This window comes from Polypterus senegalus, chromosome 11, assembly GCF_016835505.1.
Source record: "Polypterus senegalus isolate Bchr_013 chromosome 11, ASM1683550v1, whole genome shotgun sequence".
Taxonomy (NCBI): Eukaryota; Metazoa; Chordata; class Cladistia; order Polypteriformes; family Polypteridae; genus Polypterus; species Polypterus senegalus.
The window spans coordinates 45,760,709-45,832,797 of record NC_053164.1 but is presented as its reverse complement, the minus strand read 5'-3'; positions in this window follow the sequence as shown (position 1 = coordinate 45,832,797).

Below are 72,089 nucleotides of genomic sequence, written 5' to 3'. Positions count from 1 at the left end.
AGCCACAGGTTCAGGGTCTGTTTGCTCAGGAGCTCCGCCCAGTGGGCTGTTCCTGCCATAAAGAGGCCTCGTCTTAGGCAGATGGGGTTCTTATAGCTGGGGAACCAGAAGGGGCGTGGCTAAGTGCCCTCACTGGGTGTTTTCTCTGTGTTGTAGGGTGAGAAGTAGAAGACAATGTTAGCGACAGCGCCCCCTCTCGTCCCGGCAGGTTATTATATTAAAGGTGAATGGGTGGAATTATAGTAGATAAACAGTAAACAGCGAGTTGTGAAGGTTATTTTTCTTTTGCTCTTTATTTCACCTTATACAATTTCTTGTACTAGGAATTTGTCAGTTTTCACATACCCCTTGGGGTCAGAGCACAGGGTCAGCCATTGTACAGTGCCCCCTAGAGCAATTCCAGGTTAAGGGCCTTGCTGAATGGCCCAGTAGAGTAGAATCTCTTCTGACAGTAACAGGGATTTAAACTGGCAACCTTCTGGATACCAGCGCAGATCCATAGCCTGAGAGCCACTATTCCACGCTAACGCAGGATAAAGAAAACTGCAATCAACCTTTCAAGGAAACTTAAAGAAAAACCAGACAAAGCAGCATTGTAAATTCTGAAATTTTTCAATTTTATTTCTTTTCCTTCCTTGATCATAAAGTCTTTCCTTTTGATGGTAATCATATCACGATCTGACAGTCTCTGGCAATAACATAATGAACAAAGTGGCAGTTTTTTTTTCTTTATCCTGCTTTATGTTGGAAAGTCGACTTGTGGCTGCAGTCAATCTATTTAGTTTATTTACTTTCATAATGTTATTTAGTCAAACAAAATGTTTTAAATAAATATATTCCAAAAATGAAGCCCAGCTATCAAAACGTGCCTTTCCTTGATCTCTTTAGCTGTCCGTAGCCAGAGAATGTAATGTTTGTTAAGCCCATGTGACTGTTCAGGACACGTTAGCGCTCACATTGTTGGACTGTCCAAAGTCTGTGTTTCCAGCTTATATGTAAGTTAAAATAATTTGTCAATACACAGAAAGTACTGTAGACTTTATGCATTCATTTTACAGGAGAATTGACCACAGTAATTCTTTCCTCACAGGGTGTTCATATTTTTTTATTTTCATAATGAAGTTAATTTAATTAGTGCTGCATTTGTAAAACTGAAGAGTGCATCCAGACTTTGTAAGTTCCATTTTAAATCTGTTCCTTGCTTCCCATTTATGTTTATGAACTATTTTTAAAATGTCCATTTTATTAGTTATCGCTGTCAGTGGCTTCAGTGGCCTTTCAGAACTTATTAATGCATAAACCCCATAGTGTACAGTAGGTTGTAATCAGAAATTGCAGGGCTTCCTGACAGTCCAAAGATAAGTAAATACTTCAGGAGGAGCCTTTAACTACTGGGTCTTATTTTCGGAGCGCTCTGCCAGATAGCGATTGCTCATCCATATCAACATTTAAATCAGAGCTGTTTTTTTTATTATTCCTCTAAACTTCTGTCAATCATTTTCATTTTCTCATTTTCTTCTTGGTATTCTGGTGTACTGCTGCTCCTTGAACCTGGCCTCACGGGTCTCAGATGGGATTCTCAAATGAGAACACACGTCTGGGGACAACTCACTAAAAAGTGTGTATGTGGTGCTGCTGAAAAGGCTCCGCCCACCGGGTTTCTTCCTAAAATCCCACCCCCACTTTCCTCCAGTCCAAGCATTTTAAATGTTTGGGGTTGCAACTGTTCTGTTTCCACTCCTTAGAAAAATATGTAAAATAACTATGGAAAGATGGAGAGCCTAAAAAACTGAAAAAAGTTGACACTGAGAGAAAGTAGAGAGCTAAGATTGCTGTTAACAATTGGGGGGCTCAGTAGAACATAGTAACTGAGGCCTAATGATTAAGTTGTACATTGGAATGAGCACTGTGACAGAAGAGACACGCACACTGCAGGTCCTTGCTCCCATGTGTTTAAGAAGTGCGTCCGACTGCTATGACATCTCTCTGCCACTTTGACTACTGCATCACTATGTGGCACTACAACAGCAAACAGAGGTTAGGTAAGCATCATGGCCTATGGATATATGACGTGTTAAGATGCTGCAGCTGTTTTGTTATGGCATGTTTGCATTTCCAATTAGACACTCATGTTAACTTCCTTTAGCTATTCGTTTAGTCGTGCAGTCCGAAGGCAGATGTTGTGCAGCCTCGTCCGTGATTCTGCTGAAGTAGTGTGCGTGTCATTATACACATTTACTGATTTTTGTGTTTTGAGCATCTCCGGTGCTGTTCATCATCAGTTCTCTTCTTTTGAAGGAATATGCATGACGCACCGTTTGCTTTGAATGCATATTTTGCAAATCATATTTTCACGAACATAACTGTCAATACTTTCAACCTTATATCGGACAGTAGCATTGTAACTGTGAACAGCAACAACGTATCGATCACTTTTACCACTAGTCCATTGATGTCTTCAAATGTAAAATCTGATGTTAGAGATAAAGCTTTTCACCTTGCATCATGTTTTAGTTATTTTGAACACATGCAGTGGGTTCTCCACACTTTTTGGACTTGACAGTTTATCATAACCAGAAGCATATTGTCTGTCAGACCAGGCTAACAAGAGCAGCATTGCTCTTTGCAGTTTAAAATCACCGTCCTTACTCTGAGTGCTGCCTTCATGATGCATTGGATTGATTTGGAAATGTGACACGCAGTGAACCATCTAATTGTTCCCACACAGTTTTAAGCACAATTCACCCGTGGTTCTCTCCACACGTATGTATTACCGTGTTTCCCCGAAAATAAGGCCTGGCATGATTTTCAGGCTGCTCTGTAATATAAGACCTTCCCCAACAATAAGCGCTAGTCAAATCAGCTGAAAAGTAAGGCGCCTAAGGCCAGGTTAATACTTAACGCAATGCGACGCATGTGTCTGAAACATCCATTAAATTCCAAGGGCACCATGCCACAATATCTCTGAAAAGGATGTTTCATGATTACATCCATCAGTTCGGGGATGTGCCCATTCTAGCAGCATCGGCGCAAGACAGAGACAAAATCCCTGGATGGGTCATCAGCTCATCGCAAGGTGAACACAAGCACACACACATACACTGGCGTCATTGTAGCTTCACAAAATCCCCAAACCTTCATGTCTTTGGATGGAAAACTGAGCACACTGTGGAAACCCACCAGGAAAACATGCAAACTCCAGGCAGGGATCACAAGGGATGTGACTCCCTGCGAGACAGCTGCGCTACCGCTCTGCCACCGTGCCACCCAATCTGTGTAACTATTAACAGTATTCATTATTTAAACAAAGTTAATGATTCATCTGTAAATGTAACATACATATTTTAATACATTTCATTATGAAAGTGATGTCAAGTATAAATCTAAGAATTCTAAATGTGCAGAGAGTTGAATATCATAAATGCAATGAGTTCTGTGTGGCGATGCTGCTTGCCGCTGATGTCAGGCCAGGAGCAAGTCCCAGAACCACGTAGCGATTTAACAACTGGGTCGGTTTTAAGATGACGTTTACGACTGTCTGCTTTAATGATAAAGTAAACTATGAGATTAAAGTGGACATTTCGAGGTTAAAGCCGAAATTTCCACTTTAATCACAAAATAAACATTTTCATTATGTCCTTATTTTTTTTTTCTCTGTGGCTCAAATACGCCGCCATACATTCTGATGGTGTTGTGAAGGTGCAAAAAAAAAAAAAAAGACGGCAAAGAAGATGGAATGTGAGACGTTGGGGAATATGCAACGCTTGAATATCAAAGCACCACAAATGCATTTGTATGTCGGCATTTTGCTTCACCACATCGAACCATTCATCATGCAGATCGATCCTGGAGGATCCTAAAAGCGTAGCAAGAAATTCAGGCTGGAATTCAGGGTTTGAACGTGGAGAGTTATGACGATATGCCAGAAGAAGATGACATAACTGTATTTGGATAAATGTATATTGTTGTACATGAATAAATATAAGATATCCCCCGAAAATAATCCCTAGTGCATCTTTTAGATCAAATATTAATATATTTTCGGGGAAACACGGTATACAGTGGTGTGAAAAACTATTTGCCCCCTTCCTGATTTCTTATTCTTTTGCATGTTTGTCACACAAAATGTTTCTGATCATCAAACACATTTAACCAGTAGTCAAATATAACACAAGTAAACACAAAATGCAGTTTTTAAATGATGGTTTTTATTATTTAGGGAGAAATAAAATCCAAACCTACATGGCCCTGTGTGAAAAAGTAATTGCTCCCTGAATCTAATAACTGGTTTGGCCACCCTTAGCAGCAATAACTGCAATCAAGCGTTTGCGATAACTTGCAATGAGTCTTTTACAGCGCTCTGGAGGAATTTTGGCCCACTCATCTTTGCAGAATTGTTGTAATTCAGCTTTATTTGAGGGTTTCTAGCATGAACCGCCTTTTTAAGGTCATGCCATAGCATCTCAATTGGATTCAGGTCAGGACTTTGACTAGGCCACTCCAAAGTCTTCATTTTGTTTTTCTTCAGCCATTCAGAGGTGGATTTGCTGGTGTGTTTTGGCTCATTGTCCTGTTGCAGCACCCAAGATCGCTTCAGCTTGAGTTGACAAACAGATGGCCGGACATTCTCCTTCAGGATTTTTTGGTAGACAGTAGAATTCATGGTTCCATCTATCACAGCAAGCCTTCCAGGTCCTGAAGCAGCAAAACAACCCCAGACCATCACACTACCACCACCATATTTTACTGTTGGTATGATGTTCTTTTTCTGAAATGCTGTGTTCCTTTTACATCAGATGTAACGGGACATTTGCCTTCCAAAAAGTTCAACTTTTGTCTCATCACTCCACAAGGTATTTTCCCAAAAGTCTTGGCAATCATTGAGATGTTTCTTAGCAAAATTGAGACGAGCCCTAATGTTCTTTTGCGTAACAGTGGTTTGCGTCTTGGAAATCTGCCATGCAGGCCGTTTTGCCCAGTCTCTTTCTTATGGTGGAGTCGTGAACACTGACCTTAATTGAGGCAAGTGAGGCCTGCAGTTCTTTAGACGTTGTCCTGGGGTCTTTTGTGACCTCTCGGATGAGTCGTCTCTGCGCTCTTGGGGTAATTTTGGTCGGCCGGCCACTCCTGGGAAGGTTCACCACTGTTCCATGTTTTTGCCATTTGTGGATAATGGCTCTCACTGTGGTTCGCTGGAGTCCCAAAGCTTTAGAAATGGCTTTATAACCTTTACCAGACTGATAGATCTCAATTACTTCTGTTCTCATTTGTTATTGAATTTCTTTGGATCTTGGCATGATGTCTAACTTTTGAGGTGCTTTTGGTCTACTTCTCAGTGTCAGGCAGCTCCTATTTAAGTGATTTCTTGATTGAAACAGGTGTGGCAGTAATCAGGCCTGGGGGTGGCTACAGAAATTGAACTCAGGTGTGATACACCACAGTTAGGTTATTTTTTAACAAGGGGGCAATTACTTTTCACACAGGGTCATGTAGGTTTGGATTTTTTCTCCTAAATAATAAAACCATCATTTAAAACTGCATTTTGGGTTTACTTGTGTTATATTTGACTAATGGTTAAATGTGTTTGATGATCAGAAACATTTTGTGTGACAAACATGCAAAAGAATAAGAAATCAGGAAGGGGGCAAATAGTTTTTCACACCACTGTATGTCTGTCTCTGTGAGACTACCCTGAACCAGGCTCCTCTGTCTGGCCAACAAATGGAATTTAAGTGTATTTGAGAATATTTGGTGTGAGTCGTGACAGACATGCCATCGTACCATCATATTGTTTAACGAAAGCTACTGTTTATGCACAACGCTGTATTCTGCCCCTCGTTTGGACACAACATAAAGTGTATACAAATGTCCTAGTGCTGTGTGAAGTGTGCGCATTCCCTCCATGTTTGTGTGCTCTTCCACCCACAGTCCCACGGATGTGTGTGTGGAATTAATGGGCACTGTCTCCATGATCTTGCCTTCTACACCACAATTCAAAAGCTCTTACTCTGTGGTCAGTGAAGGGGGTTTAACTCTTTCTTTTTGTCAAAAGAAGGAGTTGACGATGGTAATTGACTGGAAACTGTGACAAAACCAACCGTTATGTTTTAGTTGGACTCTCGTTACTAGAAGGAAAGTTAGATTCATTGCTGTGACCGTGATTTCCTGTGCTCGCATGACTAGCAAGGCACAAACAATGGCAAAAATGACACTGGCACCTGGCGAGAGATCCAAGTGGATGTGTAAAGCATAACACACCAGGGATAACGTTTTGCCTGTTCTCTCTGAACTGGACTGTGACTTGTCAGACTCAGATTTTGATACAAGTGATTGAAAACGAATGTGAGGTTCGAGTTTCAGCTGATTGGTCCCCAGCTGATCGTTGTACTAACAATGTCCGGCGGGGAGGACTGCCACTTAACAATGATCACAGGTAGAAACCAGCCTGCAGTGCACTGTGACCGTGTCCCAGCCATGCAAAGACAGCCTGGCTGCAAGCCTGCCGCACATTCTTGACAAACTGGCAGCCACAGCAGGCAGCAACAAACGTTTTATGTTGATTTCTGTATGAAACCATTGCTTTTCAGAAACAAGGTTTTTTTTTTTGGGAAATAATATCCAGCTCTCAAAGAGTTAAAAAAAGGATTCAATGAAGGAGTTCCCATACTTCCCAGTGATTTCTTTAGCACTGATCACTTCACTAATTAAACTTTAAAACAGTAATCATTCACTACTACACTACTACATTTTTTTTTTATAAAATCTGCTTTGTCTTTCTGTTTTAGAAAAAATGTGTTTATTTTAAATAAACCCACTACATTTGAGCCGATTTTCATATCACCAATCGTTCCTAATTCTCTGTTCTTGTTCATTGTCCAGCACCAGTACAGCAGCCTGCTCCACATTTGTAGGTACACTCGCACTAACCTTTTAGACATTTTCATGCGCAAACATAGACACTTAAGAAATGTTTGTGCTGGCACTTAGAGGCTGGATGTCATCATGAGGGTCTCAGCCTGGGCTTTCTATTTAGCTGGTTAAGGGCAATGGACAGGGCTATTTCCTGTTTCCTGGCACAGAGGGGCTATTTCATCCTCAGAGTTTACTTTGATGGCGGCTTCTAATCATTGTGAAAGCATTCTGCGCACACCAGCTTGTTTCCTGTTTGTTTGCAGTGGTGCCACCCATCATGAAAACAATGCCTGAAGAGTTTAAAATTTCGTTTTTAGTTTTGCTCCATAACATGGACAGCATCTTGGAAACTCATTTAGTGCACAGCTGGTGGGAGTGAACATAATTTTCCCATATATTTAGTTATAAATATATAAGAAACTTAAAATGGTCCAGGATACAAAACAGGACCTGAAATACAAAACAATTAGTAGAATGGATATTGTTTTACAAAAATAAAGCACAACACTTAGTTTGCAGTGGACTGACTCTAGGAGTCTGATTGCAGCAAGAAGGACATTTTGGAGTTTTAGAGAAGCGGGTCCAGTTCTCGGCCTTTCTGTTTGGAATGTGCACATCCTGTCGATATTCTCAAATCCAAACATATTCTGATCATGTTAGGCTAGCAGCCGGCTCTAAACCACCACCGAATGAGTGACTGGTGGTGTGCATGCGTGTGCCCCCAGCGGACTGGTGCCCTGTCCAGAGTTAGCTAGCGTGTGTGACCTGCGCACCCACAATGCACAAGGCATTTTGTTGCGATTTATTAAGCAGTAAGTGAGACTGGATAGAAGTTAGTCCAGCACAGACCCTGTCTGTGGGCCATTTTTCATGTGTCTGCATCTTTTTTGTTTAGTGCTTTGGTTTCCTCACACATACCAAAGATGTGCAGGTGAGGCTAACTGGGAACTGAAACTGACTTTGTGTGAAGAATTGGTTCTTGCTTTGCACCTGATGCTTCCAGGAGATGTTCTGACAGAGCCGGTGGTTTAACAAACCAAGTATATTTGCTGCCCGCTCCTCCAATATATAACTTTAATTGACTTAAGACCGTAGACTTCATCCACATACATTACATATTGCAATACCCCTTCATAATGATATAATTCCATGATACTGTGAATACTTGTATCGACCAAAAAATGGATTATTTAAGTAAATAAAGTATTGTTTTTGGAAAATATGTGAAAAAATGAAAAAGGTTATCTGGATGCACCATGCATGGATGGTGATGCCCCAGGGATCAGTGCTGGGTCCTCTCCTCTTCTCTCTCTCTGCTCACTAGACCCTCTCATCCAGTCCCATTGTTTTTTCTACCAGTGCTGTGCTGATCATACCCAGATGTACCTGTCATTCCCTCCAGAGGACCATGTGCTATAAACTAGAATCTTTACATGTCTCACCGATATCACAACCTGGATTAGCGAACACCACCTCCAGCTCAACATGTCAAAGACTGACCTTCTTTTTATCCCAGCTCATCCATCTATTCATCACTCCATCTCTGCTCATCTCAGCTCATTAATACAAACACCCACCAAATCTGTACACAACCTTGAGGTGCTGATCAATGACCAGCTGTTCTTCACTGACCATATTGCAATGGCATCTTGGTCTTGCAGATTCATTCTGTAGAACATCCGCAATATCAGAACATATCTCACAGAGTATGCAGCACAACTCCTGGCCCAGCCTTTGGTCTTGTCATGTCAGGATAATTGCAACTCTCTGCTGCCAGGAGTACCAGCACGTGTCACCAAGTCACCTGCAGATGATTCAAAATGCAAGGGGCACATCCAGTGTTCAACCAGCCAAGGCCTGCACATGTCACTCCTCTTTTCAGATCACTACATTGGCTGCCTGTAGGGGCACATGTTAATTTCAAGTCCTTGATTCATGCCTAAGAGTGGCTCCGCACATACATATATACTGTACATGGAGACACTTGTGAGGTCCTGTGCTCCTTCTCGTCCATTCAGGTCTGCTGATGAACAGCATCTCTGAGCTCTTCACTTGTGATGATCAGTTTTGTACCCTCATCCTGTAACACTTGTGCCCAGACAGCGTCCCAGACTACTTAATAATGTTGACCACTTGTGCAAGTCACTTTGGGTTAAAGTATCTGCTAAGCAACTACATGTAAATGTAAAATAATAAAACATACAAAAGTGATGTTAAAAACAATACAAATGTATAAACACTTCCCCACTTTCATTTGACAACCTAAAAACCATTTGCATCTTTTTACAATTGTGAAACTAAATGTAGAGTGAACCTTGGCTGTTTTGCTCATTATGCAACCTTCTCTGAACACTTCGGCAGTTTGAAACCGTCCTTCAAGGTGAAAGGCCCTGCCTTTCTAACTAAACACACAATGTACGTTTGACTGGCACCTTAATAACATTCTCGAAATAAACACAATTTAATAAATGACATTATCAGTACATATATAATGTAATATCTGAAAAATCGGAAAACTAAATGCCAGTACCACACACAGTGGTATTATGAGGCTTTGACACATGCATGGACTATTTTGAGTCTCAGAAGCTTGTGTTGTGGATCTGTCCATCAATCATATAGTGCCTTTCATATCTATCTATCTATCTATCTATCTATCTATCTATCTATCTATCATATAGTGCCTTTTATATCTATCTATCTATCTATCTATCTATCTATCTATCTATCTATCTATCTATTATATAGTGCCTTTCATATCTATCTATCTATCTATCTATCTATCTATCTATCTATCTATCTATCTATCTATCTATCTATCTATCACATAGTGCCTTTCATATCTATCTATCGATCTATCTATCTATCTATCTATCTATCGTTATATTAAAATGCCACCCTTGTAAAAGTGCTGCCCGATGTGATCGCCTCATCACCTCACGCCACACGCCAGCCTTAGGTTTTGACCCACCATAGACCTGTGCATGGAAATTGAATAAGTAGATTGTGGTAATGCATTAATCCCAACACAATACAGTTACAAACTGATGAAACATTTTTATTTTTGGCACACATAACAAGAGACTGGAGAGAGTGGTGCATTACAGAGTGAAGTCTGGTCTGTGTGAATGAGTAGCAGTAAGCACTAAAGTTCTGCGGGTGGCCGTGGTGTAATTACCATTTCAAGGACAAAGTAGCTATGCTCGGCCACAGTAGGTTTAATAAAGACCATGGCAAGCTGTTGGGACTTTAGCACTTTCATGCAAAGATTCAAAGCTCTGCTAATTCATGCATATGAAAGCCACTAGAAGTATGGAATCAACAAGTAAAAATATCCATTATCTACACCGTCTGTGTCCAGTCCTGGGTCGCAGGGGTTGTACCCCATTCCAGTACACGCTAGAAGCCAATCCGGGATGGGATTCACACACACTCAAAGTGGGCCAATTCTGAGTAGCCAGTTAACCAAACACTAATGTCTTTGGGATGACACTCTAAAGAATAAAACACGCAGACTTTAGAATGCATTGACTACTAACAAGCAAGGCCCTGATCTGTAATTCAAACCCGGGACTCTGGAGCATAAAGGCACCCATACATGAATCTAGTCTTAATTAAATCAGGTGTTAAAGTCCGGACTCTGTAAAACTTTATCTTCGGCCCACCTGCTTGCCATAGCAAAGCCAATTGGTTTGCATTACCTCAAGCCTGGTGTAATGCTGGTTGTATAATTTAAAACCTTGAACTCCTGATGCTCTCTGCCAGGACTTATAAGTTGTCGCGTAATTTTTTTATTGCAAGAACTGATAAAATGTTGTGCCACCTGCTTCTGCACAACATATTTATAGAAAAATGTGGCTTTGTGTTCTAATTCAGACATAAGGGCTGCTTTTATAATCACAAAGGCTGGAACTCTGCTGTTCTTGAACAACAACAACAACATTTATTTATATAGCACATTTTCATACAAATGTAGCTCAGAGTGCTTTACATGATGAAGAAAAGAGAAATAAAAGACAAAGTAAGAATTAGAATAAGACAACACTGATTAACATAGAATAAGAGTAAGGTCCGATGGCCAGGGAGGACAGAAAGAACAAAAAAAACTCCAGACGGCTGGAGAGAAAAAATAAAATCTGCAGGGGTTCCAGGCCACGGGACCACCCAGTCCCCTCGGGGCATTCTACCTAACATAAATGAAACAGTCCTCTTTGTATTTAGGGTTCTCTTGGAAGGACTTGATGATGGTGGTCATGTAGACTTCTGGCTTTTAATCCATCAATGTAGGACATCACGGTGCTTTGATTAGGTGGTGATGACGCAGGTCACCACCTCAGAAAACTGGGAAAAGAAACAGAAGAGAGAGTAGGGGGTAAGTACGGATTTTAAAGCCACCATGAATAGTTATTATAATGAATTGGATATACAGAGTATCAGGATTAAATGAAGGTGAAGTTATCAGAAAGCCATGTTAAAGTGAACGCTTACCTTGTTACTCTACAGTGTTATAGTTACTGAACTCCTCTTTTAACCTTACAAGAGATTTTTATATGTCCATGAGGAGTTTTTCATTTACATCATCAAAAGACACAACTCTTCTCCAAACAGAGGTAGACACGTTGGTATACCACATTGTATAGCATGCTAAAGAGAAATGGCCACAATTTAAATTGTTGAAATGAAATGCTCACATTGAAAGTTCAGTACAGTAAGACTGCACTGCTGTCTCAGAGCCGCTGGGTCCCGTGTTCACTTTCTGGCCCTCTCGTTGTCATTGCGAGGTTTGTATTCTCTTCCCATGTCACTGTGAATTTAATGCGGATGATACAATTTCTGTCTGAAGATGTGCAAGTTTCAATAATTGACAGTTCACGTGTGTGAGTGGGCCCTGGGAAGAAGTTCTGGGTCACCTCCTGTCTTGCCTCTCCTGATACATAACTGATATTCTGAAAATTGGATGGATAATTTTACCAGATATCTTTGTATAATGGATGGATGCACAGCCACATTTATGCCTAGGCTATGAATGGTCCCATGAGCTACAGGGGCTCCAAAAACATGCGCTCCTTGTGTGTCAACAAATATTCTTGCCACTGGGCTGGGTGATCGAGCACACACACTGAAACCCAATTTCAGGGTGCACATGTAGTCCGATGTTAGTTATGATGAGCTGATGGCTTTCTCGGCACTTCCGGGTGTAAATTAAAAGCCTGAAGCTGAAATGTGCTGGACGACAAAAATCTTTATTTGAAACTCCTTAAGGAGAGAAGACCACAAGTGGAAACACATTTCAGCTTATGTCCCAGGTGCTTGCATTTTGTGTTACTTGTCGCCACTTGTGAGAAATCCTTTCTCAACAGAAAACCATCATAAACACTTTGACACTGCATGCTAGTTGTTCTGTGTTTTCCTCAGAAATGGTGGGATGCAAGTAGTTGGTGCCCCACAATGGTTCAACCCCTAGGGAGACCCATTTTTTTTTAATGGCTTGAATAGTTAATTATATAAAATTCAATTCCAACACAAGGGGACTTTTTAAATGAAGAGAACTAGATAAGTTAAGAGCTGCTTCAGCCACTTTGTGTTCCATCAACATTTGATTTTTTTTTCCTTTCCAGAAGATAAAAATTTCCTGTTTATCCAATAGTCAATTTCTGACAATTTCTAAGTGGTCCCCCAGTTTGCTAATTATGACTTTTTGTAAACAGACCCTTATAGAGCAGGCTGTTTATTTCAGATGAAAGCTTCTTGATTTTATCCTCTACAAGCAAGGCTGCTTTTCTATTTAGAAATGGCGTCCATCAGCATTAGGCCTGTAGATCCAGCTCACGTTATGACATTCTCTTACTTATATTTATGTATATATTGAGGATACCGAGTGACTGGAGCAATGTAAACAAATACCTGGGGTGCCAACCAGACCAACATGTTCAATGCAAGGCAATCTAAATAAACAAAAAGTACTTTGAAAAAGAAACAGTCACACGATGGCTCAATCTAAAACATATTAAGGCTGTTTTAAGTGAAGCAGCTCTGAAGAGCAGGTCTGGCTTGGGAACTTCATCCTGTTGTAGGCTTAGGTCCAAAACTGATGCTTTTCTTTCAGGGACATTCAGCTTCATGTGTCTCTGACCTCCTGACCAGAAAGTGGAGGGCTTTCTCTGACGATGAGGTCAGTTGCCCTCAATGGGTATCTTCTCGGAACTGTGGGGGGAAGAGACAATACCTTTAGTGTCTGAGCTGAGCCCACAAGGTGATCCTCAGATGCCCATGTGTCACTATATATTGTGAGCACTGCCGAAAGGGGACGCAGGCTCTCTTCAGACACTCCCTCTTAAACAGTATTTCAATGGAATACAAACACACTCTTACACCTCCTCTTTGCGGGATCAGCTGCAGGCTTGCTGGCTTGCCATGCGATGTGTTCCTTGCGCAGGGCTTCGTACATTTAAAAGACAGAGCTATAGCCATCCTGAGGTCTCACTCTCCTGTCCTCTCTTCCCCCAGACTCTTTCCGCACTTGTCGCTGCTTCCGAGCGACTGTACCCCCTTAAAGAAGAAGAGTGTTCTTTTGACTAGGAGTCAGGGCCAAGGCATCATGTTTGACAGATGTTCCCAGTCTGGCTGGACCTCTTCTGAAAAAGTCTTGTGAGACTGCAACAAACCTTCTGCTCCTTGGAAAGCATTCTGTGCTCTCCTGTGCAACTTTGTGACCCAAGCTTGACAATATCTATAAAACAAAGGATCTCACATGGTCTCTTAACATTTCTTACCTGGTGAGAAAAGCTCAACAATGACTGTACATTCTCAGGAAGCTGAGACTGGTTCATCTACCTCCACAGCTTTAAATCAACTTCGATTGTAGTACAATAGAAAGTGTCCTGATTATGGTATGCCAGCTGCACAATTACAGAATGGAAGGAGCTTATACCGTGTGATGAAGACTGAGCAACAAATCATTGGGGCAGACCTCCTAAACATGGACACTATCTATGCTAGCTGGCATTGGAGGAAGGCTAGCAGCATCATCAGAGACACAACACATTCAGGCCACCATCTGTTTGCCCTGCTACCGTCTGAAGAGAGGTTTAGGACAATCAGAACACAAACCAACAGACTGAGAAATAGCTCTTTCACTAGAGCTGTGATTTCCATCAGACCTCTCCAAACCCAATCCTCCTCCAGTTTATAAGAATTGCAATATAAACATAAAATATACAATAGAGACACACACATATAGACACATTTTACATTAACATCTAGTACACATCCAAGGATTCTTAGGAAATGCATATTTACACTCTATTTACTGTATATAATATAATATATATAATATATAATGTAATATATATATATATACTAGCTGCGTAAGCCCATGCTGTAAAAAGCCAGAGGTCCTAGAAACTATTGAAATCGTCAGAAGAATAATTGAAACACAGAGATGTCAGATAATTGAAAGGATCTACTCTGGGCATGTCTCTCCTAGGAGGATTTGTTTTGCCAACGTGCTCACATCATTTATGTATTAGCCACTAAGTGAGTGACTCATTTTTCGGATGTTTCGTTTGGCTTCACATGTGTATCCTCGGAGGTGGAGCTGTTACTCCGACTCCACCTCTCACTTCCAGGCCGGAGAGACACACACACACTTCCACACGTAGACGTTTATATATAAGACTAGTGGGTTCCCCCCTGCTTGCTTCGCTCGCCAGCCACTTCATGTCTCTGTCGCTGGCATTGTGAAGAAGGGGTCTGAATGCACCCCAAGCAGACGCAGTCACTCCTCCGAAACCCCCTCTTAAACGGTGATACAATGGGAAACAAATACAGTTTTTTTACCTCCTCTTTGCTCGATTAGCTGCTGGCTTGCTGCTGCTGCAGTGCCGCATGATCAGAATCTCGTGCAGCGCCTTGAACATTTAAAAGCCTGTACAGCATTTCTACTCTTTGGCTTTTATTTCCGGCCCCGGGCATGGTTAAATCTCTTGGTACAAAGTCTCGTCTCGTGGGACATAAGTTCTTGATATTTTTTAGTTTATAATTTAAACACAATAAGAATCTTAAAATGATAAATTCTGAAAAAAATGATACCAAACATATATATGTAGGTTTTAAAATAAGCCCGGTTTAAAATGTGACAAAAAAAGTAACATTAACAATGTTACCGTTTTTAGCAGATTTTACCACTTTTAGGCTTAGGCTTTTATGTATGTAGAGATTATATTGTGGTACCCAGCTGGGACACCCGAGCAGACCGGAGAAGGGGTTGTGCCTCCTCCAGACCTCAAGGGGGCGACCACCCTGGGGGCCGCGGGTAAAGGGCTGGGAAGCTCGACCCTGTAGGGTCCCGGGGTTACTGCCAGGGGGACCCCAATACCTGGAAGACCCTGTACCTCAGCACTTCCACCACACCAGGAAGTGCTGGGGGGAAGAGGAACAGGGACACCCGGAGTGACAGCCGGCACTTCCGCCACACTGGGGCGTGTTGGTGGGAGATTGCCGGGAACACACCTGGAGCACATCCGGGTACTTATTTAAAGGGGCCGCCTCCCTTCAGAGGGGACAAGAGTCGGGTTGAAGAGTGGACAAGGTCTCTGGAGGAGGCAGGAGGCGCCCTGAAGAAGATAAGAGAGAGAAGGCATTGTGTTGGCCTGGACTGAGGGGTATTGGGGCTTGTGAGCATTGACTTTTGTAAAGAACAATGGAAAATAAACGTGTGCTGGGTAACATGAGCGTGTCTGCCTGTCTGTGTCCGGGGCAATGTTCGCAATATATATTTTTTTAAAGCTGCTCGTAATTAATGCCATTTTGTTTATAGTAATTGAATACATGCTGCTTTTTTTGCTAATTTCATTATTTTTCTTCAATGCCTCTCTACATTTCTTATAATCTGTATAAACTGTCTTATTGTAGTGTTTTATTTTTATCCTTTTTTTCTTTGCTGCACATGAAAAGCTGTCGTCAGAATTTTTTGTTGTACAAAGTATAATGAAAATAAACAATAAACAAATATATATATATAAATATATATCAAACATTTAGATATTTCAATTTCATATCCCACAGTCCAAAGACATGCAAGTTTAGGTGGATTGGTGATTCTAAATTGGCCCTAGTGTGTGCTTGGTGTGTGCTTGGTGTGTGCTTGGTGTGTTTGTGTGTGTCCTGCGGTAGGTTGGCACCCTGCCCGGGATTGGTTCCTGTCTTGTGGCCTGTGTTGGCTGGGATTGGCTCCAGCAGACCCCCGTGACCCTGTGTTAGGATTCAGCAGGTTGGAAAATAGATGGATGGATGGATGTCTTATGTGATATATGTATACAGTACAGCATGCTGGGATTTGCTCCATCCAGTGTCTGACATACCGTTTGGTAATGAAGCGCTCCTGTTAGTGCTCCTGTGCTGACTGAGCTCTGAATTCATACTCTGGTACAGTATATTTTACAATACATTATCTGTATAGATAAGTTAGCATATGCATGCTTTAAATAAATGAATAACAACATACTGTATGTAGATACGCAATCTACAAACAAAAGCCAAGCCATCTTGTACCTGTGGCCAGCGTCAGACAGAACAGCTACTTTCCATGAGACATACTCATTTAGATGCTTCATGTACAAAACTAAAATGGCTATATGCCACCCAGTCACTGATGTGCGCTGCGATGCGTAGTTAGCTAAGATAGCAGAAGGCAGTAACAAGTCATTTGGGGGTAAAGCAGCTTTTCCCTGAAACACAAACACCGTGGGAATCCCGTTATCAGCAATCTCTGTCACTTTCTGCTATCCAGCATCATGGAGACCAAGGGAAGCACTGACATCTTAATCTTGTCAAATCATGTGTCCCCCAGGCTGCTACCACCCAGGCCTATCACCCTGCCCAGCCTGTGACTGTTACAATAGTTTGTTGTGAACCCAGTAATGAGCACTAAGTGATTTATCACCCCATGTTTGTAGGGGTTTCCAGATCCCAGTGTGTTCTCCACCTTGGTCAGATCGCTCACCCATGAGTAAATGTGATAATGCCATTTTTCTCAGATGGCACCTTCTTGTTATTCAGATGTAGCTGCCTTGTTATTCAGATAGCATATTTAGAGAAGAATGAAGGCCCAGCCCATTGATTAAAGTTACATTTCTGGTATCTTCCAGTCATTTGCTCTGTCGGCGTGGTGTGTAGCTAAAGCACTGTTCGTTAACCCACAACTGGTCGACTGTATTTGCTCCTCTGCCTCACCGTGTGATCTTGAGCAAGTCAGTTAACCTGCTTTATGTATACTTGGAATCTGTTCTGATCCTTTAATTTATCATAGTTAAAGCTGTCAGCCAAATACACTCCAAGAAGTATTCAGGCCCCTCCATGTTTTTCACATTTTACTATGTTGCCGCCTTGTGCTAAGGTCATTTGAATTCATTTTTTCTCACATCAAGCAGCACTCCATTCCCCAGAACGACGAAAACAGGATTTTAGGAATTTTCATAAATGTATTAAAAACACAGGCTCCATTGTATATTACTAATAAAGCTTCTCTAAAATTCATGGTAATAGTTTTCTGACAGGACAGATAACAGGCAAGTAACTGATCAAGTCAGAACCTGGACGGGCAGGGTGCAGGAAGCATGGCCAAATGTTCAACTTCACTCCAATGCCGTTTAAAGATGTCCAACAAATGGGTGTTTGTTACATTTTAAGACATTTATATATCTGTAGCAGGATGAAGCAAAATTAGAAAGACCATCACCACCATGAGCTGAGTGAGAATTTAAATTAAATAAGCTTTATTTAGTGGCCATCAGTGCTGGGAACCCTTATGTCACATTTTGAATGCTGATAATGAGATTTTCCTACTAATCTTTCAGTCAAATTTGTATTTTAAATAAAAAGGGCATTGTCTGGAACTGGTCACTGAGTTCTCTGCTCCTGAGCCCTCTGCTAGTTAACCTTTGCAGAAATATTGGAAACATCTGAGCTCCTTAATGCACTTTTGTGAATGTAAACTCAAGCACCTTCACTTTAGGCGTTGAGACAACTGTGCTGTAGTCAGAGCAACCTGACTGTAAACCTCAGATACAATGGAAAAAATATGCGGAGCAAAAGAAAATGCAACCGTAATTGCTTAACGGCCACTGTTTTAAACAATCACCCTGTCAGTCATCCGGCGTTCCTTCTAAATTCAGGTATTGTAGCCGTGTACAGGTATTTGTGAGGTATTGGCATTTTGCCACCAACAGAGGGCAGCCAGGAGACCACCTGCCATGCACACAGCTGCTTATGCTCTTTAGAACATTAGAAAAACGTTCAAATTCAGACGAGAGCAGGCCGTTCAGCCCAGCTATGCTTGCCTGTCCTATCCATTTAAATCTGTCTGTGAGTTTATATTCCTTGCTTTGTACCCCAATCAGTACAAGTCAATATACTAACAACCCAATAGTACTTCACTCACTCGGAATATGGAACCAATGTAGGAAGCATTTTAAGACAGAGAGCCTTTTATCTGGGACACCTCTGCACGATAACCACCTTTTCCAACCTTCTCAAATGTACTCAATTTTTAATGCCTGGAAAATATCCGGGATTAAATCACTTAGAGATCAGAACATAGACAATGTCTTCACGTTCTACAAACAATTACACTCCAAATTTAACTTTCCAACAACACATTTCTTTTACTGTACTACCTTCAAATTAGAAAGTTCATTAAACAGAACCTGACCAGTTTCCCTCACTCCCACCTACCTCTTGAGGACTCAGAGAGCATCTCAGTAATATATAAAACCATTTTACAGTCCCTCCCTTTGAAAGATCCCAGAGTGCAATGGGAAAAGAATCTTGCAGTCGACATCTCAGAAAAGGAGCGGAAGGCAGCAATGCACAGAATTCACTCGAGCTCCATATGCGCAAAGCATAGAATCATTGAACTCACAATTATATATCGAGCACATCTGTCTCTCTTATTTAAAACTGTCCAAAATGTTTCCAGGGCAGGATCCAACCTGCGAACGCTGCAATCAAGTCCCAGCCTCACTGGGTCACATGTTCTGGGCCATCTTTGTGGACCAAAATCTTTAAATGCCTTTCAGACAGCCTCGGTGTCACAAACACACCTAACCCATTAACAGCTGTGTCTGGTGGGCTCACAGAGGGGCTTAAAGTGGAGAAGGACAAACAAACTGTCATTGCCGTTACTTCACTATTGGCACGTAGACTTGTCTTGCTCAACTGGAAGAATCCTAACTCACCTTTTCTAAGTCAGTGGTAACTGATGTTTTATATTATTTGAAATTGGAAAAAATCAAATTCTCACTTAGAGGATCTGTGCAAATCCTTTTCAAAACCTGGCAGGATCTGATCAATAACACTTTCGAATACGCTTTTAAATTGAGGAAGCAGGTTCTCGGCCCTCTTTTTTATTCTGATTCACTTATTTATTTACATATTTTTACTGTCGTTAAAGTTTTACTCTGCTGGCGTAGTTCTCTTTCTCGTGGATGAGGGTTGATTTGTTTCAAACACAGTTTTGTTAAACTTGACTTGCTTGCATGGAATGTTGTTTGATTTTAATAAAATCAATAAAATGCAAAAAGAAGAAGAGTCTGTGGGCTGGCAAATGGATGGATGGATAAGAAAGAGGTGGTGACAAGTATCACTTTTCTGATTTTAAATTCCTGCATGTTTTGGTTTTTCCGGTTCAAAGAAAGAAACTTAACCTAAAAAGAGTTGCCCTTAACCAAATCTCAACTGGTAGCTTCACACACTCCACCTCCATTTCAGTTCAATACATGAGAAAGTATATTTTTTATATTTCAAGTTTCCTTTCCCTTAATTTATTAATAATCAAGAACAATCAGTCATGATTGTTTCCCCAATATCTTATTCAGGATCCCATGCTATGAATTAGTATTTTTGTAGATTTGGCAAATGTGATGTGTATAAGAGGAGAGACTTTGAGAAGCAGGCTGCTTGGGCAGGGAGAGCCACGGATGGATCCCCTTTATCGATATTTTCTTTAAATGGTTGGAAAGCTTGAGGTGCAGTGAGATGTCAGTCATGTCAGAGAGACTGTGAGCAAGCGGCACATAATGTGTTACCTCTGTAAGACATATTCTAAAACTGCTAAGTTTTATGATTCTTCTTGTATAGACTGGCCAAAGATAAACATGAGGTTGTGTGCTGACACTTTGATAAAATGCTAAGATAGGTAAAGAAACAGTAGAACATTACAAACATAAATGGTGTAATGGACAGCAAACATGGGTTGGCATCCTGACCGGAATGGTTCAAGGTTCCTTACCAGCTGGTAGGCCACACCAGTGAACAAGAAGAGACAGGAGGTTGGAAAGTGGTGCCAACATTGTAGTGGATATGCTAGCATCCTCAAAGGGCCTTGCTTGGGCAGGAATCCAACGTCATGGAGAGACAGAGGGAGGCAACTTGGTTGGTGTCTTTACTCCCCCAACACACCAGATGGCAGCATCCCCGGGTGACGCTATCCATACGTTATGCTTGCTGGGAGTTGTGGTCCTGCGGAGTAGCCCTGTTGGGTTCCAGGGTGCTTCTAGAGGGTACTGCAAGGATTAGTGGTCCCTGCCTTTTCAGGCTTCATTCTGGCCAAGAAGTTCTTCGGTCAGGCAATGCTGTGACCCCGGAAGTCTTCAGGTAAATGGAGACGACTCACCTGCCTTGATGGAGTCGGGAGGCATTGGGCAACACACCAGAAGGGCAGAAGGAATAGGAGAGCATTGTGACTGTGGTTGTGCACTTATCATGCTGTGTTCACTTGGGAAGGTTGGTGACACATTGAAATCCTTTATTTGAACCCAGAACTGTGTTGGGTGATACTGTGTCTGAGGTGTGGGGCTCAGTGGTGCCTCCTGCTGGTTACAATGGAAAACTAGCAGAAGTATCCAGTGTTGGACAGGGAGAAATAAACGGATAAAAATGATCTGTTGGAAATTCAACAAGGCTGAACATAACCCACAATGAACGAAACAAACGCATGTGTAGACAAAAGCTGTGATCTACCGAGGCAATGAAATTGTTATCCAGGATACCTGAGAAGAAAATGCTGTACCTGTAGTCTTAGAAGAGGTACAAACATTTGTGGATGCTGATAATGGTGTCCTCCCATCAGCCCCAGTGCTGCCTGAAGGGAAATGTATGCTACTGGTCAAAACTTTAAGAACACCTCCGTTTTTCCAGTTCTTCATCAAATTTAATCAGTTGAAATACAATGAAAGACCTAAAATGGTGTAAAAGTAAGGAGCAAGCTGCCAGAGTTTTAAATTTAAAGTTTAGGTAGCTAAAACTTAAATAAAATATCAGAATATTCAAAATGGACCTTCTTAAGGAAAAAACTAATAGGTTACAACCTACAGATGTTCTGCAGCAATTAAAGTAAATTATCCCATGCCAGTTGAAGCAAACCATTTGCACCCTCTGTTTTAAAGCAGAGTTGGAACAGACTGTGTTACTATACCCTCCGAAGTACCACTTGGACAATACTCCAATGATAACGGTAAGATAACAGCAATTAACAAATTAAATGAGACAGGGCATTATTACCCTTGCAAGCATAGGCCTTTCATTTAGAGAAACTGCAAAAAAAAATCCAAGTGTCAGTGAGTACTGTGGTGTCTTGCGCCCAATCCAAAGGCAATTGTAAACTGAAAGCGATCTGGCAGGCCCAAAGTCACAACCTAATCAGAAGACAAGTTTCTGAGGGTCACCAGCTTGTGTGACAAGCGCCTCACAGCACAAATCTCAGTTTCTACTGTGAAGAGGAGACTTTGTGCTGCAAGTTTAACAGGATGAGTAGCTGTATGAAAGCCATTCCTTAAAGCAGCGTTTTCTCAACCTCAGTCCTGGGGGCACATTGTGGCTGCAGGTTTTTGTTCCAACCAGATTCCTAATCAGTGGCAAACACCTGATAACACTGATCTCATCTAATTAGCTGGTATTATTTTTTTTATTCTACATTCAGAAAAGCACAGCAGCATGATTTTTACATTTATAAGACATTTAGAAATAGTTCTGCTTTTGCTATAGATTTAGATGCTTAATTCTTTTGTTGATTTCATTATATTTTGCCCTTTGTGCAGTTTTTCCCCTTCATTGTATCGTATATCTTATTAATGACAATTAAAAAATGAGCTGAGCAGACACGCTGGCAAACACTGAATAATCAAAGGTTGCAACTACTTTAGCATCAGACCCACCAATTAGTAAATAATGGATTAATCAAAAAATTAACACCTGCAAAAGTAGAATGAATATCAAAATGTTATTAAAAAGAAAAAAATACATTATCCCATAGACCTGCTTGGTACAATATATATATTTTTACTAAACTTAGTTTTCTAATTTCTATATTGTTCCCAAAACACAGAACTTGGGAAATAACATATAACTTAATTAGCCCAGGAGTCCAATTAAAAACAGAAGCTGGTTAGAACAAAAACCTGCAGCCACAGTGTGCCCCCAGGACCGAGGTTGGGTAACGCTACCTTAAAGGACAAAACAGGGCCTTAGAATACTGGCTTTGGTTTACTGCAAACTGGAAGTCTTATGAACTGATAAATCAAAATTTGGTATCTTCGGTTCATCACATAGGGTGTTTGTGTGCCATCAAGTTGGTGAAAGGATTGGTCCCTCAGTGTGTGACACCAACTGTCCAACATGGAGGAGGAAGTGTGATGGTCTGGGTTCTTTTACTGGAGCAAAGTTGGTGACTTGCACTGAGTGAATGGCATTCTTAATCAAAGGGGTTACCACAGTTTGGCTGCTTTGATGAATCAAAAATTTGAATAAAACTTTGTACACTTAATGTTTTGTTTGACTTATCTTTATATTTGCCATTGTTTATTTGTGCTATGCCTCGATTTCATTAATATTAAGACCTTAAACTACATTCATTTCCTAAACAACTGAGGTGTTCCAATACTTTTAAGCAGTAGTGTCGTCCCTGCTGGTTTTTGGGTCGTCCCCCCCTACACACACTCTCCGAAACTCCCCAACCCCTTCTCACAGTTTCAACCTCTCTCCTATATTTTACATTGGACCAACTTCACCGCACATGTAAAATTTCATGAAAATCAGTTCTGCCATTTTCTATGTGATTGGTGAACAAACAAACAAGTAGATTATTTTATTTATAGGATTTCTGTAAGATGTATTATTTATATAGAAATTCTAAATATCTTCTCTAAAGCAGCAATGCATGAGTCAGTGTTGACGTGCTAGTGAGTGTGCCCTTCAGTGAACTAGGGTCCTGCCCACCGTAGGTCCAGGGTCCAACACCCAATGCTGCTGGGGTTGGCGCCAGATCCCTGTGACTGTGTAATGGAAATGGATGGACTGGGAGAATAATCACAAAAGACAGGTATTGTCTGAAAGAAGTAAAATCAACAACTGTAAGCACAAAAGATTAATTTAATAAAAGAAAAGTCCTCCTTACCACCAGAACGCTCCTTGTAGAATAAAATGAATGAAATGTGAAATACCAGAAGTGGACGTGCCTCAGTCAGTTAACGATTTGTGTTTCAGATGTCAAAGCCCCTGCTGACTGCCGTAGAGGATCGCTGATGTGTTGCATGTTGGTAGGACACACACGTCAGAATGTCACTGTATGCAACAATGCTGCTACTACTACCAGACGATGAATACTGTATTAAATATGGCCATTCAATCGCATTGAAGCATTGAATTAGAATTTTGAGATCTTTGAAGACAATGTGAGGTCACTTTTACAGGGTAAAGGCAAATCCTTAGAGAAACTTGCAGTGCTGCTAAACCCGTCTCTGGACATTAGAAGAATGACAGTCACTGTAACTGAACAAGTTGTTGACTACCAGTGTGGCGTAGTCTTTAAGATTTAGGGCTTCAAACACTGAGGTTTTGGCTTCAAAGCCTGTTGCTGACACTGTGTGACCTTAAGCAAGTCACTTCAGCTGTCTGTGCTCCAAATGGAAAAACAAATGGTGTAAGTCACCTTGGATAAAGGCATCAGCCAAATAAGTAAATGAAAATGCGTCCTAATAATGTTTGTCATTATTGCAAAATGATATGTTTTGTGTATTGGTATATGTCCCTTTAGGGGAAAATGAATATAAAATCTATGTGAAGAAAGTTGCAAAGATATTAGAAGAATGAGAGTACCCATATTCTGTCAAGACTTCAGTTTTGGACTCCAAGTCCAACGTTTGTCGGTATGACATGAGTGGGCTTTCTGGCTCCACAACGATTCCAAACAATTTCTTTCCATCTCTATATATATAAAATCCAACGTCTGTCTGTCTGATTTAGATCGGGTTCTTTTCTATAATTCATATATAGTTCATTCTATAATTTCATTCTATCGTTTGCGGTACCAATTTATTTGCATGAATCCGAGGGACAGGCAGTGGGGTGATGGTAGGGAACGGGGCCCTCCTCACTCACACGCCAGCCTCGAGTGTACCTTACCACCACTTGGCTAGGGAACGAGAGAACTACTTAACGGATTTAGATTGGTCCGTTCCTATAATTTGATTGAACATTCTGGACGCTAAGAAGCATAGTTTGCATGCAGGAGCGATATATTCGCACTAATCTGAGACAGAGGCTGTTGACCGAGGGGGGTGGGGAGAGTGACGTCAGGAGTCGGGAGCCAGGCGGGGCCTTCCTCACTGTCCTGTTTCACTGTTCGTGCCGTCTTAGGAAAGCAGTGGTTCTTTGATTCTTTTCAATCTGGTTTTCGGAGGCGACCTTCTACAGAAACAGCTCTTCTAAAAGTTTTCAATGATCTTTTAATTGCTGCTGATGCAGGCCAGTGCTCTCTACTTTTACTGTTAGATCTTACTGCAGCTTTTGATACAGTGGATCATTGGATCTTAATTAATTGATTAGAGCTGTTAGGAGTCTCTGGCTCTGCTTTGGACTGGTTCTCCTCTTATTTGTCAAATAGGAGTTTCTCGGTTTGTGTGGATGGCTTTTCATCCGACTCTGCTCCTTTGACTCGGTTCCATCTATATGCAGATGATGTACAGTTTTATTTTTCATTTAAGCCTAACCAAATTAATACTTTGGTCACTTTGGTTGATTGTCTGTCTCAGGTTAACGACTAGCTCAATAGTAATTACCTGCAGTTGAATTCAGGAAAGACTGAGGTATTAATTGTTGCTCCTCCTGTTCATTGAGATTAGCTTAAAAATATCTTCTGTCTCTTCTGTTATTAAGTCGAGGTTACGTTGACCTTGGGTTTATTTTTGACCAGTCCCTGACGCTTGATTCATATGTAAGATCAGTCAGCCGCTCATATTTCTTTCATTTAAGAAATCTTTCTAAACTAAGAAATGCTGTTTCAAAGTCAGAATTGGAGATGCTTGTTCATTCTTTTTTTTTCCTCATGACTTGATTACTGTAATGCTCTTTAAACTGGTTTGAGCAAGTCTTCTCTCTCATGTCTTCAGTTAGTCCAAAATGCAGCTGTCAGACTCCTAACTCATGCTAGCCGGAGTGATCATATCACTCCCATTTTTGCACACACTGCATTGGCTCCCAGTGTTTTATAGAATTAATTTTTAAGTTTTGGTACTTACTTTCAGAGATTTGCATGGACAAGCTCCTGAGTACCTAACCAGCCTGCTCCAATGCTATACAGCTTGTCGGACTCTCAGATCTGGGCAACTGGGCCTTCTTGTTGTCCCACACACTTGGCTAAAAACCCGTGGGCATCGTGTCTTTCAGTCTGTGGCACCAAGACTATGGAATAGCCTGCCTTGTGGTCTGCGTGGAGTCGAGTCTGTTGATTCTTTTAAAAAACAACTAAAAAACATTTCTTTTTAAACAAGCTTTTAATCAGTGCTGAATAGTTCCAGTTTGTTTATTGTTTTTATTGGTTTTGTTTATGTTTTGTTTTAACTGTTGCATTTGTACTGTACAGTATTTGCTGTTCAGCGCTCTGTGACCTAGGGCGCTATATAAATAAACTCCTACTACTACTAACCACTACTACTACTACTACTACTACTACTACTACTACTACACTACTACTACTACTACTAACCACTACTACTACTACTAACTACTACTACTACTACTACTACCCACTAGTACTACTACTAACCACTACTACTACTACTAACTACTACTACTACTACTACTACTAACTACTACTACTACTACTACATTGGTGGAGCCGCAGGGCACAATTAGTCCTGAATAAAATCAGATTATTTTTCCTTGTGCACAGATGGTGTGTGTGGCGTGGATAGGAAAGGCGGATAATCACAGTGTGAAGTGCAGTTGCAAACGTCATAGAGACACAGACTACCTGTGACTGATGGCTGCTAAATTAGGAAAGGACAGACCTGATCTGTGTGCACCAAAATTTAAAGGAATACTCCACCTTTGAATGTTACTTACCCCACATACTTTGTAGTGATGGCTGAGAAAATGTTTTAATGTTATGTATTTATGCAGAACAGAGATAACAACATTTCTGATACGACAGCACTGATGGTGACCCATGCTGGACAAAACCAAACAATTTTTTTTTTTAAATCTCATATTTCTTGTGTTTGTATAATCCATCTGTAAAATTATCCAGTCATATGCTCACAATGTACCAAATGCATGTATTTTTACCAAAATATTGTTATAAGTAAAACAATTCAAGAAATACTGCTGTGAATGAAAATAGAATGTGCCGGATGTGCTCAAGCATTTGGTTTGAAGACCCTCCACCCTACCTCATTCATTATTCATTATTCCAGTCCATTAACATCACGCTTCACGTGATATCACCAAAAAGTGTGAACTGAGAGATGTGTAAAACCAAAGATTAAACGTTAAAGAAAAGCAGGTAAAAACTTCATCAGGAAGAGGATGTGCCTCAGACTTGTGCATGTCTGAGATTCTTTCACAAGCAGAAGGTCAAATCACACATGCAGCTTCACGCACGGATGGTAAATAATCCTGAAGTACTCCAGCTGTGGATATGAACAGAAATGTTAAGATGGGAGGCAGCTCTGCTATTCCATGCCTGTCTGAGTTTGAGCGCATTCAATTTTCATTCATAAGAACATTTTCCGGAGTTGGTTTATTTAAGAAAATTTTAATAAAAATACAAAGTTTGTGACGTTGTGAATGTGCAACTGGATGATATGATATGTGGATTAAGCAACACAAGTAATGTGAGATTTCTTTCAAGGATATTCTGATATTGTTTCTTGTTGTCCAGTGTTAGAAACCAAAGATGACATGACCTGCATGAAAAAAGGAGAATATAAGTAACATATAAAAAATATCATTTCTGAGTGGAGTTCTCCATTAAGGAACTACATAGGAAAGGGCAGAGCAGACACTTTTGCCTCATGAGTCTTCATTCTTTTAATTTGAGTAGTGACATCCTTCACATCTCTTTATGGGCCTGCTTTCTCCAGTGTGATTTTCTACTCTGTGGTGTGCTGGGCTGGTGACATCACTTCAAGAGAGGACCACCGAATTGAAAGGAAAGGCAACAGTTAAAACCAACAGCAATGTGTCTGCATAATGCCTCACTGGGATTGGGGCAGCCAAGTCAGTAGTTTTCCTTCTTTTTAATTTTCCTGCTTTGTAGTCATTCTGTTTTGTGTATTTTTATTTATTTATCTACCTGTTTATGTATTTATTTTTTTAAAGACCTTCTGTAAAAAGCCAAATTTCTCCATGGGGACAAAGTTCTATCTATCTATCTATCTATCTATCTATCTATCTATCTATCTATCTATCTATCTATCTATCTATCTATCTATCTATCTACAGTGGGATGCAAAAGTTTGGGCAACCTTGTTAATAGTCATTATTTTCCTGTATAAATCGTTGGCTGTTACAATGAAAAATGCCAGTTAAATATATCATATAGGAGACACACAGTGATATTTGAGAAGTGAAATGAAGTTTATTGGATTTACAGAAAGTGTGCAATAATTGTTCAAACAAAATCAGGCAGGTGCATAAATTTGGGCACCACAAAAAAGAAATAAAATCAATATTTAGTAGATCCGCCTTTTGCAGAAATTACAGCCTCTAAACACTTCCTGTAGGTTCCAATGAGAGTCTGGATTGTGGTTGAAGGTATTTTGGACCATTCCTCTTTACAAAACATCTCTAGTTCATTCAGGTTTGATGGCTTCCGAGCATGGACAGCTCTCTTTAACTCACACCACAGATTTTCAATTATATTCAGGTCTGGGGACTGAGATGGCCATTCCAGAACATTGTATTTGTTCCTCTGCATGAATGCCTTACTGGATTTTGAGCAGTGTTTCGGGACGTTGTCTTGTTGAAAGATCCAGCCCGGCGCAGCTTCAGCTTTGTCACTGATTCCTGGACATTGGTCTCCAGAATCTGCTGATACTGAGTGGAATCCACGTGTCCCTCAACTTTGACAAGATTCCCAGTCCTGCACTGGCCACACAGCCCACAGCATGATGGAACCACCACCATATTTTACTGTAGGTAGCAGGTGTTTTTCTTGGAATGCTGTGTTCTTTTTCCTCCATGCATAACGCCCCTTGTTAAGCCCAAATAACTCAATTTTAGTTTCATCAGTCCACAGCACCTTAGTCCAAAATGAAGCTGGCTTGTCCAAATGTGCTTGAGCATACCTCAAGCGCCTCTGTTTGTGCTGTGGGTGGAAAAAGGCTTCCTCTGCATCACTCTCGCATACAGCATCTCCTTGTGTAAAGTGCGCCGAATGGTTGAACGATGCACAGTGACTCCATCTGCTGCAAGATGATGTTGTAGGTCTTTGGTGCTGGTCTGTGGGTTGACTCTGACTGTTCTCACCATTCGTCGCTTCTGTCTATCCGAAATCTTTCTTGGTCTGCCACTTCGAGCCTTAACTTGAACTGAGCCTGTGGTCTTCCATTTCCTCAATATGTTCCTAACTGTGGAAACAGACAGCTTAAATCTCTGGGACAGCTTTCTGTATCCTTCCCTTAAAACCATGATGGTGAACAATCTTTGTCTTCAGGTCATTTGAGAGTTGTTTTGTGACCCCCATGTTGCTACTCTTCAGAGAAAATTAAAGGAGGAGGGAAACTTACAATTGACCCCCTTAAATACTCTTTGTCATTATAGGATTCACCTGTGTATGTAGGTCAGGGGTCACTGAGCTTACCAAGCCAATTTGAGTTCCAATAATTAGTTCTAAAAGTTTTGGAATCAATAAAATGACAAATTTATGCACCTGCCTGATTTTGTTTGAACAATTATTGCACACTTTCTGTAAATCCAATAAACTTCATTTCACTTCTCAAATATCACTGTGTGTGTCTCCTATACGATATATTTAACTGACATTTTTTATCGTAACAACCAACGATTTACACAGGAAAATAATGACTATTAACAAGGTTGCCCAAACTTTTGCATCCCACTCTATCTATCTATCTATCTATCTATCTATCTATCTATCTATCTATCTATCTATCTATCTATCTATCTATCTAACACTGCCTTTCACATCTGTCTATCTATCTATCTATCTATCTATCTATCTATCTATTATATAGTGCCTTTCACATCTGTCTATCTATCTATCTATCTATCTATCTATCTATCTATCTATCTATCTATCTATCTAACAATCTATCTATCTGTCTCAGCTGGTGAAAGTCTTTGTGTTCCTGTTGGTTGAGGTTTTTGGCTCCCAAAAGCACTTGACCCACACACACCTTAATACTTTATGCTTTATACTCTGTACTTTATTGCAAAATTATGTTAAATTACTGAAAAGAAGAATTCAATAGTTCAGTGACATTCTGTCACACACGTGCGATTGGGAGGTAGCTGAAGGGCCTGAATAATAGTCGTTCCAGGCCAGATCACAGGGTGGTAAGATGCACTGACTTTCTCTCTCAATCCTCTGCAGACCATCCACAGGAAATCCTGCACAGTTCTGGTGCCATCAATGACATCACTTCCAGGTCCAGGGCCTTTAATGACATCATTTCTAGGTCCAGCGCCATTGACAATGTCACTTCTGGCCCAGATGACATCACTCCCGGTTCCAGTCCCGATGAAATCACTTCCTGTCTAGGCCTTTAAAGCCGCCATCTTTACAACCTTAAAATCAGTTCTGTTTTGGACTCAGACTTGTGAACAACTCACAAATGAATTACACCTTTGCAGCCAGGGCACAATATATGAGTGGCTGCCCCAAACCTTTTTCGATGTCTTTTGACTATTATTGTGACAATTCAATACTGAAAATGCAGACAATCAACAATAAAAGAATGAAGGTTTCAAAATGTACAAAATTCAAATAAAAGAAAAAAAGAGTAACTGAAATAAATAAATGGATCTGAAGCTAAATTAACCTGTGAGCCAATAATCCAAAGCAAAGTCAAAAACCAGGGAATTAATGACAGGACAGTCACAAAGACCCCGCTCTGAGGAGAAGAAGCACAAAAAAAGGCTGACAAACGGCATCGCAAGAGTGACAGATCCCGATCTAACAGTGCTGCATTTTTTCTCCAAGGACTTTATGAAAACATTTTTTGTGCTTAATTAAATTGTGATCTGCACCATGTGCTGTAGAAGAGAGTGTCTCAGCAGCTCAAATCACGCCAAGCATGATTCACCATAGCTCCAGGGGAACAAAAATGGAGCTTGAACTTTTGTAGCATTGCTAAACAGGGCTCAGAAAACGATGAAAATAGACTTTGAAATTTAGTAGTCATAGTTTTGTTATGTATACAGACTTCTGGGAAATTCTTACTATGTTTATACAAAAAAGAAAAATGTGTGTTTACGTCACAATTTAACGACATTGTAGCCGAGAGGTTAGTGTGACTTCTCACAGATTCAGTGCCCTGGATTTGAATGCCATAGCCACTCATTGTTTGTGTGCAGTTTGGAAGTTCTGCCATATCTACAAGGGCTTCTCACCCACATCACCAGATATGACCAATAGAAATTGTCCTAACCGGCTGTGTGTGTGTGTGTGAACCCTGTTATGGATATCTGTCCTGTCTGGGCTTCATTCCTACCTTGCATCCAGTCCTGCTGAGATGTGCTCTGGCCTTCTCCCTGAAATAAGTCAAACATGTTTAATAATGTTTGCATGCATGCAAGTATACATTTTAAAAATTAATATTTTTATTGATCCAGTGTTACAAATAGAAATCAAAATAAAATTAGTTATTAAAGTTTAATACCGATACAGACCCTTTAAAAGTGTGCATCTAATGCTAGATTGTAAATTGCACACATCTTGTTATGTACTCTTACTGAAAGCTCACATGCTAAAAGTGTTAAAAATGTAGTTGTCTTTCATCAAATATCTTGAACAAAGTCAAACCTGACATTTGCTTCTCGGCACTGTGGTTGAGCCCCTTGTACCTCAGGAACACCTTCACATTTTTTTGTGTTCGTGCCTGTTGCTCTTGCAGCGTGGTTTGGATGTTCCTCTTGTCAGATCTCTTCCAGCTCCTTCCAATTTCTGACAGCACTTGTGGACTGCCATTTTTTGTATCATGCTAGAGATTCTCAAATGACTCACTCGAGGACATTAAACTAGTAGCTGCTGAGCCATTCCAAAGACACTTTAGTCCTTTGCTAGGCATCACAGTCTTGCAGATAGGTGAATCTTTTCAGAAAATCTCATTTTATGATAGCCAGAAACAAGGTCCCTTGCAATGTTTTCCAGCACTGTGTTTCGTCCGTTTACATTTACATTATTCTTTACATTTATATAGCGCTTTTCTGACTGCTCAAAGTGCTTTTAATAGTGAGTGGGGAGCCACTTTAGCCGCTACTAATATGCCATTCATATTGGGTGCTTCTAAGTTTTGAGCAATGACTAAATAGCACTCAATAGGAAAATAAAAAACAGATGACAAATATTAACTGCAGAAATAGCCTTGATGTTCTTTTTCATGGAAAATGTTTTTTTACATGAAGTTTAGTTCTATGGCAATTGTGACAAGCCTTTGTGAAAGACAATTAAGCCGAACATTTCAAAAGGTTTTTATTTCTTTGGGCTCTATAATATGGATTTTCAAAAGCCGACCTCCTGTTGACAGCTCTCATTTGAAAAAAGCAGAAAAGTTTGATTCTTTAAGCTCTGTAACTATAATCTAAAAAAATTAACATTTTTGTTCCTTTTTCCATTACACACTTTCAGAAGCCCAATTGAGGAGCCTTAATAGGGTTGTTAGATAACTGCCAGGGCCGAAAGCGAACTGAAAGTGCTTTAAATTGGTTATAATCGACACAGCGCTGTGAGGTCTCAATATACAATATAATCCATCATTACAATGAGTGAGAACTTTAGATCTGAGGACATTCTTAAATTAGCCCAAAAGTAATGAAATATAAGTGCACTTAATATTTGTCAAAATATAACATATTGTGGTTAACAACCTGCTATTTCAAGAAATGGCGTACCTTGTGTTCACTGTATGCATCATTTAGTTTAAACTTTTTAACACCACTGCAACTGTAGGGCTAAGCTGTGCTAATAAAACTCCCTTTGATGGCTCTTCAGGTTTTAACATTTGGCCGTGACACAAGTTTCATTTCACACGCCTAGTGAGAGGAAGAACAGAAAAATAGAAGTGCGTGCCATGTGTTAAAATTCACAAGCTCGCCACTTAATCGGCTTCCTCAAGGTTAACCCAGCTGATAAGCCAATTTCAACAATCAAGCCTGTGGTCATTTGCAACATAAGCTTGACATATGTTTTAAATCGAGAAGGATTGATTATTAAGGACCCCTTATTAGAGGGTCTGGTAAACTCTGGCCTGCAGACTGCTCATAAAGGACGTGTGTTATTGCTAGACTAAGATGTCTTGTTCTGTTCAAAGTACGTCGTAGTAGTAGCAGCAGTACTGTTGTGCGTACCGAGTGCGGTGAAATTCTTACTTGCCAACCTGCAACATGTCAAGTCACCGGGATCCCCACAAGTATATTAAAGTGCAGGATCCTGCAGTGAGCTTGGGTGTGCCCTACTGTGGTCTCCCATCCTGTCTAGGGCAGGTTTTTACTTTGCAGCTGATTTTGTAGGGTAATCTCTCTGTGGCCCCGTTATCAAATAAAAAAAGCTCAGTAATTGGACAGTTGGATGTAAATTTCTTTATGAGTAGCTAACCCCTAGCCAATCAGGTCAGACCTACCCAGACACCAGTGCTTTTCTATCTGCTGTTGACATGACTGCTCTGTTGTGGTGCACTGGTGTCAGTGACAGTTCCCTGAGGCTTCCATTTTGTACTCTTTAGCAGTACTCGGAATAAATCCATAGCTAACCAATCCTTCTGAATTCCTCTTTCTCCTCAATTAATGGAAGGAAGGTCGCACTCTAGATCTCAAAGGACTGCCATTTTGGCTGCTCCTGTATGTAGATTACTATGATGACCCATACCCACCATGTATGGTTCAACCATGGGGCACTGAGTAGTTGTGCTAAGCATAAACCAGGGTGAGTAAGAGTGACTGTTGTGATGTGAGATTTTGCATATAAGTTGATAAATATTTTGCAATCTTTATTTGTAACTTAGCCAAAACAATGTAATTTTAGTGTTACATTAGTGAGTAGCATTCATGTTTACAAACCGCCCTCCCCCAGGACTAAGTCAGGAAAGTGAATTTTACGACGGGTTTGGGGAAAGTGCCTGAAACCAATTTGGCAAGTGTTTCTCTGAAGTCTCTCAACCCCCATAAGAAAACCAGGCTGCCTAACTGCCAAACTTTACCTTAACATATGGTTTTGGGGGATGGCAGGTGTGGAGGTGTTCTATTCCCCCATTGGTCTGAAGTATGGCTGTTTGAAACTGGCTTGTATCAGAAGCCATTAAGTACCATGATGTCCTATTGGCTCTAGGGGTTGGACAAAGAATCTATAAATGTGCTTGCTTAACCTCACTCTCTCTCTCTCTTCTTACCAAACTGATTCATGAAATGAAAAGAACAACACAATGAAGAGCACAGCTCGGCAGTCATATTGAAACAGGCATGTGGCCTGTTCTGAAGAAAGCTGACCACAAATGAAGCCTTAACTAGACATTTTTAAGTAACTAACAAGTCTGTGTGTCGCCTGAAACTACACATCATCATTTAATCAGGTTGCACGGCTGCCAATATTCAAATGTGCTTTGAATATTGTTATTATTTTTGAATATTATCAATAATACATTGTTTAAATTGTAACTTAACTCCTGCTTGTCTTTTACTATACCTAATTGCCTGAGGCTATAGATGTAGGAGGAAGGTGGGGAGCAGTTATATGGTACAATACCTTATAAACAGTGGTAAGTCTGGGAGATTTGAGACATTCTGACAAAGGCTATACAGTATATTAATAATATAAAAGGGGAAAGTAGAGCAATATAATACTCTCCCAAGACAAAACAGTGACTCAGACAAGACGGTACAAAAATAGACAGTTTTTTATTAAAAAATAAACGTGATATCAATAAGTATCAAAAGTTGAAGTGTTGTCACACACGTATGCTTGGGAGGCAGGCTAAGGACTTAATCGAGGGTGGAAAACAAGGAAGGAGACTGACTAAGTGCACTAACCTATCTTCTTCCTCTTCTGCAGATCACCTGAAAAGAAACCTGCCTAAAACTCCTCCAGGTTCCTGCACTCCCTCCTAGCCACGCCTCCTATTGACTTCACTTCCGCTTTGAGCACCCACAGACCCACCTCTTCCTCCCATGTGACTTTGAAAGTATCATATTCCGGGTGGATTCCCCAACTCTTTTTCTTCCTTTCTTTAGTCTTTTATGGTGTAACAATCACTCTAATAAGGCCATCCATTCACAGTTCATGTAAGTGTGGTAAAATAATGAAATAAAAAGAAAAAGTCCCATTCCCTTCTCCCTTGTCCTGGCTACTTGAAGGCGTCAAAAACAAAAATATAACCAAGATCCCGGTCCTTTTCCTGTCATCTTCTTTCATTCTGCTCCAGGAATGAAGAACTTTTTTCACAAGAAAGATAACTCAAATAAAACAAATGCCCAGCTCACCTCATTCACTTAGAGCAGACTCTAGCACTGGGTTCCTGAGCTGAGCAGGTGTTGTACCAGGGTATTATCCATCCTGTAAGGGCAAATTTCACTGAGGTTGGTGAACATAGATGACAGTGGCATGTTTGAATTGAAAATTGTGATAGGGCCACAAGGAACAGGGAGAGATGCTGGTCAGAAAGAGTGGATTCCTCTTAAGAAGTCATGCAGTAAGGGTGTGTGTATGTCTGTGTGTAAGTGAGACAGATAGGATCAAGCACCTAAAGAGGAGAACTTCTGAGACCCATTCCTGTGTTTAAAATTTATCGGCCTACTGGTATAGCTGCTGACGAGTCTCAGGAAGGATTCTGACTTGGATCAGTTCAGAGAGTTGCAGATGGTGTTACTTCTGACCTAAGTGAGCAATGTGAGGTGGAGCTGACAACATGAATGTACAGGCAGTAGACACGGTAATGAAAAGATCATTGCAAGGGGCTGTGGAGGATCATGGTTGTAGTGGTGTTGGAAGATGGCCTCCAGGAAACCTCACATGAGGTAGCAAGGGGGTACACTGAGTTTCACAATGTCCAGCACACCACATTCTCTGTACTCTAGGAGATCAATGAGAATAAGTGCACCACCTCCTATCCTTTCTCAAGTTTGTTTAGTTGTACTTCAGTGCACCTTCCATTAATTACAGACATTCTGCTACAGACCAAGACACCCCCTGATATCCAACTGCCCCTTCTTATATGCCCAAAAATCCCAATGGACGCCTCAGCCAACACCCTCCAATTACCAAGCACACCTTCACATAGTCCATTCTATGACCCACATTGCCACACGTGTGCGTACCCACACACTCCAGTTCCCTCTGATAAGTGACCTCTCTTTGTAACTCTTCTCTCTCTTGAGCCATTAAACTAACTCCAAAGATGGTAACACTAACTTTTATTCCTTTCCCTCTCAGATCAGTACCTCATGCTGAGATGCCTCCTCACATTCCAAATGGGAAGACTCACGTAGTGCTCCATAAGCTCCCACCTGCACTGCTGGAGATGTGCACTCCCATGCAGCTGTCCTGCCATTTCTCACTATCGGAGCTCTCTCATCAGCACCACCTCACAACACTCGAGGTAATCAGCCTTGTGTAACAATTTAACACAAATTTAACAAACACAATATCTATAAAGTGTTACGCACTTACGTGAACACAGGTAAACACCATCACCACATCTTACCACATCTCCACATGCCAGTAGCGCAGCTTATAAGGTTTGATATCCTGATTAGGGACTGATTCAGTATCCTTAAAGTGTGGCGTCAGAGCAAGGTGTATCTTGTGAACGATAGGGGGCGCTCTCGCTCCCTTGAACCCTTGTCCACGACTCCAGACACCAGGTAAAAGTCCTCAAGTTGACTTTATTTTGTCGCCACAGGGCACAAAGCACACTCTCCACCACAATACTCATTAAATTACAATAAACCACAATAATAATCAATCCTCCAGCTCCCAGACGCGTTGCCACCCTTCCACCCAGCTCAGCTCGTTGTCTGGGAGTTCCCATAGTCCTTTTATACTCCTGACCCGGAAGTGTTTCTGCCCAATAGTCCACAAGTCCTTATTCCTTCCGGGTCAGGGTAAATAGTCCCTTTCTTCAACCCGGAAGTCCGTCACTCTTCCTGTGACGAACCTCACAGGGCACGAAGGAGCCCTCGGTCCTCCCTGCAGCTCCCTCCGGTGGCCCCCACGGCATCCAGCAGGGCTTTGCATAAAAACTCCAATGTCCATGATGCCCTGCTGGTCTTCTGGGGACCTCCACGCTGCAAGGAGGGCTCCACCTGGCGGCTTGGGGGTATTGGCCGGGATAAATGGCCGGCCATCCATCACAATCTTGAGGTCTAATCTTCACGGACTCAGCTAGACAACATACATCAAGACTCCCACATAAATCTGTGAATTGTATTGCAGTTTGCAGAAGTATTTCAACCATGGTGCCAGTTTTCTAAAGACCAGTGAAGCTACCATTTTTAAATAGCACCAGATTGTTTTAAAAACAATTTGTTCACATTCAGAATGTACACAGCAATTTAAAGTTACGGAGCAGTATTGCGCAGTATAGTATGAAAAAGCCAGAGCTTATTTGTAGCCACTTCTTCTGTTTCCCATTCCTTATGTCTCACAATTGTGACTTGTGCACCTCGGCCTACCAGTGATGAGTCTTCAGAAGGCAAGAACAGGGCAGAGGAATGCTGCATAACATGCCACTCAGTAAAATGTAGCTGACACCACGCAGCAAAGTTATGTTGTAGGTCTGGATGAACCAGCAATGAAGCAGACATACTTATTAAATGTGTATTTAGTTAAACAAATCTACAATGCAAGAGGCAAATCCAAAAAAAACAAGCAAGTGACCATACCAAATCTAAAGAGGGCACTGACAAAGGGCAAAATCCCAAAACAGGCCGAGGTCATAACAAGAATCCAAGACAAGGAGAAGAATGTAATATAATTAGGCCAAACTCACAAACTAAAGGGGCGAAGCCAATGTCAAAATCACAACAGCGCTGCACAAAATTGTTAACCCAGGGGCATCTGTTGCTTAAGCAACAATGCTAAACTGAGCAAAGCTACTGATGCTGCCCCTCCATTATGTACTGTAGCTGCTCTACAATAAAGGTTGCTAATCAACAGACAGAGTATGGCTTAAGGCAGACACGGGGAAGAACTGGGGCCAAGCACAACTGTGCAATTTGGCTTCATTCACTTTGGGAGTCTTCCTCAGCACTGGCACTCCTCAACTCCATACATTCTACTCTTTCAAACGTGATGAAGGCTCAATAGCTGAAACGGGTTTTTTTTTTCATTTTTGTTCAGTATCTCTGGATGGAATTAGCCCTTTTCTCTTCTTTAGATTATTGACATGTTATGAATTGATGATATACTTTATTTTAGCACCACTGATCTTACATTAATATATTTCTCCATTTTAATCTGCTCTGTGACGGTAGCATTAGGGTCTGTTTTACCACAGGGAGACCACAATGGAAGAACTTTCCATTCTTTTGTAAATATACTGAGAAGCCAAAGTGCTTATTCTGTTCAAGCCCAGAGAACCTGGACATCTACGACTAAGAAGCAGCTCAATTGGTTAATATGAGCAACTCATTATCAGTCATATTCATGTTTATAGAAAAGGAAAAAGATCGGCAGGATAAAGAATTCTTTCACCTAATTTATCACTCCATGTTTGGCTGCTTTAATGGGACAGTTCATTAAAACAAGACAGGGTCCTCGACATGGAAAGTCACATCTAGTACTCCTTTTCTGCTATTAAGTCTATTAAAATATTACTATTAAAAAGTATTCACATTTATTTGATAAATATCAGGAAGTGTTCTGCTTAATTATAAGATAATGGTTCTGTTAAAGGCAATATGGAGACTGTGACCATGAGTGTAAGATGAACGTTTACAGCTGGTTTGACAAGCACAGGCTGTGCTTCTGCGACTTATGAAAGTGAACAATAAGGCCCTAACTTTCCATATTCTTGGTGACTCAGAAATACAAACAGTGCACAAATAGATCAACATATACAGGCTTGGTCTGCAATAGAAATAAAATCCTGCAGTACTTCTTTATATTCCTTGCTTTGTGCCCCAATAGGTACAAGTCATCGCCGATATACTAACAACCCAATTGTGCTTCACTCACTCAGAATATGGAACCAATGAAGGAAGCATTTTAAGATAGAGAAGCTTTAATCTGTGGCACCTCTGCACGAGAACCACCTTTTCCCACCTTCTCAAATGTACTCAATTTTTAATGTGTTGAAAACATTCAGGATTAAATCACTTACAGATCTGTACATAGACAACGTCTTTGCATCCTGCGAACAATTACACTCCAAATTTAACTTTCCAGCAACACATTTCTTTCACTATCTTCAATTTCGAAACTTTGTTAAACAGAACCTGCCCGATTTCCCTCATCTCGCACCTTCCTCTATGCTGGATAAAAATATTGCTCAGTTTCGAGGACTCAGACAGCATCTCCATAATATATAAAACCATTTTACAGTCCCTCCCTTTCAAAGATCCAAGAGTGCAATGGGAAAAGGACCTCTCAGTCGACATCTCAGAAAAGGAGTGGAAGGTAGCAATGCAGAGAATTCACTCGAGCTCCATATGTGCTCCATAAGCACTCAATTATTTAACTCAAAATGATATATCGAGCACATCTGTCTCGTTTGAAATTGTCCAAAATGTTTCCAGGTCAAGATCCAACCTGCGAACACTGCAGTCAAGTCCCAGTCTCACTGGGTCACATGTTCTGCGGCCTGCGCTAAATTAACATCATTTTGGACCAAAATTTTTAAGTGCCTATCAGACAGCCTTGGTGTCACAATCCCTCCTAATCCACTAAAGGCTGTGTTTGGTGGGCTCACAGAGGGGCTTAAAGTGGAGAAGGACAAACTGTGATTGCATTCACTACACTATTGGCACGTAGACTTGTCTTGCTCAATTGGAAGAATCCTAAATCACCTCTTCTAAGTCAGTAGGTAACTGATATTTTATATTATTTGAGACTGGAAAAATTCAAATTCTCACTTAGAGGATCTGTGCAGAAATTTTTCAAAACCTGGCAGGATCTAATAAATAAGATTTAAGAATACGCTTTTAAAGCACTGAGGAAGCAGATTCTCTCCTCATTTCTTTATCTTCTCCATTTATCTTTATTCACTTATTAATTCAGTCAGTCAGTCAGTCATTCTCCAACCCGCTTTATCCTAACACAGGATCACAGGAGTCTGCTGGAGCCAATCCCAGCCATCACAGGGCACAAGGCAGGAACAAACCCTGGGCAGGGTGCCAGCCCACTGCAGCTTATTAATTCATCTATTTACTTATTAAGTTTTATTCTGCTGCCCATGCTCTCTTTCTCAGGGGTGGGGGTTGATTTGTGTTTAATCCTATTTTTGCAAAATTGATCTATTTGTATGGAATTTTGTGTGATTTCAATAAAATCAATAAAATAAAAAAAAAAGAAAAGAAATACGAACAGCAGGAATCACTGACCATTAATGCCACCAAGATCTGTCGGGTCTACCGCTCTGACTTCTACAGGACTGCTTTCAAGCACATCTCAAGACTTTGTCATTTTCACGCTTATGGTTATCCATATTTGTCTGTAAGTTTAGCTTCATATGACTTCATTAATTAATTTAATTCTGAAACGTGAAACTGTAGACATCAGAAGTAACCTACAAAACTGGATCTCTAGTTGATTAACCAGCAGGAGACAAAGAGTACAGATAAGAGGAGAATGCACCACGTGGAGCCCCTAAGGGTCTGTCATGAGGCTGTTACTTTTTCTGATTTACATTAATGACATTGACCTCGTGTAGTTTGTGGCATGTGCAAATGACCCTAAAATTGGAGGCACGGCAGACACTGAATATTCAGCAAAAAGAATTCAAAAACTGGGCAAACACTTAAAAATGCGTTTAACGTGGAAGAGTGCAGAGTGCTACATGTCGGCAAAAGGAACATCAATTATGAATACAAGATGAGAGACACCGTCACACAGGAAGCGACCTCTGAAAGAGATTTAGGGATTTATGTTGATGCAACATTTCCATTAACTAAGCAACTTACAGAATCAATTAAGAAGGAAAATAAAATGTTAGGTTATATCAGAAAAGCTGTTGAACTTAAGTCTAGGGATGTTATGTTCAAATTATATAATGGACTCTTGAGACTGCATCTGGAGTATTGGGTTCAGTTCTGGCCACCATGCTACAAGAAATACACGGCAGCAGTTGACACTGTGCAGAGGAGAACAGCCAAGTGCATCAGACAAACTGAGAATTAAGCCTGTTTAGTCTCAAGCAGAGGAGACTGTTTGGGGTCCTAATCCAAAGTCTTCAGATTCCTCAATGGCATTGATAAAGTTGACCCAGCAACATAAGGGTAAATCACATGCTCAAGGACATCAGTGGAAGTTAAGGGGAATTACATTTAAAACTAAAGCCAGGAAGCACTTCTTTACACTAAGAGTTGTGGGACTCTGGACAAACTACTAAGACATGAAATTGAAGCAGAAACCTTGACAACATTTAAGAAGTGTCTGGATGAGATAGTGAACAGCTTAGCTACCACCTAAGTAAAGGGCTTGATGGACTGAATGGTCTCTGCTCGTTTGTCAGATTTCTTATGTTCTCGTATTCTAATATGTTTATCCTAAAAAGTATGTGGAAGCAAGCAATAGTCCAAAATGTGTTTGTCCTTAAAGTAAGATCCCTGCTGCTGCTGCTAGGAGATTACCAGATACTTCTAGAAAATCGAAGAGTGACCTTAACCTTCCTGTTTGTCTTCTCCTGGTTCAAATTCAAATTTATTATCAGGTGTATACACGTCTCCTTCTGACTGCTGATCATATATTGAATGTATACAATATACATTGTAATACAATTAAGAATAAGAAGGAAATGATGAAGGCGAAAGGACCAGCCAGTACCCTGTTTACTGTGGGCAAACTGTACAAAAATAGAAAGTCCAAATAACAGAAAATAATCAGGGATTTTGCTTGTCCGATGGACCCTTTCTCCCTAGGCTTTCATTCTCTCAGGATTTCTAGGAGCTCTGTGCCCTTTGGGATCTGGTTTGCTAATGAACTTCCAGCAATTCAGTTCTTTAAACAGCCTATGTGGCTGAAGAGCTAGGATCAAAAGTGATGTTGGAGTGCTTCGTCATCCAGGCTGTGGGTGAAAGATGACTGTGCTTCCCCAGACGTTGGTTTGTGAGTCCTTACCTTAGAACTGTCCTCTGGATGCTGGAAATTCACATGCATGTGACAACACAAATATGCGAGGACATGTATTTGTCACTATAAGTGGCTTTTGAGCATCCTTCTGGCCCATCACTTAAAGCTCTTTCTGAAGCTGCTTGTGTGATTTCTAATCGTCCTGCATAAAAATAGAGGAAGGTGGATGAAGTCTTTATCGATGCAGTCGCCTTTTCAAGCCAGCGTGTGTTTTATGTGTCCTGGGCTCAAGGAAGCTGCATAACTGTAATATGCAGACTCTACCACTGGGGTCCTGAGCTGGGCAGATGTTGTACCAGGATGTTATTCATCCAATGAGGATGAACTCCACAAACCTTTAGAGGCTGGTAACCATAGATGGCAGTGGCATTTTTGAAATTAAAATTGTGGGGAACCATAAGGACCTGAAAGAGAGATAGACGCTGGCCAGAAAGGGTGGACTCTTCTTGAGAGGTCATGCAGAGGTGGTGTGTGTATGTGTGTGTGTAAGTAAGAGAGACAGGATCAAGCACTTAAAGAGATGATTATCTAAAACCTGTGGCTCTGCTTAAATCTATCAGCCTGGGTACCTAGCTGATGGCGAGTCTCAGGAAAGAGACCAGTTTGGATCAGTTCACTGAATTGCAGAAGGTGTTACATCTGATCCAAGTGAACAATGTGAGGAGAACCTGACAACATGAATATATAAGCAGTGGACATGGCAAAGAAAAGATCATTGGAAGAGAGCTGTGGAAGATCATAGTTGCAGTTTGCCAAGGAAGGAGATGGCCTCCAGAAAGCCTCACATAAGGAAGCAAGGGAGAGACACTGTGTTTTACAATATATTAGACTACCAGCATGAGGGATGATAAAATGTCAGCTGAATAACACCAAGAAGGTCTATCAACATATCGTCATACACTACAACAACCAAAGAAGAGTATTAAATTATATCAACATCCAATACTCATCCCTGAAAGCAGAAACCCAAATGAATATTCATAGGTTTCCAATCAGTGGGCACAAGTAATCAATGTGTTTCGTAATAATTATGACACCTATTTCAACCTAGTGAGACGTCCATACACCCTTTAAATTGCATCACAAAAATCCTATAACAGCCTCACTTCAAGGGCACTGGCCTTCAAGCTCTAAGGCAGAAATAAAGAGTTCAGGTGGCACATCTGAGATGAGGTCTGTCGAGAACACTGCAGGGTCGATGAGCCCACAAAAGAGAAAATGTAATTTCATTGAGCGGATCATGGAAAATTGGACAAACTTGATTTAGGGTGATTAAAACGACTTTACTCTAAATATTTTAACAATCCATTAAATCATATTAAATAGACAGCGGGTGACATCATCCATTCCGCTGTTGCTAAATTACAAATACAGCACCCTGAGGCGCTCGTGCTAATCGCTGAAGACTTTAACCATGTGACGCTGGACAAAACATTATCTGCCTTCTCCCAGTATGTGGATTGTAACAACTGGGGAAATAGAACTATCGACCTACTGTATGCAAACGTTAAAGACACATACAGCGCCACCCCACTACCTGCGCTTGGGAAAGCAGATCATAACCTGGTTCTGCTTCAGCCTCACTACAAACCAAGAGTGAGGGAGCTACCTACAACCACACGCTCATTCAGGAAGTGGTCCCCTGAGGCAGAGCAGGCTCTGAGAGACTGGAACTACAGACTGGGAAATCCTGCAGGGATCACATAGTGAGAACATTGATGGAAGTTGTTGCCTGCACTACTGACTACATCAACTTCTGTATAGACATTGCAGTTCCAGTAAGAACAGTACACTGCTATGCTACCAACAAGTCATGGATTACAAGTGACATCAAGGGCCTTTTGAACCAGAAGAAAAGGGCTTTTAAAGGCGGTGATCAGCATGAGCTCAAGTGTGTGCAGAAGGAACTCCGAGTCCAACTCAGGGCAGCGAAGGAGCAGTACAGGTGAAAGCTGGAGCAGTAGTTGCAGAATAACAGCATGAAGGAAATGAGGGTTGGGATGAAGATCATCACTGGCTGCAGCTCGAAGCGGAGTGCCACCGTCGAAAGAGACGTGAAGAGAGCAAACCAAACAACTTCGTTAACATGTTTGACCACCCTAACCCACTCTCACCTTGGAGTACTGCACCCTCCACCCATCCTTCTGCTGATACCAGCATAACAGAAACATACCCACCCACAATTACAGCAGCGCAGGTGAGCAGAGAGCTGAGAAGACTTCGTGCCAGCAAAGCAGCGGGTCCAGATGGAGTATCACCATGACTGCTGAAGGCCTGTGTGCTGGAGCTGGAGAGTCCTCTACAGCGCATCTTCAACCTGAGCCTGGAACAGGGGGGAGTCCCGAGACTTTGGAAAACATCTTGCTTCACCCCAGTCCCAAAGGTTCAGCTAGTGAGCTGAATGACTTCTGGCCTGTCGCTCTGACGTCACATGTGATGAAGACCATGGAGCGGCTGCTGCTTCACCACCTGAGGCCACAGGTCCACCACGCCCTCGACCCTCTGCAGATCGCATACCAGGAGAAGGTGGGAGCAGAGAATGCCAGCATCTATATGCTACACCGATCCCTCTCCCACTTGGACAGAGACAGTCGTTTGAATTATGTTTCTGAACTTCTCTAGCGCCTTCAACACCATCCAACCTCTGCTCCTTAGGGACAAGCTGACAGAGATGGGAGTAGATTCATACCTGGTGGCATGGATTGTGGACTATCTTACAGACAGACCTCAGTATGTGCGTCTTGGGAACTGCAGGTCTAACATTGTGGTCAGCAACACAGGAGCGCCACAGGGGACTGTGCTTTCTCTGGTCCTGTTCAGCCTATATACATCGGACTTCCAATACAACTCGGAGTCCTGCCACTTGCAAAAGTTTGCTGATGACACTGCTATTGTGGGCTGCATCAGGAGTGGGCAGGAGGAGGACTATAGGAACCTAATCAAGGATTTTGTGGTGGTGGATTTTAGGAGACCCAGGCCCCTCCAGGACCCTATGATTACCAGAGGCGACTGTTTGCAGAGGGTGCAGACCTAGAAATACCTGGGAGTGCAGCTGGATGATAAATTGGACTGGACTGCCAATACTGATGCTCTGTGCAAGAGAGGACAGAGACGACTATACTTCCTTAGAAGGCTGGCATCCTTCAACATCTGCAATAAGATGCTGCAGATGTTCTATCAGATGGTTGTGGTGAGCACCCTCTTCTACTCGGTTGTGTGCTGGGGAGGCAGCATAAAGAAGAAGGATGTCTCACGACTGGACAAACTGGTAAGGAAGGCAGGCTCTATTGTAGGCATGGAGCTGGACAGTCTGACATCTGTGGCAGAGCGACGGGCGCTGAGCAGGCTCCTGTCAATCATGGAGAATCCACTGCACCCACTGAACAGAATCATCTCCAGACAGAGGAGCAGCTTCAGCGACAGACTGAGGAGATCGTTCCTCCCCCACACTATGCGACTCTTCAATTCCACCTGGGGGGTAAACGTTAACATTATATAAAGTTATTGTCTGTTATACCTTCATTGCTTTCATTCTTTAATTTCATATTGTTTTTTATCAGTATGCTGCTGCTGGAGTATGTGAATTTCCCCTTGGGATTAATAAAGTATCTATCTATCTATCTATCTATCTATCTATCTATCTATCTATCTATCTATCTATCTATCTATCTATCTATCTATCTTTCAATAGTTTTAGCTCTAGTCTTCAGGGACCCCTAGACTGCAGATTTATGTTCCACCCAATTTCACAATCAGAGGATTGTACTTCTTTTAATTGACCTAATTGTTTAATTGTCTGCCTACAAATTCTTTTAAAGAATTTCATAAATATTTCTAAATGGTGCAGTGCCAGCACTGCTGCCTCACAAAGGGGGGAGACCAGGGTTCAAGTCGCAGGTTCTCTCAGTGTCTGTGTGAGTTTCCACAGGGTGCTCCAATCTCCTCCCACAGTCCAAAGACAGGCAATTTAGGTGGATTGGGGATGTTAAATTGGTCCTGGTGGGTGGGTGTGAGTGTCCACCCTGTGATGGACTGACCCCCTGGTGCTTGCTGGGATAGGCTTCAGCTGCCCCATCACCCTGCCCTGAAAAAGCAGGCTTAGAAATGGATGGATGCATACATATTTCAGTGTGTTGCCTTAAATTACTTAATGTTCATTTCATGAGCCATTTTCTTTTACATTAACCCTTTTCTGATGCCTTAATTGTATCCAGATGCTGATGACTAGCAATGAGCCGTGCAGTCACGGGTGCAAGCAACTTTGAATAATAAAGGGGGCCAGTCACTCGTCTGCCATTGTCTGCTCATTAAGAAACACAAATAAGCAGACAAGTGAATATGGCATTGAAGCAATGGCTCTCGTTCAGATTCGGTGTTACCCGCATTTGAATACTCCACAGAAAGAATGAATTTAATATAAAACTGCAAAAAAGACATGCATTTAAACTTTTGGCAGAAATGCAACTATTTCAGAAATAAAAGAATAAAAAGGGCAACTCACTAAACAATGAGATCAATTAAAAGCAAGAATGAAGCACTGACTTCCTGGAAGTGTTTGGAATAAAAACCTGCAGCCAATGGGCTCCCTGAGGACTGGAGCTGAAATCCAATGCATTGAGGCAAGTGTATTGCTTATTTATTTTTTGTAAAATAGCGCCATCTGCTGGAGGATGGAGCACAGACTCTCTCCTGCCCTTAGTGCAGAGACACCACTGATAGATGGCGACATTCAGGTTTTTCTCTGATAACTAAGCAAGTAAAGGCATTGAGGAGCCTTCCTGACCAAAGTCAAGATGTTGTTGTGGCCACTTCAGGTCATCAGTGATTGTGACTCCTAAAAATTGAAAGCTGCCAACCCTTTCCACAGATGTAGACAGGCGTGTGATGACGGCTGTGTTTCTTGTTGTGTCACCACATTGACAGAGCATAAATCTGTTCTCTGTAAGAAGTCTCATCACTTCTGATGATCAAGCCTTCGATGGTGGTGTCAACAGCAAATTTAAAGATGGAGTTGGAGCCGTGTTAGGCCGCATAGTCACAGATGAACAAGGACTACAGCACACTACCCTGAGCAATGCCTGTGATGGGGATCACTGTGGAGGAAGTGATGCTGCCGTGCTGTGCATGCTGGGTCCTACCAGTTAGGAAGTCAAATATCCAGTGGCAGAGAGTGACACTCTTAGAGTCTGGTGGGCAGCTTTCATGGTACAACAGCTGTAGTTTATCAACTGTGATCGGCTTAACTGTTTTTATTATCTAGGTGTGTCATGATGACATGGCACCTCTGTGGATTGGTTGTGACCATGTGCAAACTGGGACAGGCTCAGACTATCTAGTATCTAGTATCTTGTAATGTGTTCTAACACCAGCATCCAGCAACTCAAAGCATTTAGTAGAAATACAAGTGAGTATGACTGGTCAGTTACCATCAAGTAAGTTCAGTTTGGTCTGCTTTGGGACACGGATAATTGTTGTGGCCCATATTTAAAATCTGGTTGGCCATATCTTATGAAACTACAGCACTTCATACAGATGACCTTACACTGCTCAAAAAAGGCAAAACTGGGCTGGAATCCTGACTGGGATGGTGGGTGTTCCCTTACCCAACATGCAAGCCATCATCATGAATTGACAGTGCCCCCCAGGAACATGTGTTCCCCCAGTACGCTGGCTGGCAGAATCCCTCTCATGGCGCTGCCATTTCAGCATCCACAGGGCTGCAGTTGTAGTTCCAGCGAGCAGCCTTGTTGGGGTCCTTGGGTGTTGATAGTCGAAGCTGCCGGCGGATTCTTCAAGAGGTTACATCCATTCGCATTTCTAAGGGGGATCTTACCCTCCCACTTCCACTTTTTCGATATAAATTGTGTACATCAGCGTACCTACTGATTTTCGAGAGATGCCCCACACCTCCTATTATCCATGCAGTGCACAGAATAAGGCGTGCCGACAGCTCTTTTTTACCACTTCACTAACAATGTGATATGTAATGTCCTCATTATTATTATAATATTTTAGTCCCATCTGAATTGCTCAAATGACAGATTCACACGGGACTACTTTAATCAGAGGTCATCTTTTGCCAATTTTTTTAAAAGGCAAAATGCTTTGTAATCTTTACTGAGACATAAATGCATAGTCCATGAGCTATTCAGATGTGGCTAAAGCTACGGGGGTCCTTCAATAATTACTTCTTTACACCACTAATTAGGTCCAAATAGAGCTTTAGGGGTGTGAGAGCAAAACCCACAACGACATCAGGAAAACATACAAACTCCGCACAGACGAGGACTGGACACTGGACATGAACCCTGGGCACTGACCAGCGAGGCAGCAGGACTACTCACTGTGCCACCATACATGAGCAGTAAGTACAGAATAGATGCACAAACACCCATACAAAGATCTATATAAAGTTATGTTAATTTATTATTATTGAAACTTTGAAGTCTGCAGAACTCCACAATGGCTTTTTCTGCCTCTTTTGTGACCCCTGTTCCTTCGTTTTCTCTACTTTACATTTTGGTTGTGTCTCTCTTTTTCATTCCAGATGAATGAATCATTCTCCCTGCCTGAACCTTGTAACTTCAGTTCAGACTCCCCCATTCATTATTCAGTTTTCTGTCTACACAAACTCTAAGGCATGGGGAACCATTCCAAATTTACAATCCAGTCTTCGATCATGACTATTCAGTAGCAGGAGTTGAGGCGGAAGCTGGCAGTTTAGTCTAAGAAAGTGTTTGGGATGGAGGGAATCGGAAGGCCTGGAGCAGTATGTGACAGTTCTGAAGGGGTCTGCAGGTCACATTAAGTCATGGGGTCTTTAATGAAGAGCCATCTGTTTCTCATTGTGAGGATAGATTGCTGGAAACTTCATATGTGAAGGAATGGACCTAATAAGGAAGACCAGGGAACTGCAGGAGTCTGAGGAGTTCAGTGAGGCAGTAAGCAGCCATTAAGTACAATACAATTCTAGCATGGGAGTATTTAGGATGCCTGAGCTGTTTTGTATAAAGAGGTCAGCTTCAGCTTCTTTCTTTAAAAACAACAAACATTTACAAAGTTGTTAAATTAAGTGGGAGTGCACAGCAGCAAAGCCCAGGATTCAATTCCTGGCAGTTTCCTTATTCTACCGATGACTGTGTGGGTTTTTTTTAGGTAAGTTAGTTAGTTGCCTCCACCATCCTAAAGATGGGCAAGTTAGACTAAGTGGCATCTTTAAATTGGCCCAGAGTGGATGTGTGTGCTGTCCAGTAGACTGGCACCTTGTGTCCAATGCTTGTTGGAGAGGAGCTCTGCCCTGTGATCATGTGTTGGAAGGTGTCTTCATAAACAGTGCATTCGCAAAGTAGTCAGACATCTTCACATTCTGCACACTTTATTGTGTTGTAGGTTTCATTCTAAATGGAAACATCTGCCACTTCTGTCCATCAATCTACACTCAATACGCCATAATGACAAAGTGAAAACGCATTTTCAGAAAGGTTTGGAAATGTTTTAAACATGAGAATCTGAAATCTCTCATTCATAGTGAATCAGGTCATCCATTTTGCTTTAGTTGTCCTTGAGATGTTTGTAGATGTTTGCCCCACTACAGAGGTGCACTGTAGAGGGCCAGATGGGTTGTCCTCCAAAATATGCCCATGATGTCACATTACATCACCCTCTAGTGGTCTGAGGAACCTCAAACTCTGCAAGAGGGCTTATAGTCGTCCTCCAGGGGCTTGAAAGACCTCTTGCTGTGATGGCAGCATCCTCTGCTGGACAGTAAGGGTACTGCTGCTCAGATTTACTTCACACTGGGCAAAAGCATTGTGATCTGTACTGCCCTTGACATCTGTAAGGCCAACCACAACATATGAATAAAGAAATGCATATATTGCTCTTTGTAGACATTGATCTTTGGATTCTTAGAATGTAACTGCCCCAGTGCCCAGCAATGCCTGCTTTGTGTTTGAATCACTGATTTAATTGTCGCATAATATCCCAGTTTTCCTTAAAAAAAAATAATCACATGCTTTAGACAGAAAGACATAGTTACTCCAGCAAGCCAATGCAGTGAGTCCCCAAATTTTGGATCTGTTCTGGTCCAGTGCTTCCTCCATTTGTTTCCTCTCACATGTACAGGGCTTTGGTGTTATGATTGGCATTTTTTTAACTTTATTGTGCATGTTTGAGACATAGTTTTGCTTTCCTTTTTATGTAAACTTTAGGTGTTAGAGGTTGTAGAACTTAAGTTTGTGGTTACTACCATTCTAGAAGCTTGTTTTAGAACATCTGTAACTATTTTTGGATGCCATTTTGAATTCTGCTCCAGAGCCATTTTGTGGAGTTTTGTTATGGTGTTGCTAGGCAACCGACCTGGAAGAGTTTGGGTTTCTTTTCCAGAGTCAACGGTATAGTTCTTCCTAAACACTTCCTTCCAATCCAAGTTTGTGGACAAAAAGGAAAAAAAAAGTGTGTGTTTAGATAGTTAAAGTTCCTGCTCTACTGGCTATGAGTTTGGGTTTTTGATTTTGGTTTGATGATAGTGTTTAATAGAATTACTAGTTATGAATCTTTCCTTGTTTTTCTGGCTCACGTCTCTTCTTCTGGTCTTTTATTTTAAAAAACTCTCTTTGTTGTGTTAGAACTTTTCGCAGAGGGCTACACCTTATAAGGATATCATAAGCACTGTGTTCCCATTTCCATGTCCAGGCCCTGCATCAGCCCACTTTTGAACCTTTAAAACATGATCGCTCTTTGTATGCAACACATCTGTGGAGGAACAGAGGCATGGGCTTCATTTACACACCTGAGTGGCAAAACCTTGCCTGGTCCAATGATCTTCAAAAGAGTCTTTGTGTGATCTGCTATTTAAAGAAAAGGAGGTCCTGAGAGCAGCCACGGGCAGGGCTGGTTCATCTATATAGGCCAACAAGGCGATCACCAAGGGCAGCCAAATGTATTAATGTCTCCCTTCTGCAGAACACGGTGGGACACTCACCAAATGTAACACTTTAAACTATTATATGTCCTATTAGGAACTTGACGGTAGAGAACATCATCCTACCAAACTCTGTAATTATGTTAAACGGCTGACAAATGTTTTGCTTTTTCACTATTATAAAAGTGTAATGCAGTTTACAACACCCTAATCACACCTATTTGCAATTAAGGTCCTTGCTGCAGGCCGCGGGATGGGATGGAGACCAACATCAGGGAGTTATACTCATGGCCATGTGCAACAGAAAAAAAATCTGAGAAGCCTATTAAACATGAGCAACACATAAGATTGAGCAATAACAGGTCTGCAATGCCCATAGATGTCCAGGCCTGCATGTGCACTCCACTAAATTGATCAGTGAATCAACGTGTGCCTAACCAGCACCGAGAGGTGTAAGTGTGCCCTTGAACCCAATTCATAATGGGCACCGCGGTTTGCAACTGTTCCCCAAGAATGAGATATTTCCAGTAACAGTTTTTATCCCCAAGCTGTCAGACTCGTTCACACCATGCTGCCCCCGGGATCTTCCACAATGCCCTTAACCACCTTTAAGAACACTTTCCTACAAAGACAAGTGTGCATGTAGAAAAGAACTGAAAATCTCATACTGACCTTTAAGTATTTTTGACATTCTTGATATCCTTCTGCTGTGAAACATTCTGACCTGTCATTGTTTACACGTCTTAAACAACTATTATCATACACTGATAATTTATGTATTATCTATGATTTATTATTTATTTATTTATTATATTACATATCTATTGACTATATTTACTGTATGTATCTTGATTGCAAATACCATGCATTGCATCAATGTTCATATTGCTAACTACACGTCAATATTGCTACTACTTCTTTGTCTTGTCTTTACACAATGTCTTGTCTTGTTTGTGTTTTAATTTTTAAATTTTAATTTGAATACTATTTTTAATTTATTATTTGCACTTCATGTTGTTACAATTTCATCTTTCTGTATAGTTGTATATGGTTGAGATGACAATAAAGTTTGCTTTGACTTTTTTTTTTTTTTGGATTCGACAGGTTCAACTGGGGCCACTCATTCCTCTGGTAGAGCACCTGTAAGACATTTGACTTGACTATAGAGGAAGTAAAAGTCATATTATGATTTCGGTAGGTGAACCTCTGGTAGAATCATTACAGAGCCTCGAGAGGTGAGAGTGGAGGGCTGATGTGTCTGCCTGACCCTGTCTCCACACTCTTGTCTTCTCCCCAAACCAGCATCCTACCAGAACTTAACCCCATTTGTACTTCAATATATGTGTTTTCAATATCTATGGTGTATTTCAGGAGAATAATGAGAACTAACTATATATATATATATATAGGATTAGTCAATAGCATTTGATCGGCGTGTAGCTTCAACTATGCCACTAGGTATTGCATGTCTCCAGTCTGCCAAGTGACATTGGCCTAAGTTGAATGAGATGTCATTTTCTGACATTTCTTTTATAATCGTGCTGGTGACGTTGGCGATTTATTTTCTACAAACTGAAAAAGCACATTGGATCACCAAACATCAAAACAATGATGACCTTGTTTATCGACATTAAAGGACTTCTTAATAAACAGTTTCTCCATGAACAAAGTGTAAATCAGCAACATTATACTAAACTGCTGAGGAGTATGCGGGTAAACATTAGGGAAAAATCATCCAGAGCAGTGGTGCAAGCAAAAGTGCATTTTGCACCATGACAGTGCACCTGCACACACTGCTGCACCATGACACATCACTCACTGCCCTTATCAGTCCAAGAGCTTTTGACCAACAACAATGTTGGTGTCGCTTTGTACCTCCTATATTTGCCAGATCTCACACCCTGTGACTCTTTCGTTGTGTCTGAAATTAAAATTGAGACAGAAGGGAAGATGATTTGCTACTGTGTTAGAAATCCAGGGATAAAATCATAGGAAGCTCTAGACACAGAAACAAACGATGAGTACAGGAAATGTGTCCAGGAAGATCTAGGAGAAGTGGAATGTTTCTCAAGGGGAGTATTTTGAAGGTAAATAACAAGGGATTAGTGCAAGTTGTACAATAAAGATTTTTTTTAACAATTCTGTGAATTTATGGGTCCCCCATTTTATATACAGTGGGTACGGAAAGTATTCAGACCCCCTTCAATTTTTCACTCTTTGTTATATTGCAGCCATTTGCTAAAATCATTTAAATTAATTTTTTCCCTCATTAATGTACACACAGCACCCTAGATTGACAGACAAAAAAAAAAAGAATTTTTGAAATTGTTGCAGGTTTTATTAAAAAAGAAAAACTGAAATATCACATGGTCCTAAGTATTCAGACCCTTTCCTCAGTATTTAGTAGAAGCACTCTTTTGAGCTAATACAGCCATGAGTCTTCTTGGGAAAGATGCAACAAGTTTTTCACACCTAGATTTGGGGATCCTCTGCCATTCTAAGCAGTATGTGTGGAGACAACCAGGCACTGCTCATCACTTGTCCAATACAGTCCCCACAGTGAAGCATGGCGTTGGCAGCATCATGCTGTGGGAGTGTTTTTCAGCTGCAGGGACAGGACGACTGGTTGCAATCGAGGGAAACATGAATGCGGCCAAGTACAGGGATATCCTGGACAAAAACCTTCTCCAGAGTGCTAAGGACCTCAGACTGGGCCGAAGGTTTACCTTCCAACAAGACAATGACCCTAAGCACACAGCTAAAATAATGAAGGAGTGGCTTCACAACAACTCTGTGACTGTTCTTGAATGGCCCAGTCAGAGCCCTGACTTAAACCCAATTGAGCATCTCTGGAGAGACCTAAAAATGGCTGTTCACCAACGTTTACCATCCTACCTGACAGAACTGGAGAGGATCTGCAAGGAGGAATGGCAGAGGATCCCCAAATTCAGGTGTGAAAAACTTGTTGCATCTTTCCCAAGAAGACTCATGGCTGTATTAGCTCAAAAGGGTGCTTCTACTAAATACTAAGCAAAAGGGTCTGAATACTTAGGACCATGTGATATTTCAGTTTTTCTGTTTTTAATAAATCGGCAACAATTTCAAAAATTCTTTTTTGTCTGTCAATATGGGGTGCTGTGTGTACATTAATGAGGGAAAAAATTAATTTAAATGATTTTAGCAAATGGCTGCAATATAACAAAGAGTGAAAAATTGAAGGGGGCTGAATACTTTCCGTACCACTGTATATATATATATATATATATATATATATATATATATATATATATATATATATATATATATATATATAACAAACAATGAAGATTCACTAATGTGCTTGTCTTGCGGTCTTGTATGTATGCTATCATCCAGTTGACGCTTGGAACTGACCAACTCTATTTGATTTCAAAGCAACAGGGGTGCGTGTCGTGCTCAAACTTAAAAAATACTGGCAGTCATCTCCAGTTTGCCCTTTTATATATTAATTTTCTATATTTACTATATCATGAGCAGGGCGCCTTTTAATACACACAGCACAAAGCCTTCTTGATGTGTAGTACTGCTACTTTGGAGCTCCTTCTATAATATTTTATGAGTGTCAAGTGCTCTTTACCAGGCTTTGTGATTAAGCACTTTTAATGACATTATATAAAATACAGAAACCATTGGTTTATTCTTGAGTAACTGCTGTCACCCTTTTGAATGAGATAGTTTTACGAGGTGTGATCAAAAAGTACGGTGAATGTTGATGCAGAGCACCATCCAAGAGCAATGCAAAACAATGCAATGCAGGTTCGGACACATCCATACTAGCCGTGTTTGTGACAAGTTTCAGCTTGTTTGATACTGTCAGTCGTTTGTGAGCCACTGTTGAGTTCAAGTGTGTTTTTCAAGTTTGTCGTTAATAATGGATATCAAGCAACACATTAACGTGAAATTTTGTTTCAAATTGCAAAAGCTCAGGAAACCCTTCAGATGTTAGAATCGGTTTAAAGTGACACTTCACCAAAAATTAAGACTATTTGACTGGTTTGATCGATTTTGTAATCGATATGACTTGGCTAAAGGCAAGAAAAGATCAGGACGTCCTTCAACATCAATAACCGAGGAAACTTGTTGAAACGGTTATATTCTTCAACATGACAATGCTCTTTGTCACACATCCCTTCTAGTATGACAATTTCTGTCGAATAAAAACATTATGTTGTGTCCGCATCTACCTTATTCACCGGATCTGGCACTGTGCGACTTCTGGCTGTTCTCTAAATTGAAAATGATCATGAAAGGCAAATAATTTCAATCCACTGAGGAAATCCAGGCAGCCACAACAGCCCAACCAAAGACACTCCCAAAAGAAAACTTCCAGAACTGCTTGGCAAAGAGGCAGGAGCGTTAGGACAAGTGCATTCGAAATGGAGGAGAGTATTTTGAGGGTGACTTTTACTGCAATAAACGTTTCTTTTTTAAAGCATTCACCATATTTTTTGATCACACCTTGTATACCCATATAGATAACAAGACCCCATGTATTTCATCAAGCCATTTTCCCAATGTCCCATTCAAGGATGAGTCCCACCTTATGCTCAGTGCTTCCAGGATAAGCTCTGGGCTCGCATGAATATGAACTTGATTAAGACGATGAATTAGGTTAATTAATCCATTTGTAAGTATTTTAATATTGAATGGTATTGGACACAAAATACTTTGTGCATGATTAAAATGGAGGGAGAACCAAAGATGGGTGTTGTTCTCAGTAAACAGTCAAATTACCCATCACCTGACCCAAATCATTCTATTCAAAGATGTGCGAAATCTCAATCAATGAATGAAGCAATCTTGATTTTAAACAACATGAGACAGGACAAAGGAAGAGTTATAAACCAAAGCACATTTTGTGGACCCTGTCTTCCTCAGGGTTTCGGTGGGTGAAGTTACACTTCAAAGGCATTTATTTTACATCAGTACAACTGTTCTGTTCCAAATTAATAACCTGCCTCGTGTCTTTAGTTTATTAGGAGCCGATATCACCAGTGGCATGAAGCGACATTCCATCAGCGGCACTAATTACCTTGTAAGCAGAGAAAACCAAAGCTTCATGCTGTAGATTTGTGGTCCAGCAACTTCTTGGATAACTGAATTTGATGACAAGGTGATTTCTCTTTAATCATTCCAAGCTTTAGACAAGCAAAGGCAGAAAGATCTAATTAGTGATTCTGATCAAAGGATGATAAAGAGCTATCATACTGCAATAACAGAGTGGCACTCCAGAGGTTAAAGTCACGCCATGGCTATGAAGTCCTCAGGGAAGTTTACTCTCCTCTCTTCCTGGTCACTTCCTGGTGCTCTGTGATTAGGGGCTGATTGGTGGGGTTGGGGGGTGGGGGGAGCCCATCAGAGTCAGATAAGACTTCAACAGGAGCCCATCGCTTGGGCACTTTCACATGGTAGATGGGTGTTGGCCGGCTGGGCTCTTTGCACGCATAACTTGCATACCACTGTGTATTGCAGAGATACACAAAACAGAAAACACCAAAGTGCAGTTCTAATATTTATTAGCTCCAGCGTCATAACATCCTTGAGGAGACAAGGAAGCAAGTCCTGCTTAACAAACACCAGGACACAAACTTACATAAAAATATTTGTCACTTTTTGTGATTTTTTTCATTGCTGAAGCTTCCAGGGTTCAAATGGTGGCATAACAGTTAACATGTCTGCCTTTTGAGACCCTGGTCTAGTCACCACCTGTGCAGAGTCTTCCTTTTACAACATTTTTTTATTACACAGGTACTACATTTTTAGTTTGTGTTGAAGTGATTAAAGTTAGTAAATTTGCCAGTCATGTGTGAGTTTGAGGGTGCATGTGAGAGTGAGAGTGAGTGTGCCCTGCAATGAACTGGCACTACATTTGCTGGGCTTAAAGGGGGTGCTTCTAACTGGTTCAGGTCATATTTAACTGGTAGACACTTCAGTGACTTTAAATTCCTCTTGTTTATCTACTGCTCCTCTTAAATGTGGTGTTCCTCAGGGATCCATTTTGGGTATTATTTTATTCTCTATATACCTTCACCCTATTGGAGCTATTTTAGGAAATTTAACATTTCTTTTCACTGCTATGCTGATGATGCTCAGGTTTATATTCCTGTCTGCAACTCTGCAACAAATCAACTCCACAACTGTCTTTCTGAACTAAGATCCTGGATGGCTAATAATTTTCTTGATCTGAATCAAAATAAAACAGAGGTGCTTATAGTGGGTCCATCAGCTAAAGCACAAATTGGTCTTGGACTTCTCAGCTCTTTCTCTGTCTTTTGCAAACCTCAAGTCCGCAATCTTGGTGTTATCTTTGACAGCAACCTCTCTTTTGAGAAACAGATTAATTCTGTAGTCAAGAGTTGCTTTTTCCAGCTTCGTCTATTAGGTAAGATCAAACCTTGTTTTATCTTCTAGGGATCTTGACAAAGCTACTCATGCTTTTATCTTCTCTCGCCTTGATTACTGCAACACGCTGTATTCTGGGATTAGCAAATCTCTGTTACGCAGGTTACAGTTGGTCCAGAATGCTACCACTCGCTTTCTGGTTGGGGCAAGAAAGTATGACTCTGTTTCTCTAATATTAGCTTCTTTACACTGGCTGCCCGTCAGTTTTCAAATTGATTTTAAAATCTTGTTGCTAGTTTTTAAATCTTTACATGGGCTTGCTCCTGCCTATTTATCCAAATTGTGTGTTTTACACCAGCCATCTAGAGTGCTTAGATCTTCTGGTCAGTTGTCTCTTGTTGTCCCTTGTACCAAGTGTAAAACTAAGGGGGACAGAGCATTTACAGCTGCTGCTCCTCGCCTGTGGAACTCTCTACCTCATTACATAAAGGAGTCGTCTACAATTGAACTGTTTAAAACAAGATTAAAGACTCATTTGTGTTTACTAGCATTTCGTGACCTTCAGTAATACTGATGGTTTCCTCATTGTGATTATGTAATCTTACTTCTATTTATTATTTATTATTTATTTTATTTATGTACATATATTTTATTTCTATTTATGTTATTTATGTTATTTGTATGTTTTCTTTTATTCTATTATTGTAAAGCATTTTGGCTGCAGCATTCCTATGTTTTTTTAAATGTGCTATATAAATAAATTGTCATTGTCTTTCCAAAACAAAATAAGGACTTATTACAATGTGCATCATACAGACCAATTTCACTTCTGAATAACGATGTTAAAATACTCTCTAAAATCATAGCTAGAAGGATGGAGAAAGTGCTCGCCTCAGTAATATCACAAGACCAAACTGGATTTATTAGGGGCCGACACTTATCTTCAAATCTTCGACGCCTGTTTAATGTAATATACTCACCAACTAAATCAAACACCCCAGAAATATTATTATCATTGGATGCAGAAAAAGCATTTGACATGATTGAATGGAAATACCTTTTTACTACATTGGAGAAGTTTGGGTTTGGCCCGAACATTTGTGCATGGATTAAATTACTGTATACTAACCCAGAAGCTTCAGTTTGCATCAATAACATTTGCTCAGACTACTTTAAACTAGAACGTGGCACAAGACAAGGATGCCCTTTGTCACCACTGCTGTTTGCAATTGCCATTGAACCACTGGCAATACATTGTCGAAATACTGATCAGATAAAGGGGATTAGCAGAGAAGGACTGGAACAGAAAATCTCATTATATGCAGATGATATGGTACTGTATATATCGGACCCAGAAAATTCTGTGCCTGCAGTCTTAGCAGCACTCACAGAATTTCAAAAGATCTCTGGTCTCAGAATTAATCTGAATAAAAGTGTACTCTTTCCAGTGAATTCTCAAGCATATAATATTAGATTAGATACCCTACCTTTTATCATTGCAGAACAGTTTAAATACCTCGGGGTAAACATCACAAGTAAACATAAAGCTCTTTATCAACAAAATTTTGCGTCTGCATGGAAAAAATTAAACAAGACTTGCATAGATGGTCAACCCTTCATCTCACACTAGCTGGAAGAATTAACACTGTTAAGATGAATATTCTTCCTAAGCTCCTTTTTTTATTTCAAAACATCCCAATATACATTAATAAATCATTCTTTAAGCAATTAGATTCAACAATAACCTCATTTATTTGGAATTCTAAACATCCACGCATCAAAAGAGCGACCCTACAAAGACAAAAGGCAGAAGGTGCATGGCTCTACCTAACTTCCAGTTTTATTACTGGGCAGCAAATATACAGGCGATAAGAACCTGGACACAAATAGAAGAACATACACAGGCATGGACCGCAATAGAAGTAAAATCCTGCAGTACTTCTTTGTATTCCCTGCTCTGTGCTCCAATAAACACACGTTATCGGCAATATACAAATAACCCAATTGTGCTCCACTCACTTAGAATCTGGAACCAATGTAGAAAGCATTTTAAGACGGAGAAGCTTCTATCTGTGGCACCTCTGCAAGAGAACCACCTCTTTCAACCTTCACAAACATATGCAGTTTTTAATATCTGGAAAAATTTGGAATTAACTTGCTTAGAGATCTTTATATAGACAACGTCTTTGCATCCTATGAACAATTACATTCCAAATTTAACATTCCAGCTACACATTTCTTTCACTATCTTCAAATCAGGAACTTTGTTAAACAGAACCTTCCAGATTTTCCTCATCTTGCACCCTCATCCATGCTGGAAAAAATATTGCTCAATCTCAAGGACTTAGACTCCATCTCTACAATATATAAAATCATTTTACAATCCCTTCCTTTCAAAGATCCAAGAGGACACTGGGAAAAGATCACTCAATTAATATATCAGAAGAGGAGTGAAAAGTAGCAATGCAGAGAATTCACTCGAGCTCCATATGCGCAAAGCATACAATTATACAACTCAAAATTATATATCGAGCACATCTGTCTCGACTAAAACTCTCCAAAATGTTTCCAGGTCATGATCCAACCTCCGAACGTTGCAACCAAGTCCCAGCCTCACTGGGCCTGCACCAAATTAACATTATTCTGGACAAAAAATTTTAATTACCTCTCAGACAGCTTGGACTCACAATCCCTCCTAACCCATTAACAACTGTGCTTGGGGTTTTTCCAGAGGGGCTTAAAGTGGAGAAAGACAAACAAATTGTGATTGCATTTACTACACTTTTGGCACGCATACTTATTCTGATAAACTAGAAGAACCCAAACTCTCCTCTTTAAGTCAGTGGGAAACCGATGTGTTATATAATTTGAAATTGGAAAAATCAAATACTCAGTTAGAGGATCCGTACAGACTTTTTCAAAACATGGCAGGATCTAATCAGTAATATTTTAAAATAAGTTTATAAAGCACAGAGAATTTATTAATTTAGGTATTTTACAAGCCTTAAATTTTACGCGTTTGGCTTGCTCTCTCTCTCAGGGTGGGGATTGATCTGTTCTTAACATAATTCTTCTTTTTGTAAAAACTTGATTGCTTTGTATGGATTGTAATAAAATTTATAAAAAAAAAAAAAATTAAATAAATAAATTGCCATTGCCATTTGACTTGATGTCTGGCTTCCTATCCACTACTTACCTAAAACTGGGTCAAGCAGTTACTGAAAATGGACAGATCCATGTGAATTTCCCCTTGGGATTAATAAAGTATCTATCTATCTATCTATCTATCTATCTATCTATCTATCTATCTATCTATCTATCTATCTATCTATCTATCTATCTATCTATCTATCTATCTATCTATCATATAGTGCCTTATCTATCTATCTATCTATCTATCTATCTATCTATCTATCTATCTATCTATCTATCTATTATATAGTGCCTTATCTATCTATCTATCTATCTATCTATCTATCTATCTATCTATCTATCTATCTATCTATCTATCTATCTATCTAGATCCTGAGATGTGCTTGGAGGCAGAGAAGCAATGCAGCATGGAAAGTTGCTACCAGGTTTAATTCTCAGCTGGGGCGTAGAGTTGTCCCTGTTAAAGTGCTTTTTTATACTGTAATGACTTGAGTGTGTGTACCCTGCCATAGACTGGTATTTATTTATGGTCAGTACCCTGGCTTCCTGTAGTGATATGTATTAAGTTCAAATTCTTGATGCTTGCCTGCTTAGCAGTCAGTGGGTTGGCACCTATATATGGAGACGCGTGTGAGATCCTATGCTGCTTCTCAACCACTCAGGCATGCTGGTTACCAACATCTGGAGACGCCACCTCATCTCAGGTGTCACAAAAAGCAAACACAAGAGTCATAGAAAGGTTTGGGGAAGCCACCCGTATAATATTCCCTGGCTGCAAATGGGTAAATTGCTAGCACTGATGTGCTCAGAATGGAGTCCAAAATAGAACTGATTAGGTTAGTCAAATACGGCGGCTTTAAAGGCCAGAAAAGGAAGTGAAGTCAGCAAGAGCGGAAGTGGAAGGGTCCTCTTCTATAGGTTCTGACCTGGATGTAACGTTATCAAATTGGCCGGAACCAGAAATCTCTTCGGTAATGGGTTCTTCTCCGTTTGTGACGTCATCCAAGAATTTGAAGTGACATCAAGGATGGAACCAGAAGTGACATCATCAGGGCCAGGCAGAATTTCCCATGAATGGTCTGCAGGAAAGTTAGAAAAAAGGTCAGCGCACTGTGCCACCCTCTGGTCTGGAGTGGAATTACTCTCATTTAGACCTTTGAGCTGCCTCCCACACACACGTTTGTGACACAGTCCACACTCTTTTCATCTGTAGTTCCTGGCTGGTGGATCAAGCTAACCACCTCCATTTAGAAATCCGACTCCCTCAAAGTGTTTGACTACGAAGCATTTGAAGACTCTCTTGGTTGGTGAATTTCAGTCTAATTGATATTAGCTGTTAGCTTTTGTAAATCTGGGACTTATAATGAGTTTATATTTTCTTTGGAGTTTTTCAGTTGTTGAAATCAATTTTGCACCCTTGTCTTGTAACACTTGTTCCCAAACAGTCCCCAGACTGATGTATTTAATTACGTTGACCTCCTTTATAAGTTGTTTGAATGAAAGCATCTGCTAAGCAAATAAATGTAATTGTAAAATGTATTTTCAAAAATAACACTAGGGAGCGCCTATGATACACTATATGGCCAAATGTATGCGGACACCCCACCAAATCACTAAGGGCAAGAGTTTCAGCTGCACCCGTTGTTAACAGGACCATAAAATCAAACACATGCTGAAAAGCTCAGTTACTTTAATCGTGCCACTGTCATAGGATAACACTTTTGCTGCAAGTCAGTGTGTGAAATTTCTGCTCTGCTATACCTGTGACAGTTGGCTGTATGTGCCGTTATTGTGAACTGGAAGCACCTAGGACAGTGGTTCTCAACCTGTGGGGCGGGCCTCCCTAGGGGGGCGCGAAGTAACAAAAAGGGGGGTGCAAAGATGTGAAAAAAAGAAAACAAGAATCAAAAATATGAAAAAACATCTGTTGAAACAAATTAACTTAAACTACATTCTGATACTAGAACAATAAATATAGAGTTAGATAAATGTCGATAAAAATTAAGTAGTGTCACGCACGAGCGCATTGGGAGCAGCTTAAGGACCCAACGTGCACTGCGACAAGTCGTGCCAGGGGATGAAGGCAGAGTACTCACCTCTCTCTCTCTTTTCCCATAGACAAGACAAAGCGCCACCGCCATAAGCCGTCCCGGACAAATCAAAGAACAGCACTTCTGGGTTCCTTTCTTTCCTCTGGTCCCTCAGTGATGATGTCTAACTTCCATACGCCACCACGACTTCCCAGCATCCCTCACGCTTAATTTCCGGTCCGCCACTCTATATTGTCCGTCCAACCCTTCCCATTTTGTCTTATGATTTTGATGATTATTGTACCTAAAATTTTTTGTGGCTGTATACGGGGCTCAAAACCCCAAACCTTTATGTACGTGTCTGTGCTTTATTACAGTAGGTATAATAAAATATGCATTTACATTTCAAAAAAATGTTGGAGGGGGGGCGCGATTAAAACTGTTATGAAAACTCAGGTCACAAATACTTAAAGGTTGAGAAACGCTGACCTAGGAACAACAACAGCTCAGCCACAAAGCACAGACCACAAAAATTCACAGAGCAGGCCTGCTGAGTGCTGAAGCACATAACTCGTAAAAATTGTCTCTTCTCTATGGTATCACTCACACAACATTAGCACAAGAATTGTGCGTCCCAAAAATGGATTTCCTTAGCCGAGAAGCTGCACACTATGGGTAATGAAGAATGTCAGCTGGAGTAGTGTAAAGCACGCTGCTGTTGGAATCTGAAGCAGTGGTAATGTCTTCTTTGGAGTGATGACTCATGCTTCACTATCTGGCTGTCTGATGGACAAATCTGGGGTTGGTGGATGCCAGGAGAACACAATCTTCTGGACTGCAAAGTGCCTACTGTGAAGTTTGGTGGTGCAAAGATGATGGTCTGGGGCTGATTTTCAGGGTCTGGGTTGGGCCCAATGGTTCTAGTGATGCTACAACATACAAAAACATTTGAGACGATTGTGTATTTCCAACTTTATGGCAACAGTTTTCTGTTCCAGCATGACTGTGCCCCTGTGCACAAAGCCAGGTCTATAGATATGGAGGAACCTGAGTGGCCGGCACAGAGCCCTGACCTCAGGCTTACTGAATACCTTTGGAAAGAATTGTACTGCCAATTGCAAGTCAGAACTTCTCAAACAATATCAGTGCCTGAATCCACAAAAGCTAAATTGGCCACAAATTACTACAGTCATACTACACAATTTAGTGGAAGATCTTCTCAGAAGGGTGGAGTAGAAGGATGGAGTCTGTCATAGCCATAGAGATGAGGCCAATTCAATGTTAATGCTCATAGTTTTGGAATGGGATGTCCAGCAGGTTCATATAGGTGTGAAGGTCTGTGTTAACAGACATTTGGCAATATAGTGTATGTGAGTTTTCATTCCAGCCAAATATGGATGTAGACATTATTCTAAGTCCATCCATCCATTTTCTGTAGATTCATCTGGCTTTGTGTCAAGTACTGAAGTATTTTCAAAGCTCTGCCATCATCTTACAAAGCTGTAAACTCTAACTTCTCCACCTAACCATTGCCTCTGCTTCTCCTGCATCTGAACGCCTGAGTCTTCAGATCTTCCATTCCAGATCACTGCTATGCAACCCTTGGTAACGTTGACTTTAGCTTTATGGGGTCTCCACTCTGGGCTGTTCTCCTTAATTGGTGTGGTAGACAGCAGGACTTTAGGGACTTTCAAAACTCGACTTGATGGCTTTTTAGAAGAATTATGAGGACAGGCCTGACAAGCTGTGTTGGGCTGAATGACCTGTTCTCGTCCAGATTGTTCTAATGTCCTAATTCTGCCTGTCAGGGCCTATCATCATTCTCTTAACGCTAAAATTTTGTTTATATTGTTGGTGGCTCTTCTGTTGCTAATTTACCAAACTGACTGAACCTTCTTGCTACTTAACTCTTGTGCAGGTTCTGTTCATTTTTACTGTTGTAGACTCTTTCACATTTACTGTATTTCAATTATCCATATTGGATTTGAAGCCATGAATTGGTGTCCCTTAAATTTTGTAAAATGTTAGGGAAAATTCTCAATAAGTAAAGAATATTCTTGGCACTGTGCAGGCTCCATCAGGCTTGATGTAATTAAGGATATCCATCTTGGATTCAAGTAATAATGGTGACTGTTCACTAATAGTTTTCCTAACAAAAGCTCTATGAAAGACATTACATGTATACAAGATAAAAAATGATTTCTTTTGTGGCATTTGCTTAATTGTTTATAAGTGCCTCATGGAAATATCCTTTTCCTAATAGACAACAAAAGTAAAATCCAATTGATACTTCTGTTTCAATTTCCCACTTATCCCAATGCACCCTGAAGAATCAGAATCTGTCACTGGAAGCAATTTTGAGTAGGACAGCAGCCCATCACAGGACACGCTCACCACCACCTGGCTAGTTAAGAGTCTTTGATAAACCTCCCCTTCACACTACGGCAGTTGGCCAGGACCCTTACCGCATTATCTCCCCTGGAAGACTACGTGGCAGACCCCCAGGGTTGCAGCAGTACCTCGGATTCCCAAAAGTCTTCATGGAATTTGCAGTTTGGTACAAACCTTTGCATTTCAGGGTTGCTGCCAGGGGGTGCTGCAGGGACTGTGGAACCCTACTTTGTCAGGCTTCCACCTCACCTGGAGGAGCTTCCGGACCACGCTGACAGGCCACCAGAAGTACTCCTGGGTGCAGGATAAAAGAAGCCACTACTCCAAGAGTCAGAGTTGAGAAGGAGAGGACAACACTTGCTGGAAGGAGTGGAGGCAGAGACAGAGACAAAGTGCTTGCTGTTACTGTGCACTGCTTGGTGTTATACTGGACTGTGCATTAGTGTTGGTTGGAAATGATTTTGGGAAGCGTTTCCCACAGAATAAAGCCTGTACGTTATGCTGAACTTGTGTCTGAGTCTGTCTGTGTCGAGTTTGGGGAGCTGGTGTGCCCCCTGTATGTCACAACACCTTTGGGGAGTCTGTGACATGAGGAAAATGTGCAATCAGAGCAGAGAAATGCCCCCAGGATGGTGAGGTGCCAATGCTTACTGCCCAAAGTCTGCTTAATTCATTGATTGTTCTAATATCTTTTTAGTAATGTAAAGCATAATGTTGGTCAATTTTGATACACAAAATGAGAGAAGAAATAAGTTACCTGCTTAAACAAGGAATCCATTTAATGCAACAAATTGATCCACCGTTGGAAATCATCCAGTTATTTTAGCTAATATGGAGTCTGTGAACTTACGATTTTTGTATCGATGAGCCTGAAACAGCTAAAGTAGTCAGCAGGAGCTGTATGTGCTTCGTTTATCTTTGACATGAATATGGATTCCTTTTTGTATGAGCTGTAATTATATGACATGCTCTGAAGATTGGCGAGTGAAGTTAAATTCAATGAGCTCTTTATGTGAGTTCCTTGAAAGCAGTTGAGCTCCGTAAGCCTCAAGCGGAAAGCAGCCATTTATCATGTCAACTTCTGTGGTTGCATGAAAGGCCATGAACTGGCGATTTCAAAATCTGGGCACTCTTGCAAATAATCATAATCTGTCTTTTTTTCTTAAATATTACTCTCTTAGATCTTAGAAACTGAAAACAGGTCTTAAGTGTGCTTCCTTTGAAAGCCAATAGCACTTTAATCTAAACAAATTCCTATTCTGCTTATGTTTTAATAAAAGTTGCATTTTGATGGATGGCTGCTCATTGCATTAGCCAGATTAAGACCTCTGTGGGCCCCAGGGTGTCACCAATTGACCACCATGCACAGGCACACATTGTGAACATCACGTAACATATGTTATTAATAAATCAGATATATGGGTTACAGTAGACACAAAACTGTCCACTTGACCCTCCTTATTTTTTCGTTAGTCTTGAATGCAACAAATTAATGAGTTAGACATCTTCTCTGTGGGAAGCAGCATATAAATTAGACAGCCTATCCCAGCTAGCATAGGGCATAAAGCAGGAGAGTCTACATGTTCTTCCTTTTACAAAATTTTTTATTACACAGTAGCTTCATTTTTAGTTTGTGTTGAGTTGATTAAAGACAGTAAATGTGCCAGTCATGGCAGTATGGGTAATGAAGAATGTAAGCTGAAGTGGTGTAAAACACGCTGCTGTTGGAATCTGAAGCAGTGGTAATGTCTTCTTTGGAGTGATGACTCGCACTTCACTATCTGGCCGTCTGATGGGCAAATCTTGGTTTGGCGGATGCCAACAGAACACTACCTTCTGGTCTACAAGGTGCCTACTGTGAAGTTTGGTGGAGCAAAGATGATGGTCTGGGGCTGATTTTCTGGGTCTGGGTTGGGCCCAATGGTTCTAGTGATGCTACAACATACAAAAACATTTCAGACGGTTGTGTATTTCCAACTTTATGGCAACAGTTTTCTGTTCCAGCATGACTGCACCCCTGTGCACAAAGCCAGGTCTATAGATATGGAGGAACCTGAGTGGCCTGCACAGAGCCCTGACCTCAGGCTTACTGAATACCTTTGGAAAGAATTGTACAGCCAATTGCAAGTCAGGACTTCTCATCCAACATCAGTGCCTGATCCCAGAAAAGATAAATTAGGCACAAACCCTGGACAGGGTGCCACTCCATCACAGTGCAAACACACACACAGGCTAATTCACCTAACCTGCATGTGCTTGGACAGTGGGAGGAAACCCACGCAAACATGGAGAGAACACGAAAACTCAATGCAGGGAGGACTCAAGCCGTAAATCCAGGATTGCTTATTGTGAGGCAGCAATGCTACCACTGTGGCACCGTTCAGCACATAAATAAAATGTATTTTACCTAAAATCTTATTTTCAACTGTTTTAAAATATTACATTAAATCCTTTACTACTGTTTGTTAAGGAATTCAGTCTGGCCAGAGGTGTGTCCAGTCATACTTGTGATTTGCCATCAGAATGCAGAAAGACACATTAATTTTTTTGTAACATATTTCTGTACCTTTGAAAGTTTAAAAGAATAAATAATTCAAGAATACAAAGCTTTTTGAAGTGGTGTGGCAATACAGTAACATTTAAGTGCCAAAGCACATGATACCCACCTGAAGTGCTGCGAACTCACAACTCCAAAGCATGTCAGTTGCTGCTGGTGGTCAGCAGCAAACCCACGACGTCTGGCTCAGTAGCGGCCTCCTCCCTCGTAGAGTAATAGGAGAACTCCCTTAGTGAGCCGTGCAGAGACCATCTCTGAACACTGTGAATGGAGCGCCAGCCCCCCACTACACTATCCCATAGTTTGCTTCCACGGTAACCTCCAGGTGGCACATCTCTGTGAAACTGCTATGGCGTAACTCCAATTACTCTGTTAATCAAACCATTTGTGTGTTATGGGGCGCGCCATTATCAGTAGACCTCATTATAAGTTTTTTATGGAGATTACAGTCGGCCCTCAGGAGTCATGGGTTTACAGCTCAAGGAGCTGCCTATTCACAGGTTTGTCATCAATAATTAAATGGAAATTATTTTGCAAGTTTTGCGAAATACTGCAGAAAACTGCAGATGGTATGTTTAGGCAAGAAAATGTAAAGTAACTAAAAAGATCTAGTTATAAATGCATGAAATGTATGCAATATTAATCATTTTTATTGTATACTTCCATAAAAATGTACACAAATGTATTGCAATAAGCTAAATTTTGTAAAAATGTATAGTTCACTGCAGAAATGCAGAACTACACACTTTGTCTGTGGGGACACCACAGCAGTCAGCCTCATACATCTGATTTGCTTGCACAGTGATCATTCTGTCTGATTACAATCATGGGTCCAAAATGTATGGCTTCTAGTGGATCTGAAAGAGCTCTCAAGAGACACAGGACAGTGATCACCCTACAAGAAATGGCCGTATTATTGAATATGTTTCATTTAGGGAAAGTCAGCTGCTACGGTTGCTCGCCAGTATGGAATACCAAGAAAAAAGACCAGGAAATTCATGAAGCCAAAGCAGCAGCTACTCTGGCAGGGAAAGTGGATATTAATCTTTTATCAATATATAGGTAGGCCTCAGTATGCAGCACAGACCTGAGTTTCACATTTTACTGTTACCTAAATACAGTAGAATGTAATATTGATATCAGGCTGTACATGTATCGTCCCTCTGTCTTTCTGTGTGTGTGTGCGTTAGCCTACGTTATTGATCGTACTCTCAGATTCCCAGCAACTTGCAAGACTGTATTTCATTATTAAAAGAGTCTTGAGGCCTCAGCAGGAACAAGATGGTAACCAATCCTGGACGGGACACCAGTCGAACCGAGGACAACAGTCTAGCCATTCATCCATTTTCTACCTTGCTTAATCTAACTTGCAGTCCTGCACTGCAAAACTGATCATGGAAGCATTGGGTTTGAAGGCAGGAACCCCTGACAGGACCACAAACTTACAACAGAAAGCAGCCCTCTTCCCGTTTTCTAAATCCACTTGATTCTGAGCAGGGATTAAAGTAAATGCAAAAAAATGTTGCAGTGGAAGAATATATGATACATTTTAGAAGCCGAGACCATCCAAAGAGCTTGAAAGTTTCAAATACGGTTAGTTTTATCACATTGTACATTTCTCTAACATCCTTTTTGCAATTTGACTTCCAGGATTGAGATGCGGCCCAGTTGTGTGTCTACATATCTTACAAATGGAGCAGCGACTTGCTAAGAGTCCTATATTGATTTTGAAGCTAGAGCTGAACTGGCAGCTTTGATGGCTGACACTCCAAGGCCTTAGCCAGTAAACCACAGCTGCTAATGCAAATGCAAAAGCAACGTTCTATTGATTCATTTTAAATGGAGTTTTCATGGATAGTAATCTTAATTTATGCACAGTTCAGATAATTTAGGGAAGACTTTGAGTTTTAAGTACCAAGTAGATATGTTATAGCAGCTGACATTTTCATTCTTTTTCTTTTTCCGAACTACAGTTGTGGTGAGTGGCCCTGCCGTGTTGATTCCTCCTTCCTCCAAAAGTCCCTTACAGTGGAAGGACAACTTGCTATCACCAATGATAGACCCCAACATCATCATATGATCCCACTGCAGTCAGCGCACTGTGAATGTACAAAATGACCGATCATTTTGCTTAACTAGACTAATGTTTTTTGTTTTCCAAAAGACTCCTAGTTCCTAGAATATTTATTTTTCTGCAATATATATATTGAGAAAAGCCTCTCTAAAACAATCACAGAATAAGGACATTTGCCAGATCAGGAGTTAATTGGTTGCTTTGTTTCAATCTCCAGTTAGGACGGTTGCATTTCACACACCAACTTTCAAGCCAACTAAACAAATGAATAGCCACCCCGAGGATGTATCGTGAACTTCTTTCAGTGGGCAGAAATGACTTTTTCCAAGGAATTCTCATTATGAAGGATCAACAACAGCAGCATTTTTACACCACCACATTTGTAGTAATTATGCGTTTTGTTCTGTGAGTAAAATGGTGTGTCACTTTGCACACTACACTGCGCAGAAGATGACAAGTTCTGGTGAGGGCATACAGTGATGGACTTCAGTTTCGTTCAGACAAGTGAAAGTATCGGGCGCTTTTAATTTTCACTTCTCAGTAGTCTACCCAATGAACGTCACCTCTGTTTAGTTCAGTTGGTAGTAGGAACAAGGTGGACTGTCATCCCCAAGCAGGAAGTGAGTTACTACCTCAGCTGGAGGAGTTTAAGTACCTTGGGGACTTGTTCACAAGCGAGAGGAACTCAACGGGCAGATCAGGGTGGTGAGTGTCGTTAAGTACTATATCTATACTGGTGAAGAAGGAGCTGAGCCAGTTGACCTAAGTCCCTACCCTCACTTGTGGAGATGAGCGAATGGATGAGATCACGAAATGAGCTTCATGTACAGGATAGTTGGGCTCTCCTTTAGAGATTAGGGTGAGAAACAAAGACATCTGGGAGGCCTGGAATAGAGCAACTGACCCTCTGCATCGAGAGGAGTCAACTGAGATGCTTCAGGCACCTGTGGAGGCTTTATGGGCATGACCAGCTGGGTCGATGACTTTGAGGAAGTCCCAAAGCTCACTGGGAGGACTATACCTTCCAAATAGCCTGGGAACACCTTGGGAGCCCACAGTATCAGTTGGCAAGCGTGGCTGGGGAAAGGGACACATGGGCATCATCGCCCCCACAACCTGGTCTCAGATAAGCAATGGAAAATGAATGAATGAATGAATGAGATCTACTGTAGGCCTGTATATACATGTTCATAATGTTCACTTGGGACTGTTGGACTAACATTGACTACTGTGGTCATGTGAGGTCCAACAACTGGACTGAGGAAATGCTCGGGCACCAGCTGGGCCACACTGTTTAATAACTGCTGAAAAAAACTAAAATGGTGCACAATGGCACAATAACAAAACAGAAATGCCCATGACAAGGGATCTTTATTAGATCAAGTCTAGTTTGGAGTTCCTTCTCTCATGAGTGGGGAGTCCAGAATCATCTTCTGTGGGCATCTTGCTTTTATGCTCCTCTGACTGGATGGGACGGAGTCAGTTGCCCTCACTGGGTGTCTTCTCATCACTGCTGGAGAAGAAAGAGATGATACCATTAGCAACAGTGCCCCCTCTCATTCTGGGGTAGTACTCCTTACCCAAGACGAATCAGGAGGTGATCTACAGACATACATGAGTGACACTATGTGGTTATCAAAGTAACTGGCACTAAAAGTACAATCACATTGAGAGGACAGTGGTGCAAATTAGGGGATTTAATTTGATCAAACAAGTTAATTTTAACCTTTTATTTTTTTATGTAGTCAGCTTCTACCCGATCTTGAGAGAGATTAAGAATCTCTGAGGCTCAGTCAGGTGCTAGGATTAATCAGGATGACTGGTACTTGTGCCAGGTGTACTGTGTAGATTTGTTGGCATGTGTATGCTTATTTTTATCCTGAGATTAAATGTATCCCATAATGCACTGTGTGTCTTGTAGTTAGAAGAGACCTGTGTTCAATCACATTGATCATCAATGCAAACTGCTCCAGTGTTCGCTTGTTACTGCACAAAGACCACTCTTTCTAAAGGGTCTCAGGTGGGGTCTCAGGCCTGTCACTTTGGTCCGCACTAGAGAGGCTCACATTTACTGAACTTAAAATTGACTACAGGGGAAACCTCTCCAGAGTAAAACAAAAAAACTTCAAATTAACTAGGTGTGAAAACTCCTTAAAGCATTGAAACAATCGATGACCAAACGTTCATTAAATAAGTACTGTAAGTAAAATACAGGGTGGTCCAGATCTAATTATGGAGGTCCAGATCGTCCGGATGACTTTGATTTATGTGGGGACGATTCCAGTTCAGCGCAAAGCTGATTCTTCATGTCGTCAGTTCACACACTTCTCTTTGGATTTTTTGGGTGATTTTCTATGTAATAAACTTAATAAGTTGTAGCGTAATGAAAATTGCATAATTAGATCTGGACCACCCTATAGAAATTGCCTGCATTAACACATTTAGGGCTCAGTGATTCAATGCTTGACCCATTTGTTGACTAGATGGGCTTTTCATGTCCATATTCTAATTTCTTTCCACATGGCAAAGGTGTTCATTTAGCTTAACTGATGATAAATTTTGCGATTGTTGGAGATTTCCTACGGGGCTTTCAGAGGTAGCAGGGCACTTACAGAAACACATAGCAGGCAAATGCTACGTCAGCAAAGATTTTATTGCAATAACATCTGAGCGGGGGGTATTCCAGAAACATGTGCCTAAGCTCACAATTAGGGTCTTCACCTTGGTATATCTTGGACAGTTTGAGCTGTAGTTGAAATGAAATCATATGTTACACAAGTTGAGGAGGAGTGCATGTGATCGAGAGCTGACTTCCATTGTTACCTGCAGGATGAGAAGACACGTGTCGTTACTGCCAGAGCCTGTTTCGTTCA